The 72,089-nt window shown below is 40.8% G+C and overlaps 2 protein-coding genes across 3 annotated transcripts in view; both read left to right on the forward strand.

Annotated features, from left to right (window-relative positions):
- The first annotated feature begins 4,523 nt into the window (after nt 1-4,523).
- On the forward strand, nt 4,524-53,028 carry LOC117517214 (lissencephaly-1 homolog B). Its single transcript, XM_034178156.1, has 11 exons — nt 4,524-4,740; nt 8,724-9,009; nt 28,003-28,087; nt 28,171-28,245; nt 28,682-28,888; nt 43,694-43,862; nt 44,196-44,298; nt 45,881-46,109; nt 50,061-50,162; nt 51,584-51,740; nt 51,893-53,028. Exons 2-11 carry the CDS (start codon nt 8,978-8,980, stop codon nt 51,964-51,966), a joined length of 1,233 nt encoding a protein of 410 aa, XP_034034047.1. The 5' UTR covers nt 4,524-4,740; nt 8,724-8,977; the 3' UTR covers nt 51,967-53,028.
- Nucleotides 53,029-71,073: 18,045 nt separating this feature from the next.
- The window catches only part of LOC117517215 (max-binding protein MNT-like), a 51,644-nt gene continuing 50,628 nt past the window's right edge, over nt 71,074-72,089 (forward strand). For both annotated transcript variants that reach the window (XM_034178157.1, XM_034178158.1), the window contains exon 1: nt 71,074-71,341. In XM_034178157.1, coding sequence (XP_034034048.1) covers nt 71,269-71,341 — 73 coding nt within the window. In that variant the 5' untranslated portion in view covers nt 71,074-71,268. The remainder of the gene's footprint in view (nt 71,342-72,089) is intronic.

A 72,089-nucleotide genomic window follows, 5' to 3' on the forward strand; every position in this document is an offset into this window, starting at 1 on the left:
CCACGAGGAAAAGGCTGATTTGAGCAGTGAGAGGTATCAACCACCCACAAACCATACAAGACTATGTAAGTGGTTTTTGTAAGGCCATTCATATAATGAGTTGGGAGGGATTTCTTTTTCTTTTTTGGATATTTATAAATGGTAAATGGACTGCATTTATATAGTGCTTTTCCATCTGCATCAGATGCTCAAAGTGCTTTACAATTATGCCTCACATTCACCCATTCACACAAACACACTCACACACTAATGTCAGGGTGCTGCCATACAAGGCGCTCACTACACACCGGGAGCAACTTGGGGATAAAGGACCTTGCGCAAGGGCCCTTAGTGATTTTTTTTGGTTGGGCTGGGATTTGAACTGAGGATCCTCTGGTCTCAAGTCCAATGCTTAACCTCAAGACATCACCTTTATATATATATATATATATATATATATATATATATATATATATATATATATATATATATATATATAGTAATTGTATAGTAATTTCAATTTTCAACTGAATTAATGCCACAAGACATCTCAAGTTAAGTTGAAATAACTTTAAAAATCTATGCAAATTGTTATATCACTTTTTTCATTGAGACAGCGGTTCATTTTTTAGAGTGCGCCTCTTCCCAAATGGAAATCAAGAAAAGCAAATTGGGCAGCATACAATATGATTTGTACTGTGAGTTTGGAGCATTTAAGCCAAGATAATTTTGATAGTGTGGATGATTTTAATAGTAAAATTACAGAAATACTGTATTCTACTGCAATAGAAATAATTAGTCATGGGAAAGGTGCTGAACAACGCAAAATGGTGGTCAGTTAAGTGTATATATATATAAAAAACAAAACAAAACAGTGCAGGCATGAAACAAAGCTTTTAAAAAAATTAAAGCCTCCTTTTCTTTTACCAAGCTCATAGAATATTGAAGAGCGCAAGCAGTTGTAAGGAGGGTGATAAGGAAGGCCAAATGAGACCAGTAGCAGTAGTTGTGCACTAGTATCGGAAAAGCCAAGGATTAGTGATGTGTGGGGTATGATCAGAAAGTTGGGTGGTATATGGAGGGAGTATACTTTACCAGCTATGAGATATAATAATAATTAAAAAAAAAATGAAAACTCCTTTGTCCCTCAGGCCATCAGACTGTACACTCATGGGGAGGAGGAGTAACAGGAAGACAGAGGATGGGAAGGAGAGGGACAGTAGTAGCCAGTAAACCAGTATTAATACAATAACATGCATTTGTCGTGCGGTATGCATTTTCAGAGGCCCTCCGTCCATGCAGTCGCCCAAAATGACAGATATTCGCCCCGTGTTAGATGAGGGCGAATATCTGTCATTGCGGGGTGACGGCATGGACGAAGGAACTCAGAAAATGCATACCGCACGAAAAATGCATGTTATTTGCATTATTATCACTTTACTGAGATACACAACACGTAACGCGTACATAAAAAGTTGGTTCACTTTAACTTTTGTCATGTCGGCTGGCGCATGCTGCTCCAAATTCAGCAGGGCGTCCTCATCAAGCTGGCTGCTTTGGCTGCTATTCGTTGTCGTACTATCCATGAGAAAATCATCCAGAATATCCATATTGGGACCAACACCACACTTCTCGCCTTTTATGTTTTCCTCTGCAGACAGTTTTTGGGCTGCGCGTGCTATGACGTCATTTATTTACGCACAGCGGGCGGGTATAGCCAGGTAGCGTTGACGTAAATCTACAATACCGGCCTAGCAACGCCTCGGTAAAGTGATAATAATGATCAATATGTCTGGTATTTATATTGTGTATTTATATTTGCAAACTGTTTTTCTTTTTTACTTTCACTTTTGATACTCTGTGTGCTGCTATACAATGCTGCTGGAACCTCAATTTCCTTGAGGGAGTCTTCCCATGGAACCAATAAAGTTCTATGATCTAATCTCATAATAATGATATTATGAGGAGTAATGAAGACAAGGCAGAACTTTTGGCAATTCATTTGTCAGAGTTCATAGTTCTGATTGTCTGTTCCCCTTGGTTTTATTCCTGTGCCTGAAGCAAACTTTGAGATGGATAAACTGTCAAAGGACAGTAACAAGTATGGTGGGATGGCCAGTCTAGTTCAGAGATACCTGCTATGAAATATACAGATGTGACTCATATATTTACAGAGTCGATCTAAAGCCTCCAGTCACAGGAAAGACAGGGGCAATCAATTTATATTCCCGTTTCATAAGTCAATAATACGACTGTCAGATCATTTAGCTGCCTTTTCTGTGGAACTGCTAGTTCAGTCACCATGTCGTCTTTTCTTATTCAATGGCAGCATTACTCAGCATTTCAAATGGCAAAACTGTTTGCAGGCAAGACCTGATCAATGAGATTCTTCAAGCTTATTTAAACTACACAACATAATATTTCAGTATGGTTCATGTGGATTTCATCTCATTCTGGAATTGAGGACAAGGAATTTTACTGGGAGTGCCCTTGCATGGTTGATGTCATACTTGACTAGTTGTTCTCACTGTGTTTTATACAGTAACACTACCTCCAACCTTAGTGACATGAAATTTGGGGGTTCCACAGGGGTCCGTCTTAGGCCCCCTGCTTTTCTCCCATTATATAGCACCCCTTGGGCACATATTGCGGCGCTTTGGGATTACCTTTCACTGCTCTGCTGATGATACTCAGTTATACATGCCGATAATGCCTGGTAATCTCATCCACATAAAATCCTGAGAAGATTGCCTTGCATCAGTGAGAAGTTGGATGTCTAGAAACTTTTAAGCTCTGAGAAGACTGAAATGATGGTTCTTGGTCCAGTGAGACATTGGCATCAATTTGACCAGTTAATGCTTAGGCTAGGCTTGTGTGTCATACATCACACTGACAAAGTGAAGAACCTTGGGGTAATTTTTGATCCTACATTGTCCTTGACCTCCACATTAGAAATATTATGAGAACTGCTTTCTTCCACCTTCGAAATATAGCGAAGATTTGTCCCATCCTGTCCATGGCTGATGCTGAGACCCTGATCCATGCATTTATCTCTTCTAGATTGGACTACTGCAATGTTCTATTTTCTGGTTTACCGCATTCCAGCATTAGGGCTCTCCAATAGGTTCAAAGTGAGATCAGATTTTAAGGTTCTGCTACTAGTCTATAAAATTGTTCACGGACTGGCCCCTCCCTACCTAGCTGAACTAATTAAACCTTACGTGCCGGCCCGGGCTTTGCATTCTCCGGGTGCAGGACTACTTTGTGTCCCTAGGGTGAATAAGAAGTCTGGGTCATAGAGCTTCTCTATTGTACCCCTGTTCTATGGAATGATCTCCCTGCATCAATAAAACAGTCAGATTCTGTGGAGACTTTCAAGTCCAGACTTAAGACGCACTTATTTTCCCTTTCGTATAGCTAGCATACTGGCATAGTATAGTTCTACGCTTTTTACTCTTTTAATTCATTTTATTAGGAAACGGAGCATGCCGCGGCCTCAACTTTACCTAAATTCTGGGTCTTTTAGTGAAACTTAGGGCTAGTGGCCAGCGATCACCTTAGTATTTCCTGTTTTTCTTATTGTTTAATGCTGACAAATTATACTGTATTTCTTGTCTTTCTGATGCCTGATTCTGTTTTTTTCTCTCTCTCTCTCTCTCTCTGTTTAAGGTGCAGCTTCATCCAGACATGGGTGTGGTATTTGTGCTGGAGACCCTCCTGTCCTGTGCATCAACAGCATTTCCTGTATATTTGTTTTGTGAATTGTTCTGTAATTTATGACTGTAGCATGACCCAAGCAGAGGGTCACCCCTTTGAGACTGGTCTGCTTGAGGTTTCTTCCTCAGAGGGAGTTTTTCCTTACCACTGCTGTTCTGGGGGTTAGTAAGGTTAGACCTTACTTGTGTGAAGTGCCTTGAGGCAACTCTGTGACAGAAATGAACAAAGCATGACTAAACTAATGGGAGAGGGAATCTAAGAGTCAGTTTTTACATATAATTCAGGGACATGTTGTATCAAGGAGACAGGAAATGGAGTCACATGGAAGAAGTAATCACACCATTACATATAGGTCACACGGGTTTAAATCATACTCTCAAAATCATTGGAAAACATGAAACTGGTCATTGTTTGAAATGCAGCAGAAGGAAGACGGTTGAACACGTGTTACTGGACTCGAGTGACAAGAATATAACAGACAGCAAAGTCGATGTCAGAACACTAGGACAGACCAGTTTAACACTTAAGGGAATACTTTCTTTTTCTACTTTCTACTTCCCACTTGGGGGCACGTATTGGCATATTTGAAGGGAACAGGGTTATTCATTATTAATTATTAATCATTATTTATTCAAAATAATATAGTACAGTGTTACCCCCCCCCCCCCCCCCCCCCCCACACACACACACACACACTTTTTTTATTCCCCCACCTCTTATCTCCACAGCATACGTCAGTCTCCATTAATGCTACACACCCAAACAATTGGTGGCGGTAATGCACGGTGTCGGTTTGAAAACAGCCAATAATAAGAAGAGAAGAAGAAGCAGCAGTCGCTCCCGCTGCGTGCCGCCGCCTCGACGTGCGCGTAGCCGCTGTTCTGTCGCGACCGTTAGCAGTAGCAGAGTGAATGCGGCGCTACGACACAATGTCAGTGCCGGTTACGTGTTACGTGAGAAGTCACAATACCACATCAAAACCCGAGTTTAAGAGCGCTTTCTTTTTCCAGACACGGGCTTGTTAGATACGCCGTTTGATCGAGGGTAAGTTAATCGTTTGTACACGTCTGTGTGTGTTTGCTGTCCCACTTGCAAAGAATTGTTATTTTGACGACGATGCGCCCGCAGTGTCCCAATCTCAAAATGGCGGAGAGGCCGAAAGCTAAGCTAACGGGTAGCAAAGTTGGCAGCAGTGTAAACGCTAAAATAAAACATTAGGGATGTGATTCGACCTGCGCCGGAATGGCCTGTCCTTCTGAACCCAAGTGTTGTTTTTGATAGTGTGCACCTTAAATCCGTTTCCGACACGAATTGTGAAACGTTGCAGAAGATTCGGCTAACCTTCGCTAATTGATGCGTCTATTTATGGCAGTTCTGTGGAGAAGAACAAATGTGCTACGTTAGCCGGCTAAGGTGTGTGTGTACAGGTTCAAAATCTGTTTGCAGTATTTAAATGAGAAATATGTTAGTTATTCAAGTAGGTAACTTATCTGCTAGAAGCCAGCGTGTCTGTGTGCTGGGGAGTATCAGATTAGAGTTCCATAATCAATCTTGGCCTTAGGTGGGTCATTTCGCTCTTAAATTAAAATGGTATTTTACTGTTAACCTACCGCTTTGGCGCTTACTTGTTGCACCAGTTGCGGTTATATTTGGTGATTTTTATGGGAGTGTTAAAGCTCGCCGGCTCAAAGTGACAGCTCCTCTAAACGAAGCTAAGCTAACATTAGCTAGAAGGGCGTTGCTGCAACTTTGCCCTTGTGTCTGTCGAAGCTGTGGAAGACGTCATCCCGTCCAGATTTTAGACAGATATCCAGAATAAATCACTCTTTAGCCGGTAGAGGTTGTATTTATTCATCTACACTGTTACTAGCCACGTTTGATGACTCAGAAGTAGGGTGGAGTCTGTTAACGGATCAGTGTGAAATACTGAAGGCTTTGTGATGCAGGTTGCGTTTGAGGTGAACAGCAACGGTTCTTTACCTTATTTTATTGGACGTATTAATAAGTAATTATTAACAAGTTTCTGTGAAGTCTTGAAAACAAAGTCCCCTGTGTTTTGCAGAATTTGATTTTTTTTTTTTCTTCCTTCAGGTGGATTACATTTTCTTCAAAACACTGCAATGCAATGTACAGATTTTCACATATTTACTTTTGGTGGTGGTCAGCGTATGTGATGAGCGAGCTCAGAATTAACCAAACGAAGGTTTATTAACTCTTCATTACAAAACATACTCAATATTGTTATATAATGTAGAAATTTACATATTAAAAATTATACTATGAACATGAATGTCAAAAGCAGAATTACAAAAATGGTGTCACTGCCTAAACACTTAATGTACCCAATTATATTTCTGTAGTTATCAAAGCTTAATGAACAAAAGAACTTCACAGTTTATTTTAAACAAATTTTCAGAAACACAGTTAACATATAAAACAAAGGGTCAGATTTTTGCTTCATGCAGTAATTTTCACTTTACCCACCACACTGTAGAATGCAGATGGAACTGGTTTTACAGCATTCATTCATTGATTTTCTACACCCCCTTATTCCAGTTAAGGGTCACGGGAAAACTGGTTTGCACATATATGACCGCCTTTAATTGAACAGAGTGGGCTATTTTCATTTTCAGGTCAGCTCATTGAAGATAAAACCTGGATCAAAAAGTAGCCCCTCTCCACAATCAGGGTTGGCCATGGCCACATTATACCAAACTTTCATATTACTTTGACATGCAAAAAGAAGGAATGTCAAAAACTGACGGTGTGCCTGATATTATCCCGAAAGTTTCATTAGGTATTCTCCCCTGGATTGTTTTCAGCAGAGCATTGAAATAGGCATGTCCTGTTGGGTTATCGAAAGGTACAGACAGGACATTTGCCTTACTTTGTTTCTGCTAATACATCAGAGACATTTCATTATCTTGTTCAGCCATGTTGCATTAACTAATAATGACCACAGAAAGTTCTTTTTAGTTGTAAATGATCACTTGTGATTCACTTTACCACAACTGCATCAATTTTCAGAAATTTAAGTACAAAATGTATGTTGTGAAAAAATAAATTACTGAAATCAGTGTTTTTTTTCGTAAATGTTTAGTTAGTTTAGTTAAGATGAGAATTTTCACTCATCACAGGACAAAAATATTTCACATGCAGGTTAGTGAATCTAGAGTGATTTGTGAGATCACTGCAAAGCAAGGTTTCCCAGTGAATTTGTATTTGTTGGGAAACTGCTAGTATTCATAAGTTCCACAAACACATACTTTGTCAATGGGCACACAAAATTAGGCCATGCTCTAGTACCTATCAAAACTAGTGTGGCTGCAGTTGTATCTTCCATTCCAAGAACATGCAAATTTTTCATTTTGATATATTAAAATATTAGTTGGTGAATCGCAAGTGTGTACTCGGTGTGGATCCTACTATATTTAAACAAAATATACGTACTACAAATAGTATGAATTTGTTGACATGCTTACATTTCAACACATTTTCTCTGTTCCACTTGTTACGTTTGCAGTCTAACAGTAAATATTGGGCTTCTTTTTCAACCCTGAAACAGTTTTTGATTGATTTTTTTTTTTTTTTGTTTCAAATTTTCGGGCCAGGCAGCTATAAGTTCTGTGTGTATGATAATGCAAGTTTCATACACACATGCTTCAGAGCATTTTTATTGTATATCGGTAGCATTCCTCAATTTAGCTTGCAACCCTGATTGTGCCTGAGGTCTGTATGAGTCATGCAGGTTTCTTTTCTTTCTTTCTTTTTTCTTTTTTACACTTTCCCCTTCAGTTTTATAAGTTGAACAAATATGTGGTTTGAATCACTTGTTAAAGCCAGTAAAATTTGCACTCAAGGCACTTATCTAGCTTCAAAAGGCATGTATAGATGGTGAGAAAATGTCAGCATGTCTCTGGCAGAGCTGACACTTGCTATGTGTTTTATGCATGTGTAATGAAGTACATGGGGTTGGAGTGTGGGTCATCTGTGTGCACTGTACAGTTACATCTTTGGCTGGGGAAAAAAGTGGAATTTGGAGTTTATCTTCCTGGGTAGGTCTCAGTTTTGTGTCGTTTGGATGTAAATGGGACAATATAGAGCTGAAGTTGTTTATGTAAAATTTCCCTGTAAAAATGGGTTTGCACGCAACCAGATTCCCACCAAGTCTCACGCTAAAATATCATGAGATGACACCACAGTATAGCAGCGCTAGATGGCAGTATAATGGCACAGCATTGTTAGTTCTGTTGTCTGGGGAGAATCCTGTGCTTTATGGCCCTGTCACACCATGACAATTTAGCCTGCTTATGCTGACCATATTAAAAATGCTGTCATATGCTGGTGTACGTCTAATAAATTATGCAGCTGTCACACCATGACAAGTTATCCAACATATGCTGACAGCCCCATTTTCACCGCGTGGTTAGGGTCGGTACTGCACGGTGTGGTGTGGGTCAGAATGGTTAAGTCTGGCTTAATTTGCATTTCTGTTGCTGGCAGAACTCCTTTGTTTGGCAGGTGGAACACTTAAATACTGTACTGTTAAGGGGCAGAGCATATCTATACTGTGATCTTTAAACATTTAGCAGCGGACAGCAGACGTTTTTAGTGGTGTTCTCTCAGGTGAATGTCGATAAGATACTGACATCCAAATTCATGTATATTTGTCCATATTTTTCTTGTCTGCTTTATTAAAAAAATATTTCTGGCCTGGCAATGGTTGTTTGTGCATGTTGCAACATGCAGAGGCCAGCTACACAGTGCTTTTGACCTGCTGATCAGCAGTGGCCATAAAGATTTTCCAGCACCTGTGGCATCAAAGCTACAACACCGATGGGACATTTTTCAGTTTGTGTCAATGGCACGGTCAAGGTCGGGTTTCAGATGTGATTTTAAACAGGCATCTCTGCAGAAATGAGTAACCGATCAGGATGGCAGTTTCTTGATCGGACTTGATCAGTGTTTTTGCTTATCTGCTCTGCTTACTTAAAATTTGTTGTGCCTTGTCTCATATGTCTCACTAGGTGATGGATGGGCTGGCTTACTGAGAGACGTCTGGTTTACTCACCGTTTTCGTGGAGCCTCAGTCTAATATTTGATTCACAGCTGTATCTCCAGTCATCTTTCTGTGTGTGGCACACTTTTGCCACTCGTAAATCTCCAACAGAAAGTGCATCATTGAAGGACCGCAAACCTACCACAACACATTTCCTAGCTATACATCCCGGGCTCCTCACCTCATCCTCACCTCCCCAAGAGGGAGAGAGCTGCAGCCACCATGGTGCTGTCACAGAGACAAAGAGATGAACTGTAAGTGCCTAAACAATTATGTGGTTTTCAGGTTCAATACTCATGCAAACAGATGCAAGTGTACTTGTGTTTGAGGTGCTTTGTATTCAAAAGCATGTGCAAAACGTAAAATTGTTTGAAATAACAAATACAACAAACAATATACAGCAAGTAAAAATAAGTATTGGACACAGCACCATTTTTCTCAGTAGATATATTTCTAAAGGTGCTATTGTCATGAAATATTCACCAATTGTCAGTCACAATCCAAGTAATCCATACATTCAATGCAGTTCTGACAATTTCACCTCAGTCTGTAAGATATTCCATGTGGAAGGAGCATCATATTTAACAGCCCCCCCCCCCCCCCCCCCCCCCCCAAGTTCTATTCTCACTCTTGGAACCACCATCTGTAGAATACAGTGAGAGCAAAGGCCATATTTACACTCAACAAAAATATAAACGCAACACTTTTGGTTTTGCTCCCATTTTGTATGAGATGAACTCAAAGATCTAAAACTTTTTCCACATACACAATATCACCATTTCCCTCAAATATTGTTCACAAACCAGTCTAAATCTGTGATAGTGAGCACTTCTCCTTTGCTGAGATAATCCATCCCATCTCACAGGTGTGCCTTAGACTGTCCACAATAAAAGGCCACTCTGAAAGGTGCAGTTTTATCACACAGCACAATGCCACAGATATCGCAAGATTTGAGGGAGCGTGCAGTTGGCATGCTGACAGCAGGAATGTCAACCAGAGCTGTTGTTCATGTATTGAATGTCCATTTCTGTACCATAAGCCGTCTCCAAAGGTGTTTCAGAGAATTTGGCAGTACAGCCAACCAGCCTCACAACCACAGATCACGTGTAACCACACCAGCCCAGGACCTCCACATCCAGCATGTTCACCTCCAAGATCGTCTGAGACCAGCCACTCGGACAGCTGTTGAAACAATCGGTTTGCATAACCAAAGAATTCTGCACAAAGTGTCAGAAACCGTCTCAGGGAAGTTCATCTGCATGCTCGTCGTCCTCATCGGGGTCTCGACCTGACTCCAGTTTGTTGTCGTAACCGACTTGAGTGGGCAAATGCTCACATTCGCTGGCGTTTGGCACGTTGGAGAGGTGTTCTCTTCACGGATGATGCGAAGGAGATGTGTTGCACTGCATGAGGCAAATGGTGGTCACAACAGATACTGACTGGTATCCCCCCCCAATAAAACAAAACTGCACCTTTCAGAGTGGCCTTTTATTGTGGACAGTCTAAGGCACACTTGTGCACTAATCATGGTGTCTAATCAGCATCTTGATATGGCCACCTGTGAGGTGGGATGGATTATCTCAGCAAAGGAGAAGTGCTCACTATCACAGATTTAGACTGGTTTGTGAACAATATTTGAGGGAAATGGTGATATTGTGTATGTGGAAAAAGTTTTAGATCTTTGAGTTCATCTCATACAAAATGGGAGCAAAACCAAAAGTGTTGCGTTTATATTTTTGTTGAGTATAGTTGGATTCTTCACATGTAGGTAGACAGATAAGGAGGAACTATGCCAAAGAATATTTTTCTATATAAAGATCAACCAATGAGGGCACATAGAGGGACGGCCAGTTAAACAGTAGCATACAAAATACAATTGTGTGCGATATTCACAACAGTAATAAAATGCATAGCACAGTGATAACAGTATCTAATTTCTTAAGATTCTGATGAGGAGCAGGCAGTAACAATAAATCACCATAATCCAGCAGCGTAAAAAAGTTGCTGATATCAATTACTGTCTTGTCTTGAGGGAGAAATTGGATCTGTTTCTAAAGAAGAAACCCCAATTTGGGCGCTCACTTGGGCGACAAGGTTTTCATTGTGTTTTGAGAAAGACAGAATCCTCCTGGATTCAACACTAATTTGAGTTAAGAAGGTCTGAACAACATCAAAGGCAGACTGCTGTTGTTTTGGTTGGTATGCTGAAAAACAACCCCACATCGTGAGGTTTACATCTCCAAACTCCGCTGTTTGTATGGTGTTTTTGGGGTGACTAGTGCAGTGCCCATAGGAAGTTTATATAGCTATAGAAAATTGATAGCTTAAGTAGATTTTTCATGGATGGTTGCATGAGGCGTACTTACTCATACATAGTTTTAACCGACAGTGTACGTTTTTGAGGTGGGTTATCATTGAGATACCAAATAGATAATAGTTATTTTAAGAAAAAGATTGACATTCATCCAACATGGTCAGACATACATACACACAGAGATATAGGAAGGAATAAATAGTTGGTGTACATGACGCACAAACATATGGATGTGAATACAGTAGTTATTATGGATAATGTGAGTCAGGGACATTTAGGTTTCTTGTGAAATGTGTGGATTGATATGCGAGCTGACGATTTACACTTTAACATTTGAGGAAGACATATTTTGATCCAACACAAACATTCAGAAGCCACTTGGCACAAATTAGTTATTTGATCAACATGGACTTGGAGTCGATAAGCAGTTTTTATGTCATTTTGGTTATGTTTTGATCAAGTTACATTATATTATTATTTTGAATATAGTCTTTCATAGTTTTCAAAGTCAGTTTTATTATCAATTATCTATATACGAGGTCTGTCAAAGTATAGGTCCTTTTTATTTTTTTCAAAAACTATATGGATTTCATTCATATGTTTTTACGTCAGACATGCTTGAACCCTCGTGCGCATGCGTGAGTTTTTCCACGCCTGTCGGTGACGTCATTCACCTGTGAGCACTCCTTGTGGGTGGAGTCGTCCAGCCCCTCGTCGGAATTCCTTTGTCTGAGAAGTTGCTGAGAGACTGGTGCTTTGTTTGATCAAAATTTTTTCTAAACCTGAGAGACACATCGAAGTGGACACATGTTCGAAAAATTAAGCTGGTTTTCTGTGAAAATTTTAACGGCTGATGAGAGATTTTGAGGTGATACTGTCGCTTTAAGGACTTCCCACGGTGCGAGACGTCGCGCAGCGCTCTCAGGCGCCGTCGTCAGCCTGTTTCAAGCTGAAAACCTCCACATTTCAGGCTCTATTGATCCAGGACGTCGTGAGAGAACAGAAGTTTCAGAAGAAGTCGGTTTCAGCATTTTATCTGGATATTCCACTGTTAAAGATTTTTTAATGAAAGACGTGCGGACGGATTGCAGCGTCGGCTTGCAGCCGCTGCGACGCTCCGCCACAGGAAAAACACCTCTGTTGGAAGCCTTAAGGACAAGTTGGAACATGTCCAGCTGTTAAACAATTTCTCATATACTCACTCCACTGAAAGCCATCAAAAGCTGCCTGGATTTTACAAATGGTTATTAACACGGAGGTGTTTTTCCTGTGCCGCCACACCGCGCCGGCTGCGTCCCGACGCGCGGACCCGTCCGCATGTCTTTCATTAAAAAAAAAATCTCCTTTAACAGTGGAATATCCGGATAAAATGCTGAAAGCGACGACTTCTGAAACTTCTCTGTTCTCTCACGACGTCCTGGATCAATAGAGCCTGAAATGTGGAGGTTTTCAGCTTGAAACAGGCTGACGACGGCGCCTGGGACCGCTGCGCGACGTCTCGCACCGTGGGAAGTCCTTAAAGCGACAGTATCACCTCAAAAGCTCTCATCAGCCGTTAAAATTTTCACCGAAAACCAGCTTAATTTTTCGAACCGTGTCCACTTTGATGTGCCTCACAGGTTTAGAAAAAATTTTGATCAAACAAAGCACCAGTCTCTCAGCAACTTCTCAGACAAAGGAATTCCGATGAGGGGCTGGACGACTCCTCCCACAAGGAGTGCTCACAGGCGAATGACGTCACCGACAGGCGTGGAAAAACTCACGCATGCGCACGAGGGTTCAAGCATGTCTGACGTAAAAACATATGAATGAAATCCATATAGTTTTTGAAAAAAATAAAAAGGACCTATACTTTATTGACAGCCCTCGTACATAAAGGGCTACATCTGTCTGTCCGGGATAAACTCCCAAACTATATGTAGCCCTAAAAACTATATATATTCTGAATCCTCATGACATGGGGAACAAACTGGTACCTTTTTTTTTTTTTTTTTTTTTTTTTTTAAGTTGAACTGAAAATTACCCCAAAATAGTTGGCAGTGGGTACGACCAGGCAGATTCAAATTTCCAGCCCTGTATATGTGTTGGCCATCTCTGTTTATTTAATCCCTTTCTTCAGCTACTTTATGTTCTCAACTGTTAAGCACCTGACTGTCCTGTACAACCCAGTTTGCCTTCCTGTCTGAATACATTTGTTTTATGTTTGTAAAATTGCAATGTAAAAACAGTGAAATACACCACGACCTCAATTTTGATTCATATTTACATTTACCGTTACCTTCCATTTTTGTGTGGAATTTTGTTATAAATTTGATTGCAAAACAAAGTATGCATGAAGGACTTCAAATGTGTTTGCCTTTTAACCAAGTATTTCCACTTAGTTTGCGGAGTCCACCTCTTATAGTTCTGCTGGACAAACTTTAGTCCATTAACTATTATATTTATAAGACATCAGCATTACAAAACAAATGTTGGGCAGTTGTTTTGATTAAAATGATTGGCATTTGGCTTTAACCCAGGCAGTGCTGGGTACCCAAGCTAGTATGAAAATAAAAGGATTCCTATTAAACAGGTTATTGGAAGAGACTCGCACAAAATTAAATAGAATGTTTTAAAATATTTAAAACAGTAAATCCTCATTACCCCCACCTCCTGAACACAGTTTATTTTAACTTGAACTCACAGCTTTTATTCAGCTTATGTACTTACTGAAACTTTGTAGAAATTAGGGGAAATTCACAATTTTTAGCAAAAAAAAAAAAAAGATTTTAGCTAACGTCTCCAGTGTTGTCAAGATAAACTCAGTCGCAAGGAACACTGACAGCATACCTTTTACAGTAAACATATTTGTTTCATTGTGATATGGTCTGACCACATGACCTTCTCCCATGTCTCCTCTGGATCATCCAGATGGTCACTGGTGAACTTCAAATGGGCCTGGACATGTGCTGGAGTGAGCAGGGGGACCTTGCATGCCCTGCGGGGTTTTAAACCATGGGTGTGTAGTGTGTTACTAATGGTAATCTTTGCGACTTTGGTCCCAGCTCTCTTCAGGTCATTGACCAGGTCCTCCCGTGTAATTCTGGGTTGATTGCTGACCTTTCTCAGAATCATCCTTACCCCACGAGGCGAGATCTTGCATGAGGCCCCAGACCGAGGAAGATTCACAGTCATCTTGCGTTTCTTCCATTTTCTAATAATTGCACCAGCAATTGTTGCCTTCTCACCAAGCTGCTTGCCTATTGTCCTGTAGCCCATCCAAGCCTTGTGCAGGTCTACAGTTTTGTGCCTGGTGTCCTTAGACAGCTCTTTGGTCTTGGCCAGGGGTGGCCAAGTTCGGTCCTCAAGATCTACCTTCCTGACACTATTAGTTGTCTCCCTGTTCCAACACACCTGAATCCAATGAAAGACTCGTTAGCAGGGTTTTAATGAGTCTTTCACTGGACTGGTCTTGGCCATGGTGGATAGGTTGGAGTGCGATTGAGTGTGTGGATGGGTGTCTTTTATACAGGTAACAAGTTCAAACTGGTGCAGTTAATACAGGCAAAGAGTGCAGAATAGGAGGGCTTCTAAAAGAAAAATAAACAGGTCTGTGAGAACCAGAATTCTTTCTGCTTGGTAGGTGATCAAATGCTTATTTCATGCAATAAAATCATACAATCATTTAAAAATCATGCAATGTGATTTTCTGGATTTTATTTTTTTTGTTAAAGATTGTCTCTTACAGTTGAAGTCTACCTACGATAAAAATTAGACATCTCCATTCTTTGTAGGTGAGAGAACTTGCAAAATCGACAGTGTATCAAATATTTATTATCCCCACTGTATGTGAAAGTATCTGTTATAGCCAAGTGGCATATGTGAGTCTGTGTCTGTGTATGGCTTCGATCACAGAGAAATCAGGGAGAGCTGACATTTGCTGTTTGGTATGCTTATGTATTTTGGATCAAGGATAAACGCTGTGAAAACAAAGTTAAGACAAATAAGGGGTGCGCGGTATATACAGTAGACAATACAAATTATATAAATTTGGCCTACAATAGAGATTTTAATTCTATTGCACTATTGTAGTAATGCACGATAATGGACTGAAGGTGGCATTTGATACAGTTAAATATGCCGACATTTGCTGGCCAATCTTTAACATAGCACTTGCATGGAACAAGAACGGGCAAGATGTTATGAAACAATAAAGCACTGTTATGTATGTTTAATAATAAAGGATCTGTGTGCATCTCAAAATTTTTGACTAGATTTTCTGATATAGACATGATTGTGCCATCATAAAATACTAATAATAATGGAGATATAATTTGAGAAATGCTTGTGCAACTGGGGACTGTTACGAAAATAGTTGTACAAAATTATTAGAATTTGGGAACTTAAAAGCAAAACTTTATTTACATAAGATCATTTCAGTGGTGTTAGGTTTGAGTCTGTTCCTTTTCTTTGTTACTACCTGTCCAGTTTTGGAGACGACTTCTCACATGGCACAAGTTTCACCGTCGCAATCATTTTGCTGGCCTCGATATATCAACTTTTAAATGCGTGTGTTTCTGTACGTCACTAACAGTACAGTGAGGCTCGCTGCTGGGTCAACCTGGTCTCTGTGAGGATTTCATGCGGTAGCGAACCAGCCAGTTATAGTGAAGCAGCTGCATTATTCCTTTCAGAAAGTCTGGAATAATAAATGGGATGCTAACATAATTTGTAATACACATCGCTTACAAAAAAGATAAATTTCATCAGGTTAACCTTTTTTATTTTTTTATTTTTCAAGATTGGGTTATGGAATCCACCTGATTATCTGACACAGAACAACCCAGGTACAACTTTTTCTTCCTGTTATGCCTTATTTTGGACCTTTTGGGGCTTACTGTTTAGTTAAACCACATAAAATTGTGAGGGGAAAGTCGCATTCATATAGCTGCAGATGCACCAAAATAAATATTTAGCTTAAGCTAGCATTGTTTTTAAAAAAATTCTAGCCTGGTGGGGGTTCACCTTGACATGATGGCCAGCCAGGTCTGCATATACTGTAGGAGAAACACCGCATTTTTCGGCACTGCCCCCCCCCCCCCCTCACTGCTAATGATAGTGTCTATATTCTGTTATAAAGTATGTTCATTGTTAATGTTATGTGTGTTCTCCAAAGGTGGGCACCTTGAGCCCCTGGTTCTGTTATTGACAGCATCCAGTCATGATTGATTATAATTTAATCATGGGTGTGATGCTGTTTTTTACTCAATGGCTTAAGAAACTGAGATATTTGATGAATTAGTAGGAATATTTTATTAACTGAGTTTCACCAGTTGCACAGTGGTTGAAAGTGCTGTGTCTGCATACACAGCCCTGTGTGCTTACGCGCAAACTAAGTTACCCAACTGAGCATGTTCCTACGCTTGTAAACAGTGTTGCCAGTTACTTTGAAAAAGTAGTCCAGTTATTGATTACTCCTTGAAAAACTAACTTAGTTACTTTACTGATTGCTCAATTTAAAAAGTAACTAAGTTAGATTACTAGTTAGTTTCAGTAGCTGCCTACAACACCCCTCACCACCTCAACGTGAAAATGATAACCTGTTTTGCCAATACTCACTTTATAATCGCCCTTTCTTGACTTCAATGAACATAAATACTTGTTTAATAAAAAAATAAAATAGACATTTTTCTTGACCTCATATTTAAATGTTGACAGCATTATGACAGTAAAACTTACCATTTCTAACCTATATTGTTTATAAATGTAACTATTAAATTCTTTCTAAACATTTTAGTTGTTGAAATTATTAAGTGCTATAAGTAAAAGTATGAAAAAATGTCTTAAGTGGACCTTTAATCTAGGGCTGTTGTGGGGAGCCGCATCCCTGCCCATGCACCCTTCCTGCATGGATTCTCCCATGACTTGTTTAGGGCCCGGTCACACGGTACACGGCGATTCCTGAACGAAGGGAAAAAGTAAAAAACGTCACAATTCATTGAGAAAAGGTGGACGAAAGAGCGTTTATCACCGAACAGTCTGCGAACCAAGAGCGCAAAAGGGACGAAAGAGGAAATCAACAAAACTGAAGCTCACGATCTTGACAAAACGCACCTGGAGCCACAGCTGGAGCAGTGTGTGTCTGCGTCTCTGCGTTCCAGGACTCGGCGCTGGGACGGAGCTCATAGCACCTGAGTCCTGGAGAAACTGCAAACAGAATCTGTGGAGATCTGTGCACATGTCAGTGGACCACCTGCTCTGGTTCCTCGTCCAGAACAAAAGAGGGATCATCAATCAGTCAATTCAATCAATTTTAGTTATATAGTGCCAAATCACAACAAACAGTTGCCCCAAGGCGCTTTATATTGTAAGGCAAGGCCATCCAATAATTACGTAAAAACCCCAACGGTCAAAATGACCCCCTGTGTGCAAGCACTTGGCAACAGTGGGAAGGGAAAAACTCCCTTTTAACAGGAAGAAACCTCCAGCAGAACCAGGCTCAGGGAGGGGCAGTCTTCTGCTGGGACTGGTTGGGGCTGAGGGAGAGAACCAGGAAAGACATGCTGTGGAGGGGAGCAGAGATCAATCACTAATGATTAAATGCAGAGTGGTGCATACAGAGCAAAAAGAGAAAGGAACACTCAGTGCATCATGGGAACCCCCCAGCAGTCTAAGTCTATAGCAGCATAACTAAGGGATGGTTCAGGGTCACCTGATCCAGCCCTAACTATAAGCTTTAGCAAAAAGGAAAGTTTTAAGCCTAATCTTAAAGTAGAGAGGGTGTCTGTCTCCCTGATCTGAATTGGGAGCTGGTTCCACAGGAGAGGAGCCTGAAAGCTGAAGGCTCTGCCTCCCATTCTACTCTTACAAACCCTAGGAACTACAAGTAAGCCTGCAGTCTGAGAGCGAAGCGCTCTATTGGGGTGATATGGTACTATGAGGTCCCTAAGATAAGATGGGACCTGATTATTCAAAACCTTATAAGTAAGAAGAAGAATTTTAAATTCTATTCTAGAATTAACAGGAAGCCAATGAAGAGAGGCCAATATGGGTGAGATATGCTCTGTCCTTCTAGTCCCCGTTAGTACTCTAGCTGCAGCATTTTGAATTAACTGAAGGCTTTTCAGGGAACTTTTAGGACAACCTGATAATAATGAATTACAATAGTCCAACCTAGAGGAAATAAATGCATGAATTAGTTTTTCAGCATCACTCTGAGACAAGACCTTTCTAATTTTAGAGATATTGCGTAAATGCAAAAAAGCAGTCCTAAATATTTGTTTAATATGTGCATTGAATGACATATTCTGATCAAAAATGACTCCAAGATTTCTCACAGTATTACTAGAGGTCAGGGTAATGCCATCCAGAGTAAGGATCTGGTTAGACACCATCTTTCTAAGATTTGTGGGGCCAAGTACAATAACTTCAGTTTTATCTGAGTTTAAAAGCAGGAAATTAGAGGTCATCCATGTCTTTATGTCTGTAAGACAATCCTGCAGTTTAGCTAATTGGTGTGTGTCCTCTGGCTTCATGGATAGATAAAGCTGGGTATCATCTGCGTAACAGTGAAAATTTAAGAAATGCCATCTAATAATACTGCCTAAGGGAAGCATGTATAAAGTGAATAAAATTGGTCCTAGCACAGAACCTTGTGGAACTCCATAATTAACCTTAGTCTGTGAAGAAGATTCCCCATTTACATGAACAAATTGTAATCTATTAGATAAATATGATTTAAACCACCACAGTGCCTTTAATATGTATGGCATGCTCTAATCTCTGTAATAAAATTTTATGGTCAACAGTATCAAAAGCAGCACTGATGTCTAACAGAACAAGCACAGAGATGAGTCCACTGTCTGAGGCCATAAGATCATTTGTAACCTTCACTAATGCTGTTTCTGTACTTTGATGAATTCTAAAACCTGACTGAAACTCTTCAAATAGACCATTCCTCTGCAGATGATCAGTTAGCTGTTTTACAACTACACTTTCAAGAATTTTTGAGAGAAAAGGAAGGTTGGAGATTGGCCTATAATTAGCTAAGATAGCTGGGTCAAGTGATGGCTTTTTAAGTAATGGTTTAATTACTGCCACCTTAAAAACCTGTGGTACATAGCCAACTAATAAAGATAGATTGATCATATTTAAGATCGAAGCATTAAATAATGGTAGGGCTTCCTTGAGCAGCCTGGTAGGAATGGGGTCTAATAGACATGTTGATGGTTTGGATGAAGTAACTAATGAAAATAACTCAGAACAATCGGAGAGAAAGAGTCTAACCAAATACCGGCATCACTGAAAGCAGCCAAAGATAACGATACGTCTTTGGGATGGTTATGAATAATTTTTTTCTCTAATAGTTAAAATTTTATTAGCAAAGAAAGTCATGAAGTCATTACTAGTTAAAGGAATACCCGGCTCAATAGAGCTCTGACTCTTTGTCAGCCTGGCTACAGTGCTGAAAAGAAACCTGGGGTTGTTCTTATTTTCTTCAATTAGTGATGAGTAGTAAGATGTCCTAGCTTTACGGAGGGCTTTTTTTATAGAGCAACAGACTCTTTTTCCAGGCTAAGTGAAGATCTTCTAAATTAGTGAGACGCCATTTCCTCTCCAACTTAAGGGTTATCTGCTTTAAGCTGCGAGTTATACCACGGAGTCAGGCACTTCTGAATTAAAGCTCTCTTTTTCAGAGGAACTGCAGCATCCAAAGTTGTCTTCAATGAGGATATAAAACTATTGACGAGATACTCTATCTCACTCAGAGTTTAGGTAGCTACTCTGCACTGTGTTGGTATATGACATTAGAGAACATAAAGAAGGAATCATATCCTTAAACCTAGTTACAGCGCTTTCTGAAAGACCTCTAGTGTAATGAAACTTATTCCCCACTGCTGGGTAGTCCATCAGAGTAAATGTAAATGTTAAATGATCAGACAGAAGGGAGTTTTCAGGGAATACTGTTAAGTCTTAAATTTCCATACCATAAATCAGAACAAGATCTAAGATATGATTAAAGTGGTGGGTGGACTCATTTACATCTTGAGCAAAGCCAATTGAGTCTAATAATAGATTAAATGCAGTGTTGAGGCTGTCATTCTCAGCATCTGCGTGGATGTTAAAATCGCCCACTATAATTATCTTATCTGAGCTAAGCACTAAGTCAGACAAAAGGTCTGAAAATTCACAGAGAAACTCACAGTAACGACCAGGTGGACGATAGATAATAACAAATAAAACTGGTTTTTGGGACTTCCAATTTGGATGGACAAGACTAAGAGTCAAGCTTTCAAATGAATTAAAGCTCTGTCTGGGTTTTTGATTAATTAATAAGCTGGAATGGAAGATTGCTGCTAATCCTCCGCCTCGGCCCGTGCTACGTGCATTCTGGCAGTTAGTGTGTCTCGGGGGTGTTGACTCATTTAAACTAACATATTCATCCTGCTGTAACCAGGTTTCTGTAAGGCAGAATAAATCAATATGTTGATCAATTATTATATCATTTACTAACAGGGACTTAGAGAGAGACCTAATGTTTAATAGACCACATTTAACTGTTTTAGTCTGTGGTGCAGTTGAAGGTGCTATATTATTTTTTCTTTTTGAATTTTTATGCTTAAATAGATTTTTGCTGGTTATTGGTGGTCTGGGAGCAGGCACCGTCTCTACGGGGATGGGGTAATGAGGGGATGGCAGGGGGAGAGAAGCTGCAGAGAGGTGTGTAAGACTACAACTCTGCTTCCTGGTCCCAACCCTGGATAGTCACGGTTTGGAGGATTTAAGAAAATTGGCCAGATTTCTAGAAATGAGCTGCTCCATCCAAAGTGGGATGGATGCCGTCTCTCCTAACAAGACCAGGTTTTCCCCAGAAGCTTTGCCAATTATCTATGAAGCCCACCTCATTTTTTGGACACCACTCAGACAGCCAGCAATTCAGGGAGAACATGCGGCTAAACATATCACTCCCGGTCCGACTGGGGAGGGGCCCAGAGAAAACTACAGAGTCCGACATTGTTTTTGCAAAGTTACACATCAATTCAATGTTAATTTTAGTGACCTCCGATTGGCGTAACCTGGTGTCATTACTGCCGACGTGAATTACAATCTTACCAAATTTGTGCTTAGCCTTAGCCAGCAGTTTCAAATTTCCATGATGGATCATGTCCATCATTATCAGAATCCACACTGTCTGTTGACACGCTGCGCGCTCCGTCTTCCTCCGATTAAAAAAAAAAAAAAAAAAAAAAAACAGTATTATGTTCTAAGCCATATTTACACTCGACAAAAATATAAACACAACACTTTTGGTTTTGCTCCCATTTAGTATGAGATGAACTCAAAGATCTAAAACTTTTTCCACATACACAATATCACCATTTCCCTCAAATATTGTTCACAAACCAGTCTAAATCTGTGATAGTGAGCACTTCTCCTTTGCTGAGATAATCCATCCCACCTCACAGGTGTGCCATATCAAGATGCTGATTAGACACCATGATTAGTGCACAGGTGTGCCTTAGACTGCCCACAATAAAAGGCCACTCTGAAAGGTGCAGTTTTATCACACAGCACAATGCCACAGATGTCGCAAGATTTGAGGGAGCGTGCAATTGGCATGCTGACAGCAGGAATGTCAACCAGAGCTGTTGCTCGTGTATTGAATGTTCATTTCTCTACCATAAGCCGTCTCCAAAGGCGTTTCAGAGAATTTGGCAGTACATCCAACCAGCCTCACAACCGCAGACCACGTGTAACCACACCAGCCCAGGACCTCCACATCCAGCATGTTCACCTCCAAGATCGTCTGAGACCAGCCACTCGGACAGCTGCTGAAACAATCGGTTTGCATAACCAAAGAATTTCTGCACAAACTGTCATAAACCGTCTCAGGGAAGCTCATCTGCATGCTCGTCGTCCTCATCGGGGTCTCGACCTGACTCTAGTTCGTCGTCGTAACCAACTTGAGTGTGCAAATGCTCACATTCGCTGGCGTTTAGCACGTTGGAGAGATGTTCTCTTCACGGATGAATCCCGGTTCACACTGTTCAGGGCAGATGGCAGACAGCTTGTGTGGTGTCGTGTGGGTGAGTGGTTTTCTGATGTCAGTGTTGTGGATCGAGTGGCCCATGGTGGCGGTGGGGTTATGGTATGGGCAGGCATCTGTTATGGACGAAGAACACAGGTGCATTTTATTGATAGCATTTTGAATGCACAGAGATACCGTGACGAGATCCTGAGGCCCATTGTTGTGCCATACATCCAAGAACATCACCTCATGTTGCAGCAGGATAATGCACGGCCCCATGTTGCAAGGATCTACACAATTCTTGGAAGCTGAAAATGTCCCAGTTCTTGCATGGCCGGCATACTCACTGGACATGTCACCCATTGAGCATGTTTGGGATGCTCTGGACCGGCGTATACGACAGCGTGTACCAGTTCCTGCCAATATCCTGCAACTTCGCACAGCCATTGGAGGAGTGGACCAACATTCCACAGGCCACAATTGACAACCTGATCAACTCTATGCGAAGATGTGTTGCACTGTATGAGGCAAATGGTGGTCACACCAGATACTGACTGGTATCCCCCCCCAATAAAACAAAACTGCACCTTTCAGAGTGGCCTTTTATTGTGGGCAGTCTAAGGCACACCTGTGCACTAATCATGGTGTCTAATCAGCATCTTGGTATGGCACACCTGTGAGATGGGATGGATTATCTCAGCAAAGAAGTGCTCACTATCCCAGATTTAGACTGGTTTGTGAACAGTATTTGAGGGAAATGGTGATATTGTGTATGTGGAAAAAGTTTTAGATCTTTGAGTTCATCTCATATAAAATGGGAGCAAAACCAAAAGTGTTGCGTTTATGTTTTTGTTGTGTATTTATTTATAACAGAAAACTGTCAAAAGGGAGAATAAATATGTGTAAAGATGTTTGAATATATCAGAACAGTAAATTCAGTGCGTGTGAACGCCCGCATTGACTCGTGCGGTTATTCCACCAGCTGATCACTGATCCACAACGTGAATTCTGCCTTCCAGAACAGCTCTTTATATCATTTTGATTCATCTACCTGTTGCCACATGTACAGAAGGACTGGATTGTCATTCCTACACTCAGATTGTTATATTTAATAAAAATAAGCACACGCAGGAGCTCCTGCTGCCGCTGATGCTGCATTCAAGTACTGTCGGAAATTACACAACTTTTTTGTTTCAAATTCAACAGTTGTTTGTGGCAAAATAATTATATCCACACAAAAGATTAATTTTGGCCTATGTAAGGTGCCTGAGCCCATTGAAGCGCCCCCCCACCCCCAGATCAAAAAAATCCAAGCAAGCAGGCTGAGTTTGCCCTGTAATTTCCGATGTACATGAACGCAGCAGCAGCCTCAGCGCTCACAAACCGGCTTCTGCACTGTGTGAAAACGTTCAGCTGCTCCAACGAAGTCAAATTAAACAATAATGTTACAAAAACTACACAAACGCTTAAACGTGAAGAACGACAGCAAAACGAGAGACGAATTGAGGTTTTCGTTACCCTTCGTTCAAAATTTTCAACTGTTTAAAAATCCTGACGAAGTGCCCGGTGCAGGAACGAGGCTGCGTGAAGGTTAAACGATGCCAATGACAGTCAGCGAAGGTCCAGATTTATTGTTTCGTCAGGTCTTCATTAAGTGCCGTGTGACTGGGCCATTAAGCAGGAAGAATAGATGACGTTTATTTATGCAGAAAACACGACCAGATTGACAGGTAAAGTTTTATCAGCATTTTTTACATCTAAGGATGGGTATTGATACGATTTTATCTATCAATACCATTATCGATCTGATTCCTTATTGATGCCTCTTGTAAATTTTCTGTGTACTAAAACTAGGCTTTACAGGTTTTCTATGTCAACATTTTATTGAATCTTAAAGTAAATAAATATGAAATTGGTCACTGGGTCCTTAAACTCTGGACATAAATAAACTTTATATGGTGGATCCTTGATCTCTAGACATAAATAGCAATAAAATCTGTAGTTTTGTCAAAATCATTTCCTTTCAGACATTATTGGCATGAATGTCTTTCCATACTTCTGAGCTGAGCTCTTGCAGTTGGCTGTGCTGCATGTCAGGATGTAATACATTAAAAAATGCAAGACGCCTCATTTTGGGAGGAAAAAAGCATTTGTCAATTGTAGTTTGTCTGTATAACAGCGTTTGGAAAGAGGTGTCATTTTATTTAAAGCGCCGATTTGCTTTGAAGTTATTAACTCCGACCGGACTCTAACTCGACTCGGCAGAGAGCGGAGCGGTGTTTGGAGCTGTGCCAACAGAATGGAGGACTGTTATCATTTTTTTACTACAACAAGATGAGTCCCAGTTAGTGACTTTAATCCGCACAAAAGTGACTCACGATTGACATATTTCAATGGCTTTGAGAGGGGTTAAGAAGCTGAGTTGCCACTTCTAAAGAGCAGCGGATCAAAGCACTGCTTCATTGGTTCATGCTTCAAATTGGAGTCGTGCTGCAGAAGCGGTTATTACAGAGCTGCTGCAGGGTCTGTAATCAGTGTAGAGAAATGATCATTTTCCCGATAAACACCCCCCAAAACAACGGCTGCTCTGAAAGACTGATAAGGGAATCGTTAAACAAAAAGGTTATTGATGTCGGTGGATCGAATCAATTCTTAACTATACCCAAAAAGAACCGGTCCTCGATACCCAACCCTATTTACGTCATGTCATCCTCAGAAAGAGACTAGGTGCATTTGGGTGGGGGAAAAAAGCTGTTCTTCATCTCGGAGCTGAGCTGCACAGTGTATTCTGCTCTGTGCAGCAGCTTGCTGAAAGTGGACAGTTCAGACCTCCACCTGTATCTTGTCGGGACACCTGTTTAAGAGCTGTGATTGACCCACAATACAAAAATAATAGTAACGCACCTTGACTCGGAGAAGTAACTTTAATCTGATTACTGATTTGGAAAGTTTAACACGTTGGATTACTCGTTACTGAAAAAAGCAGTCAGATTAGAGTAACATTACTGGCATCACTGCTTGTAAACCTGTGCAATGATAGACGTTTTAAACAAGACTAGATGGTAACACTTGTCTGCCCGACACTGGTGAGTGAACAGTAGTGTTATGACAAATCTCAAATTTATTAGCCTGGGGTTATAAATGGTGAACTTTTACCTAAAACTCACAAAAATGACTTTGGATTTGCCAGACCTTGAAAAAACCTCCCGCACCTAAGACAGTTTCATATTTCACTTTAAAACACCTAGCGGCTCAAACACTCTTTATTATAACATGTCAGTTTTACATACAATACACATGAGGAATACATGAAAATGAGTACATATAGCATTTGTCGTGTTTTTAATAGTGTTTCAGATTTGTGTATTAGTGTTAATAATTTTGCTGCTAAGATATGTCTGTTTTGCAAGTAGAACAAACCTCCATCAACCATACAGCTCTCTCAGCTACTATGAGTAGAGAAGCATTTCACAGCTTTGGGACACTTAAGTTTGGATATTGATGACAGCAGGACTTCATAATCTGTCTCTTAATAGTGTTGGTTAGAAAACCATGTAGTTGCAATGAAATCGCAAGTTAACCTCAACTGTTCTTGCTACTTTGCAAGAAGGAAAAATGCAGTAAGTGCTAAATTTCCTCGTGAGTTCCACCTGGCACTGTGAAGTGATGGCAGTTTGTGCCATTTGATGTGAGGCCATTTTTCCTCCATTTTGTAAAACTTGTATGCTTCACAAAGCTCAAAAAGGAATTTAAAATCATGTCTCCAGCCAAGGTTCTCATATTTTGGTATCACTTCTGTGCCCATGTGTGCATTTTGCAACTTATCATACTGTTCCAAAATCTCATCAGTAAACTCGTAGTTAATGTTAGGTGACCGTGACCATATAGGAAAAAAGAAGTCAAACACATATCGCAGAACAAGATCAAGAATGTGGTGCTCTCAGCCGATGTATTGAGGTTCATTGAATCCCTTGTGTCGAAATGTTCTCTGAAGCCTGGCTACAACACCATGTTTTGTGACCAGTATTGACTGCTGTTAGAGATGATCATCTGAATACTGTGCCATGCATTGTACTCATCAAGCAGGTCCTATCTTGGTATATAGATGTCTGCAGTGGTTCTACTGTCACAAGCCAAAATGCCAAGTTGTAATGTTCTTCTGTTATTTTTCACGTATACAACTTGGTACTCATTGTCAATTTTCTTACCATCAAAATGCAAACAAAATTTCTCTTCAGAGATCAGTTCCATTAACTTAACAGTTAACTTGTTCTGCATCTCTTATTGTTCGACGCCAGACAACAGACTGTGATGGTATTGGGACACTAACTCCATCTTCAGCCAGACTTTGAAGCACCTGTGACGCTTTTCTGGTTGACAGAGTGTTTAGACACCAGTTTGGCAGCAGACTTTGTTGAGTGGCATGTTCATGTTTATCTATAAATGGACTGCATTTATATAAATGGTAAATGGACTGCATTTATATAGCGCTTTTCCATCTGCATCAGATGCTCAAAGCACTTTACAATTATGTCTCACATTCACCCCAATGTCAGGGTGCTGCCATAAAAGGCGCTCACTACACACCGGGAGCAATAGGGGATTAAAGGCCTTGCCCAAGGGCCCTTAGTGATTTTCCAGTCAGGTGGGGATTTGATACCATGATCTTCTGGACTCAAGCCCAACACCTTAACCACTAGACCATCACCTCCCCCATCATCTATTTTACCTTTATTTTTTATTTCTTTTAATTATTGTTTAATAATATATTTTACCAATATTTATTTGTGTATATTTTCTTATTTCTTGATACTTGTTAATTCTTTTCTTGTTACGTTATTTTTAAATAGTATTGTGTAAACTCATGTATTTTTAAGTGATGTGGTGCTAGGTGCGGGAGGTTTTTTTCATGATCCAATGAAATAAACTTCAAAAAAGTGATCTATGGGTAAAAGTTCATCAAATGCAACAGCAGGAAAATGAAAGTTTTGAAAAAAGTTTTGTAGTCATAACCCTAGTGAACAGTGATACTGGACTTGTGCTCTGTGCCCCTCCTGCCTGATGTAGCAAGATAATTATCAGGCGCCTTTAGAATGAAATCTGGTCAAAAATCAATGTATTTCAGTGTTGTTCTTGAGGAGGCAAAGGCCTTTATCTGGTCAACAGCCAATCAGAGTAGAGAGGCACCGTGATGTCAGCTGGCTGCTTGTTTGAACAAAATAAACCAAGATGGCGGAAAATGCTCTGAAACAGCTTATTTCTGTATAAATCTTTCTTATTTTGTGAAGTTGGCAAGAAATAAACACTTCTGCATCTAAAAACACTCTTCTGAAAGCAGGTAATGCCTCTAAAGTGATTTACAAGACATCTTACAGATGTTAGCATGCATGCATGAAAATGGCTTCATACTAAAGTATAACAATAACGGTCATGATCGGCAGTTGCACAAAGAAAATACTTTGTGGCCAACGCAGTGTAAAGTGTACAACTGTTGCCAACGTGTTCCGCGTTGGAGCCAGTTACCCTTCTTCACCAACCAAGCATGAAATAATGTTAACTTATTAATTCCAACAGTATTTTTTTTTTTCTCTTCCTGTTGGACTAGGGCATCTGCAGTTAAGCGTCTTTTTTTTTTTTTTTTTTTAGAGAGAGAGAGAGAGAGAGAAGGCTACAGCAGTACAATAAGCCATTGAAAATAATGGAATTCACAGTGCAGTGCAAATCAAACTGCAACCTCATGAAAAAAGGACAAGTCATATTTGCCAGTGTATCAATTCACAAGCAAACCCATCTTGCCACATAGTGTATTCATTCAGCATATGTAACGTGGGGACAGCTAGCAAGATTCATGCTTACTACTTGTTTGGAAGAAACAACACTTGTGATCTTTCAAAAGTCTGGCACTTTTTTCCCCCCCGTCCTTAGAAATCGTGCTATAGCAGACTATCTTCGCTCCAATGGATACGAGGAGGCCTATTCAACTTTTAAGAAAGAGGCAGAGTTGGATATGGTAAGGGGAGATGTGCATAAAATATATTGCAGAAAATGAAAACAGTGGTTTGATTTATTTTGTGTGTATGTTGTTCCTCTTAGAATGAAGAGGTAGATAAAAAGTATGCAGGACTTTTGGAAAAGAAATGGACCTCAGTCATCAGATTGCAAAAGAAGGTAAGGAAGTTTCTGCACTGGCAAGATAAGTCTTAAATATTTTATTTTATTTATTGACTGTAGACTATTTTTATTGGGGGGGTTTGAGTTCTTACAATTTTTGCTTAATCTGGTGAAGATCCTTCATTGAGAAAATTAACTTTGAATAAAGATAACTAGAATTTGACTAGTGTAGTCATATAAAATTAACAAGACTATATTCTCTAATTTCACATTAATGGCAGTTTGTCAGGAGTTTCTTTGTTGCCCTTACTTAATGATTGCTGTGTGTGCGTGCGTGCGTGTGGCGACCCCTAATGGGAACAGCTGAGAGAAAAAAGATATATAAAAAATGACAAATCAGTTTTATTTTGTAATTGAGATATGGAAGCTGTTCACTGGGTGTCCAGACATCTTCATGTGTCTGTAACCCTTCTGTCATACTTCTGTGCCTCAGGTGATGGAGTTAGAATCAAAGTTGAATGAAGCAAAAGAGGAGATGACACATGGAGGATCTGTTGGTCAGAAGAGAGACCCCAAGGAGTGGATCCCTCGTCCGCCAGAGAAATATGCTCTAAGTGGACATCGTGCTCCTGTCACCCGAGTCATATTCCACCCAGTCTTTTCCGTCATGGTCACTGCCTCTGAAGATGCTACAATCAAGGTGTGTTTATAAAACGGTTTTATTTACTGAGTTGGCCTTGTCTTAGATACATAACTGTTCTGTTGGGCAGTCTCCATCTCACCCTGTCCTCAACATCTTCCTGTGTCACACCAACCACCTGCATGTCCTCCCTCAGCACATCCATAAACCTCCTCTTTGGCCTCTCTTTCTCCGCCTGCCTCACGGCTCATTCTCAGCATCCTTCTCCCTATATACACTGGATCCCTCTGTACATGTCAAAACCATTCCAATCTCATGTCTCCAAACTGTCCTAACTGTGCTAATCCTCTATGTTCATTCCTCATAGGTGTTGTCACAGTGATGGATTGAATAAACTGATTAGTAACAGATTGAAATAACTTGTCTGGCAAATATTGCTTAATCCAGAGTTCTCAAACTGATTCCAGAAAGGGCCAAGAGGGTGAAGAGGGTTTTCTTTGCAACCACCCACTCCACCAGGTGATTTCACTGATTAGCTGATTCCATCTGCTCCAAGTGATGGTAATCACAAACAACCTTCTTTCTCTGTTGCACCTTCTTGCCAAGAAAATTTGCCAGGTGTGCTTTGATGTCCAGATAAAAAGGCACACAGCCGCGCTGTCTTTTTCTGCAGTCTGACCTTGGCTAACTGAACAGCCACCCTGCATGTTGCTGCATCAGGAACTGCCCACTCTAACCCCATGCCAGCGCTTTGGCCAATCAAAAGCCCAGTCTGAAGCATCGAACAACCACAAGATATGAACGCATGAGTATTGTAAAAGTAAAAAGCAAGTACAGGACAAAACGGTAACCAGTGGAAAAGCTCTGTTTTGAGCATGTACAAAACTTTACGATGGGCTCGCCGTACATCAGCTGATGAGGGAACCCATTTCATGAATAAGAAAAGGACTTGTACAGAACAAGAACGTATATCAAAATTTTGAACATTACTCAGTTTCCTCAGTCCATCATAGTGTAACATACTTATCCTGTACATTCTCATCACTCTCAATGAAAATTCCAGCATCTTCAGCTCTGCCACCTGTCTTTGTTAGTGCCACCACCTTTAAGCCACACAACATAGCTGGTCTTACAACCGTCTTGTAAATGTTTCCTTTAACTCCTGCAGATATACTTTTGTCACAAATCACACCTGCCACCATTCCACACCCACTCCACCCTACCTGCACTGTCTTCTTCACCTCTACCACGCTCTCCATTCCTGTGGTTAGTTCACCCCCATTTATTTAGACTCATTTACCTTCACCACCTCTACTTCGGCAACTGCACTGTTCCCCCTAATTCACAAAAATGCACTTTTTCTTCGTTACTGTCATTCCTCTTCTCTCCAGAGCCTAACTCCACCTCTCCATTTGCATCTCATCCTGCTGTCTACTTTCACTGCAGATCATAATGTCATCTGCAAACATCATAAGCAGTCTGATGTAGTCAGCCTGTCCATCACCTTTGCAAACAAGAACAATCTCAGGGCTTCTTGATGTGATACCACTTCCACCTTGAATGTGTCTCTTTTCTACTACTGATTATAGTACCCATGGGTCGCATTGCATCAAACTGTTGTGATGTCATCTTTAATGTGACACACACTTAATTAGTGGGTATTGTAGTTTTGCATTATAGTGAAGTATAGACAGCATTACATTGCTTACATAATTTTTAAAATGGGAATAATTTTTTTTTTTAGGACATCTTTTTGGCTCCTGTCTCACATAGTGATGACACAGTGATACTGTTGTTTCTGAACAATCAGTAATCTCCAGTGTTTTCACGGTACTTTTTGGCATCTCTTCAGCTTGCTTGGAAACACAAAGGGGGTGATGCCAAATATGGAACTAGGTACCAGGTTTGGCTTATGGAAAGCAAACAAAAAAAGGTGGATATAGTCGTGTCGAGCAGATATGCAGTGGTAAAACACCATATTTAATTCTGTGTTTTTGATGGGGTCTCATGTATCTGTAGTGGCTCTGTGCAGCATGTGATGTGCCGTACCACTGCAGGACATCACAGCATCTCCTCTGCTGGTCTGACTCTTCAGATCAAAGCTGTACTGCAGATATGGGGCTCATCTCCTTTTGTCCTCCTCCCTTTTTTCTGAATTCAGTTATTTTTATGTTTTGTTTTGTTTTTTTTGTTTTTTCTGCCGTCACTGCTCATCAGTAATGATGAGCGTGATATACTTGTCAGAGGCAACACTCCCAGAGTATAGCCCCTTGAGGAAATATGAAAGCCTGTCTTTCTTTGAACTCTTTCTTCTTTTAGCTTTATTAAACATATGAAGTGTGCCAGGAGACTTGGTTCTGCTATGTTGATTTAGAAGTTCTATGTCAAATCTTTGCATGGAAATGTTAGTAGTTTGGCCTGTGCATCTGACTGCACAGTTTTCCTCTTTCTGCCTCTGGCTGCAATAGCACATAATTGGTCTCCAGCTCACCCTGTGCTCTGCATCTTCGCCTTTAACACCAACCACCTTTTTTGTGTGTGTGTGTGGGTGGGTATATGTATGTATGTGTGTATATATGTGTGTGTATATATATATATATATATATATATATATATATATATATATATATATTTGTGCTCAAAAGTGTACATACCCTGGCAGATTTTTTTTTTTGCCATTCTTCAGAGAATATGAACAATAACACAAACTCTTTTTTTGCTCATGGTTAGTGGTTGGGTGAAGCCATTTATTGTCAAACAACTGTTCACTCTTTTGAAATCATAATGACAACACAAACTACCCAAGTGACCCTGATCAAATGTTTACATACTCCTTTTCTTAATACTGTGTGTTGCCCCCTTTAACATCACTGACAGCTTGGAGTCTTTTGTGGTGGTTGTGTACGAGGCTCTCTCATGGTAAAGCTGCCACTGAATATGTCTTGGACTTTATTTACATTAATTACAAAGAAATTCAAACAGTATGGCACTTTATGGTAAATCTGCATGGAGTAGACAGTTCTCAAAAACTGAGTGACTTTGCAAGAAGTAGAAGAGTGAGGAAAGCCACCCAGACAACCCAGGAGAAGTTATGGGCTTATTTGGCTGTGATTGGGGATGGAGATGCTTGCATCAATATTTTTTTTTTTTACTTTTCTGATGCACATTGAATGCAACACAGACGGAAGCCAGGAAGCACATTTCTACCACAACAAACATGATAACATCAAAAGCCTTTTTGCTTAACGATTTCTTTATCAGTCCTTCAGTTCGGACCACCGGAGCAGCTGTTGTTTTTGAGGGTGTTTATCGGAAAATGATCATTTCTCTGTGTTGATTGCACACTGCAGCGGGTCTGCTTGAAGCAACGAAGCAGCGGTTTGACCCGCTGTTCACTGGTTCTCTGCTTCACTGGTTTTCAGAAGTGGCAGGTCCTCTGGCGTGAGCACCAAAGCATAAACTGAAGTTGTCCATCAGGTAAAAGAAATTAATAATAATAGTAATATCTATCCTCTGTTTTGTGGGACTAAGTGCACAGCTCCAAATAGCCACGCAGATTTCGGTCAGAATTAACAACTTCAGAGCGAATCGCCATTTTAAATTAAATGACACCTCTTTCCAAACATTATAATACTAACAAACTACAACCGACCAAACAGGTTTTTCCCAAAATGAGACGTCCTGCATTTTTTATGAACTTCATCCTGATGTGCAGCGCAGCCATCTATAAGAGCTCAGCTCAGAATCCATGCATTTATTTGTGCCATTAATATCTGAAAGGAAATGCTTTTGACAAAAACTACAGATTTTGTTTATTTCTATTTATGTCCAGAGATCAAGGATCCAGTGACCAATTTCATATTTATTTACTTTAAGACTCAATAAAATGTTGTTGTTGACATAGAAAACCTGTAAAACCTATTTTTCGTACACAGAAAATTCACAAAAGGTATTAAGGGAATCTGATGGATAAGCGGAATAGATAATGAAATTATCTATAAAATCTGATCAATACCTATCCCTAATTGCATCGCATTGACGAATCGAATCGCCATCAAATACATATCAAATCAGGAATGGGGTGAATCGTATCGTCATGTATTGATTGCTATTTGTATTGTATCGCTGGTAGTGTATCGAGGTGCACGTCGAATCGTCAGTGATGAGATTCACATGCCTAGTGTGTGTGTATAAACATGAATAAAGTACAGTTCAAAAAGTGTCTGTAAACATTGACAGTGATTGTGAACACGGGGTGGAAGCCAGTGCTTTTGAGGTGCTAAAAGCGGGAGGGAGTGTGTTGGGTTGGTTGTTGTCTGGGGGGGGGTGGGAATTTGTGTGTGTGTGTGTGTCCATCCATGGGTGTTTGCAGTACTTACGGCCCAGAGGAGGAAGCTTTGTCAGCCTGCTGGTGTGGGAGTTTGTTGACCTGTAGCGTCTCCCAGAGGGGAACAGCAGGGAGCAGGTTGTGAGGGGTGTCCTTTGATGGCCTTGGTTTTCCTAAAGCTGGGCAAACACTGTACAATATTTTCAATCGTACTCGGCTCCAGCTCAAACTGTACAACAAAACCGCAGGGTGTAAAAGTTCAGAGCGCACGATTTATGTTCTCGCACTGTAATGCTCTTATGCGATCTGACTACTCACATTGTACGTTCAAAAACCACGTCGGACTTGTGTTTCCAAAAGCAAAACGTGAACACAAGCCTTTTCTTTTTAATTTTTTTTTCTTCAAGCTTTACATTTCTTCATTTTTACAAAAACTTGAAGGAAGACATCAAAGTTTTAACAAAAAAAAAACAATACAACACTTAACATGAGTTGAAGAATAAGGGGGGGGGGGGACGGAAGCTATTCTCCCAAAGAGATGATCACTGTTTATGCTCTCTCCGGTGTTTGCACAGGCACAGTGCGAGAGGTAATCAGTGCGTAGATGCTTGTAGCGCTGCTTTAGCAGCACAATACCCTCACGACAGCCAACCAGAATATCATACAGCAGTGAACGGTTTGGCGAAACCCACGACTTCCCTAACTACGGGCCTGTTTTAATGCCATGCGATCTACCTACACTGTCTTTGTGGTTGATCATGATCAATGTATGGAGCACCCCTGCTTTTGGCATCACAGTTCACTCCGAGTTTGGTTTTTACGTATGTACAGTGGGTTTAATCTGTGAGCAGCAGGAAGCTGCTGCCAGGCACTTCAACACAGTGAGATGAAGTGTAAATGTAAACTTTCTGTTTTCATTAAACACTTATGAATTGGATTACAGGGCTTGACATAAACCAGTTTGCCCCACTGGCCCACAGAGCCAGTAGAATTTAGACGTTAGTGGCCCACAGTGTAGGAGCACTGACCCATGGTTTTGCGTGCGAGAGTTCATGATATTCCACCTTGAAATCCTTCAAATAAAACTGCCCATATAATATGAACTAATCCAGAACAAAACATAAAATAGTCTATGCACCATGAAGTAAAAAAAATAGAATTTATCAGAGGGCATTCTCAAGTGTAAAAAAAAATAAAGTGACTCCCATAAAATTTACAGGGCATTTTTTAAGCAACCCTCGGAGTTGGCTAACTCACAGTCAGAAATGTGAAATACAGATGTAGGTCCATATCAAAACTAAAAAGTATGCCAGGGTCTACCAGGACCAAGCATATGCTTTACTTACTTCTCAGCATACGATGGATAGGCCCTGCAGATTTGGCAGAAAACCTCATTCTTCTCTTGGTCATGACTAAGCCACGGCCATTTCTGTGGCCAGGCCGGGACAAAACCTCTTCCTCTTGTTTCTTTCATAGCGTGTCTCTCTCCCTTATCTCATCATCACTAAGCTTCCTCTTCTAGCCAATTCTTTTAGCAAAACTCTTTCCTGGATGTTGTCCGGGTTTGGGTGGATGTAGTTTAAACATTTTTCAGTTCAAATTTCAAAGCGTTCTGTTAGATTTGCGTCTTGTTCGTCTTCGTTTCCTGCAGCTTCCCACACATTTAAAGATGCTAACGAACATTGTCAAAGATCGGTGACGGAAACGGCCAAAAGCACGCTCGGTTAGGGATGGGTATTAAGATTATATCAATACCGCTTGTGAATTGTCTGTGTACTAAAAGTAGGCTTTAAAGGTTTTCTATGTCAACAACATTTTATTGAGTCGTAAATAAATATGAAATTGGTCACTGGATTCTTAAACTCTGGACCTAAATAAACTCTACATGGTGGCTCCTTGATCTAAATAGAAATAGAAATAAACAATCTGTAGTTTTCGTCAAAAGCATTTCCTTTCAGACATTATTGGCATGAATGTCTTTCCATACCTCTAAGCTGAACTCTTGCAGCTGGCTGTGCTTCACGTCAGCATCAGTATAATTCATAAAGACTGCAGGTCATCTCCTTTTGGGAAGAAAAAAAAAACGTTTTAGTCTATTGTAGTTTATTTTCTGTATTACAGCGTTTGGAAAGAGGTGTCATTTTATTTAAAGCGGCGATTTATTTTTGAAGTTATTAATTCCGACCGGACTGTGTCTCGGCAGAGAGCCGCGCGGCGTTTGGAGCTGTGCCAACGGAACGGAGGACGATTCTCGTTTCTTGACTGCCACAAGACAAGATCCCACTTAGTGACTTTAATCTGCACAAAAGTGACTCAGTCACAATTGACATATTTTAATGGCTTTGAGAGGAGTTAAGAAGCTGACTTGCTGCTTCTGAAGTCATTATTACTATTATTGCTGTTGTTGCTATTATTAATATATTTAAAAAATTACATTTTTTAATACATTTGACTCTCTTACAACTTGCGCTGAGCCATTAATTATTATACAGAAAACAAATGCACACAAATGTGCTGAAATGCTAAAAGCTAATGCTAACTTTAACATTGAAAACGCCATAGACATGCTAACGCACTAGCATCGGTCCTGTTTTTAAGTCATAAAATACATCAACTGTTTTAGAAGACCATAACAGGTCTGTTTAACATAAAAGGGTATATATTACTTACAGGCATATGCTCTTTAGGGTTTTAGCGGGGAAAAATTAAGAGAAAGTCCATGGACCCAGCGGATCGAACCATTGCTTCATTGGTTCACGCTTCAAAGTGCAATTGCTCTGCAGAAGCGGTTGATTACAGACCCGCTGCAGGATCTGCAATCAGCGTAGAGAAATGATCATTTTCCCGACAAAGATCCTCAAACAACGGCTGCTCTGAAAGACCGATAAGGGAATCGTTAAGCAAAAAGACTATTGATATCGGTGGATCGAATCATTTCTTAATGATACCCAACCCGAGATGCGAGATGTGGTGCGAGACCAAAACAAACGAAGAAGACCAAAACACACATGGCGGAGTCGGTGAAGTTTGATGACACGGAGATGTGAAGAAATTAGACTTTGCCGCCGCAAAATATGGTAAAAATAAATAGAATTTTGCGTATTTTTGTAGTGGCCCGAGCGGGCCATAATTTGATATATATATATATACACACACCAAATAATGGTATCTCATAAAAGTGCAGGGGTGGTGGCCAAGTGATTTGTGCACTTGGTTTCAGTGCGTTAGGTTCCCAGTTCAAACCCCATCCCTGCCACATTTCTCCATGTTATGTGGAGTTGCGTCAGGAAGGGAATCCCGCGTAAAGTTTGAGGCAAACCAACATGCAGTTCCTGAGTGGGGGGAAAAAAAAACAAGGTAGTAGCCAAAATGACTTATTTATGACATCTCATAAAACCTCACTCTGTACAGATTTGAAATCAATATATGTAGTGTCGCTGTTTGACGGCTATCTCATCCATGATATTTTACTCACGTATATAAAACGTCAACTATGGTCATAAGTTGGTACTGTTTTCTGTGTAAACGTGAATGCTGACTGACCTCAGTGAATCAACACGGATCAGTACGTTTTCACTTTTAGATCCATATTTCGGAAGAAAACGGTGAATTAACCAATTCCATTTATGCTTCCAAAATTTCTGATTGGAATAATCTGCTTGCTTCAACTGGCTATGGGCAGGGGTCAGCGAATCAATATGGCTGCAATGTAATATTAGGGGCGGGGACAAGTTTATGAACTCTGTAAATAAATAAAAAGCTCTTATTTTGAAGCTGCTAATTTTTAAGTTTAATGTCGTACATATGTCCAAAAATTGTTAGTATAGTTGCATAACTCATAATAACCGGAACTGTTTAAAAAAGGTATAGAACAAAACAACTTCCAACCTTTATATTAAATAGAATTTAGCAATTATAAGAAGAAAATTAATCTAGAATAAATCACTCCTTTGGATCTTCTTCTAGATTCTTGAAACCCAAAACATTTTCCTCTCATCACAAATTTAGAATGGGCACATAGTTACCTTTTTATTTCATTTTTGTAAATAACTTCTTTCAAGCATTACGTTTTGATTTAATCTGTAATGTGGGATCAGTAGAATTCTCTCATCTAAAATAATCCACTTCTAAAGACTGTTTTCTTTAGTAAACTACCTGCCAATGTATCTTTATCCACAGACCTGACTACGTGAAAGCGGTTAAAAAATGCTTTATTGGGGCTTTGTCCTTTGCGTCCCTCTCGCTGTTGTGGCATTGAGCTACATCATCTCGGCACTGGGTTGCTTCCACGTGCGTCGTCATGATGCCGTACAACGCAACTCGAAGTGGGCCCGGTGAAAGGGGCTTAACCCCTTTCACACTGGGCCTGCTTCGAGGTGCTGCGTCATGATGATGCAGGAATGTCTGCATCAGGTGCGTGCAGCAAGGGGGCAGAGAGGAGGTGAGGACACAGAGGAGAAGCTGCAGACAATCTGACTGCAGCCAGACTGTGCACTCTGATTTCTCTTCTAGTTTGTGTTTGTTCTTGTGCAGGGCTGCAGGTCTGCACTCTGATTTCTGTTATAGTTTATCTTTCTTCCTTTAAACGCAAGCTGCGTGCGCATGGCACCAAATGAAAGCTCACAAAAATGTCTTGCAAAAAAGGTTTATTTTATTTAGCCTAATAAATTTTAATTAGGAATTGAATTAAGTAAAACCATAGAAAAACTGTCCCCCTTAAAATATGTTCATCCTGAAGTATTTAAATAATGTGCAAGTTAAGGGCACTTTCACACCAAAGGTTGCCTTAAAAGTCCCAAAAGCACTGAAAAATGAACTTTAATATAATGCAAAAGTCTTGTCGTTATTTCACAGAGTGTATATTGGGAAACATTTTTGTGCCAAGTATCAAGGCTGGAAGTCACTTGGAAGTACAAAATTAATTAGTTCTAACATTGCAAGAAGGTAAAATTGACATTTTGTGAAAAAATCACATTAGTAGTCATAGTTCACCCTATAAATGGCTTGGGTCCCATACAATGCACCAATATATCAGGGACCTGTTTATGGAACACAGAGACCAAATTAGCAGACACTGGATGATATATTTTTGAAAATTTTGTATCTGGAGGAATATTTCTGTATATTTTAAGGGTCACCTCACACTTCAACTGAGTGCAAATGAGAAATAGGCCCAAGTTCACTGCTAAAATGCCTTTTTCAGGAAGATGCACCAAAATGCTAGGTCACCAGAAAGTTTCAGCTTCCAGTTGCCTCTGCTTTTTTGTCATGGCTTAGATCAAATTGTATCACATCATTTGGTTTTCTGTTCAGGAGAGGACAGCATGTTTAACATCGCTTTGCATTCAACAAATGACTGCAATCATGTAATTAACATGATTACATCTGAGCAACAAATCTGAATGTCTTCTGTTTGAAAAATAAAACACTTTTTCACGGTTGCATGAACTGTAATAATAAAAAAAGGCTGAACAATTCTTTATATCACATTACATGACAAATTTAATTGAGAAAGAATTATAATTCACACCCCAATGACCTGGAGCCACAGCTTGACTTACTGATTTAAAAGGAGAGCAAGTAAAAATAGTCCAATCACTCAGAGAAATTACAGTGGAGTGAATTTTGGGTATAAGAACATTAGTTCAGGAGAGGACATTTTGTTTAACACAGCATCTTCTCAACAATCTATTGGTAAGAATGACCAAGGTATATTAGATTCAAATGATTTGACATAACTCACCCACAAATCAAGTTGTTTTATTGTCCTAAATACCTTTTAACTGATCAATAGGTAAAACTTAGGCTTGCTAAGTTACCTACAAATGGGCGTATTCACACACTACTCAAAACCTTTGTTCACCAAACAAGAAAATCTAATTTTCTTTAACACAAGTAACCAAACAAACTTGCTCTTAATTTTACGTAACACTCATTTTAACATGCCAACGTCCTAACTCTAGAGAAACCTATTTGTTTCAAATGAGAACAAGAAACAGTGAAAAACAACAGAATAATTACACTGGCTTCCTTTCCAACAGACACAATAGTACAAGAAGTATCCAGAAATGCATTTGTCTGATCTAGAATGCAAGTCCAGGAAATACACCAAAGTACTCTGTTTTATACCTAGTACTGGTATGCCTATTTATGAAAAGCCTACAAATATAACTTCAACTTTTGGCTAAGCAAGAAAGAAATGTTTAAAACAGTAAAACAGCAGCAATACCAATGATGGTTTCTATGTACCAGTACTCCTGAGAGTGCACTTGTAAACACCTTGAGAGCTGTTCTTTGAAGAACTACTCCAAGTTGCAAGTTCGTTGCGCTGCTTTTTCTTTGCAGATTTTTTCTGGCTTGATTCTTTGCTGCATGATTCCGACATCTTTTTCTTGAAATATGCCTTCTTTTCTTCCATACTTAAGTCTTTGAATCGTTTTTTTTAGGGGGTGCCTCTTCTTCAGTGTCAGGTTGTCTTTTTTTCTTAGCTCTTTGTCTCTTATTTTCGGCCCATTTATCTCGCTGATCACGTTTCTCAACCTCTGTCAAATCCTTGATTGGAACGTATTGTTTCGATTTTCTCTCTCGATCTTTGTCCAGCAGTTGCTGATATTTCACAGGATTGTTCACTTTAAGTCTGTGCATGTAATCAGTTGTCCTGGCACCTGTCGTTTCCTCAGGGATTTGCTCATCTGCTGGTCTTCTGCGCAGACACCAGGGGAATTTCACTGTTATTTTACTGTTTTCATTCATATTGTGCTGGTAATAATGTCAGTGTTCATGAGATTTGAATGAGGTTCATTTGGAATGTGCTATCCCGAGGAGTCTGTGACGAAAAGGCCTGAAAATCAAATGTTCAGAATCTAAAAAAAAATTCTCTATCAATAGGACAAAATAAACGCAGATTTTACCATTGCACCACTCCTTCAGACTAAAATAGGCTCAAACATGTCAAAGCCATGACCTGCAATGCAGAAATCTAGGCCTAGGGGACGTTGTGCAGTATGGGTGGAATACACAGGATTATTCACCTTGTTTCATTTGAAGGGTTACAATATAACACCCCCCCCCCCCCCCCCCCGCCCCCACAACACACACAAGGTGATATGACCTTAAATCACCTGCCTAAACAATACATTTGGTGAAAATGTGTAAATAATGAATAGATCTTACCTTAAAATGACATTCTTGGACTGTTAAAAATTGATGTCCCCTCCTGAACACTGGCCTACCCAACCTTGCAGCAGCACCAGCTCTAGGCTAATGATAGCCTGGGTGCAAAGGTTTGCTGAAATTGTGAACTGGACATGTTCCCCTTTTTCTAATCCAATCAAATCAGCTGCCACTGAAAAATGATACAATGTATCAAATTTGACCTGTCTGCCTGTTGTGTTTATCTCCTCAATTGCACTCAGTTAACCCTTGACCTTGAAGTCAGGCTATTTATAATTTTTAAACAGGGCACTTGTCATAATTGACTTTTCCAGTCAATTAGTTGTGTCCTATTCTTATGTGAGATGTCTAAATCAGTGGTATTAGACACTGTTCAGGAGAGGACATTTACTTTAACAACATTAAAGTGAATATCTCTCAACTATGCCTTTGAATGAGACGATATCTAGTAGGACTGATTTAGTTAGGTCCCAGACATTCCAGAAAAATTGCTGTTGTCACAAACTGAGCTATATTCTCAATGTTATCCATTGTTCAGGAGAGGACAGGTTTGTAACACGGATTCTATGTCAAGATTTGTGATACAGCGAAAAATGTCATGCCAGTGTGTAAAAGGTTTTAATTGGTTGTGAATCTTTAAATGGTTACTAAAGCCATTCTTAATTATGTTTTCTAAATAATAATGTGCTATATACCATAAGTTACTGAAGCATGTTCAGGAGAGGACATTCAATATTCAAAATTCAATTTTGTTTAACACGAAATGACACAATTCAGTTAAATTGGCATAAAAACTGAACGAATTGACCGATTTCCATGAAATTTGAAATGGGTATTGCCAGGATGACTACACATATCAAGGAAACATCTGCACTACCATTTCTAAAACAGAAACCAGTTGACACTGAATGCAACATTTTTTAATTTATTTTGGGACTCCAAATTCTGTGAGAGACGTTAAGATTTAGCAATTTTTCTGAAATACTGATGCTATGAAAACGATTTTTTGGCGTGCAGGTTCATCCTACCCTCATGCATATTCAGTGCGAAAAAGAGCAAGATCTGTTGACTCCTGTGCCTTCTATGGCCCTTGGAACCTTCAACTAGAAAAAGGCAACCTTTGGTGTGAAAGTGCCCTTAAAACCTTTCTCTAATATGATGCTGCATTAGAAAAGAGCAGCAATGGTTAGTGAGTGAAATATAATCTTGCTCAGCAGGAGAACAACTTGCTGTTTTCTTGTCTTCACCTTGTTTTTCCTTAAATCCTAGGATGCAATCGTAAAAGGGTTTCTATAAAAAGGTACCTGGTTATGGAGCTAAATCCAGGCCAAAAGTTTTGTAATCTGAAAATAAAAAGATTGAAAAAATAAATTTTGAAACTGAAAATTCAATGTTATTGAATTTTATAATTTTAAAAACTATTATTAAAATAAAAATAAGTGTAAGATATATATTTTCAGTTTAAATATATTTTGATTCAGCTCTGTAATTGTTTTGATCAAATTTTCATTCATATTTCTTTATTTCACCTTCAGATCTTTTTCCCCCCCCCCCCCCCCCCCCCCCCTCAGTTTCAAACTTTTGGCCCCATTCTGGTGTGGTAGGGCATGGCTTTGATTAGGGGGGCATGGAATTGTGAGTGACAGCAGAGCAATCAGTCCTCGCATGATGTTGCTTTCAGGAAACGTGGGTACTTTGATAGATAATGACTGCTCCCGTCTCCATCGTGGATTACTACGCGGCTGGCGCGTGAAAGAAAATAGAATGAAAGCTTATTACGAGGCTTTAAACCGTCGAGATAAAGCTGTTTATTGTGATCGATGTGTAGCAGTTGGTTCACTGGATCCGTATTAAATTCCCTATCCGTACGGATAGGGAATTTAATGACGATGTAACAAAGTGGCCGGCAGTTTCACAGCATAAACTTAATATGACCAGAACCAAGCAGACCGCCTGTAAATCCAAAGCCGGAAGGGCGCTCCAGCTACCGGCGGTGTGAAGAAGCCTCACCGTTACAGGCCCTGAGGCACTCTGCCGCTACCACAAATCCACCGAGCTGCTGATCCACAAGCTCCCGACCAGGTCAGCCTCGCTGGCCTCCTGCAGAGCATCACAGCGGAGCTCTGAAAGCGGAGGTCGGTCTTGAAGTCCTGAGTGATTCTCTCACCACGTGCTGGAAGGGCAGCTTGTGGATCAGCAGCTCGGTGGATTTCTGGTAGCAGCGGTGTTCCACAGTGCCGGGCCTGTAACGGTGAGGCTTCTTCACACCTCCGGTAGCCGGAGCGCTCTTCCGGGCGGCTTTGGATTTGGATTTCCGGGCGGTCTGCTTTGTTCTGGCCATATTAAAGCTTCCTTCAGATCTGCTGAGCCAGGTCTCTCTGTGTGTCACTAACTGTTGGCAGCCTGTAAAATGACGGACCTGCCTCATTTTTTTTATGTGGCAATGCTGCGTTCATGGTCTTGTGTGGATTTGGGACACATCGTTTTTTTAGGTATAGGTGTTAAACTTTACAATCTTGCATATTTTCCAGTTTTTAAACAGCAAAAATGACCAAGAGTGGTCTAGAATTACTTGTAATAGACATTGTCCTTAGCTCATTATCAAAGTACCCACGTTTCCTGAAAGCAACATGTGAGGACTGATTGCTCTCCTGTCACTCACAATTCCACGCCCCTCTCAATCGAAGCCACACCCTCCCACGCCAGAACGGGGCCAAAAGTTTGAAACTGAAAAAATAAGATCTGAAAGTGGGGAAAAAAGAAATATGAATGAAAATAAATTTGATCAAAATAATTAGAGCTGAATCAAAAATGTATTTAAACAGAAAAATGTATATCTTACACTTATTTTTATTTTGATAATACTCTTTAAATGATTATAAAATTCAAGAACAAATACTGAATTTTCAGTTTCAAAATGTATTTTTTCAATCTTTTTTTATTTTCAGATTACAAAACTTTTGGCCTGGATTTAGCTCCATACCTGGTGAACAGCTTTTGATTTGGTTGTAAAAACAATTTTCAGTTTGTTTATTTATTTACTATTATTTTTTGCTGTTCCCTGCATCCAATCCAGTCCTATAAATGTTTTAAAATTCTTCTCATGGTTTACAAGTGGCTTTCCTAGCTTTACATGCACCTTTTTGCCACAATTAAGATGGTCACCAGCTTATGCTTATATTGTGGTTTTTATATCAAAGAGTTGTAGCTCAGTTTTGATCATCACATTTCAGTCTTTAACACACTTAAATGAGACATTTGAATATTTCCTCATAACTTAATAAAGCTGATGACTGGTATTTCATTCTACTTTAAGTTAAGATCTTATCTTTTGATCTGTTACCTGTATCTTTCTTCTTCTTTAGGTGTGGGATTATGAGGCAGGAGACTTTGAGCGAACCCTGAAGGGCCACACAGACTCTGTGCAGGACATCTCGTTTGACCAGTCTGGAAAGCTGCTGGCTTCATGTTCAGCTGACATGAGCATCAAACTTTGGGACTTTCAGGGTTTTGAATGCATCCGAACAATGCATGGTACCTTAAGTTTATTGAAATATAAGTATGGTTAAAATGCAGGAGTTGTAGCTAAAACACTCTGTAGCAAACAGTCTTGTTTTATATAATACTGTTTTATCTTTATAAACAATTCTATGGAATATATTCCTGAAACAAATGGAAAATGGTCTTGTGCAAATTTATGGTTGTAAGATTTTTCATGGATTTTCTTCCATTTCCTTTAGAAATCAAACACATTCTTTTCTAACAAATAAGTCTTTTGAAACCTTTTGGGCACAGGATTTGGGTACGTTATATATTAGCTCGACATTTAGCCAGCGACACAAGTAAGTTGTTGACTGTATGTTCCAGGCCATGATCACAATGTGTCATCTGTTGCCATCATGCCAAATGGTGACCACCTTGTGTCTGCCTCAAGAGACAAGACCATTAAGATGTGGGAAGTGGCCACTGGGTAAGTGCTCAAGTGGCCCTTTGGTCATCTGTATTGCAGCAATTTATTGGGATGTGGGTGTTTGGTATATATTGTGAATATACTTCATACATACTCGATACATATTTCGCAAGATTTCTATGAACTGATTTCATTTTGAGGGGTGGGTGTGCTTGTGTGGTGTGTTTACGCATGAGGTGACATGTATACTGATGGTGCTGATTTGCTGAGCAAAACATCCATGGTACCTGTAATCTGGTTGGACATCAAAGGTGTACCGTATTTTCCAAATTGCATGTTGCACCGCAGTATTGGTTGCATCAGAGCAAAAATGCTTATGAAGGTGGAAAAAAAAACAACATATGTTGCACTGGTCTGGAAGTCACATTTATTTTTGAAACATGGTGCTACTTCTTATGGAAGCCCGTTTGTGCCACTTGAAAAAAAGGTTTTTTTATTAATTGTGAGATAGTATCTCGCAATTCTGACTTAGTATCTCGCAATTCTGAGATACTTTACGAAATGCATTGCCCCCTACCCCACATGGTTATGGAAGCCCGTTTGTGGCACTTGAAAGAAAAAGTTTTTTTGATTAATTGCGAGATAGTATGTCACAATTCTAAGATAGTATTATTTCGCCTGCGCCAGAGATGCTTCCTTGCCAAATTTCTTTGTAAAGTTTGGTGGCTTATTTCAATGTCATGCTCCTCATGTAGTAGCATCCGAATCTCACTGTTTGTGAAACCACGCCGAAAATAGCTTTCAATGATCGAATCCATGGAATGACCATGTGGGGTAGGGGTCAATGCATTTCGTAACATAAAGCATCTCAGAATTGCAAGATAACTCAGAATTGCGAGATAGTAATTCAGAATTGCGAGATAGTAACTCGCAATTAATCAAAAAACCTTTATTTCAAGTGGCACAAATGGGCTTCCATAACTTCTTCATGCAACAAGAAGCAAAATTTAAATGTTATTGGTGCATTATTTATTTAGATACGGCTCTCCCACAAAGTGTAGTGTGATGGTTATTTCCTCTCTTTATTCAAGAATGTGAAAATTATTCCCTATGTTTATTCAAAAGTGTGGTCTTTCAGTTTGATTGCATGCTTTATTAATTTTGCTTAAGATCCAGCATGTCCTCCTCAATCAGATCATGTTTTACAGAGATTGACATCTACCTTAGTGCTGCATTACTGCCACCTTCGGCTCTGCTGTGTGGATCAGACAAAATACTACCACTCAAATGAAGGGGGGGGAAGTGTCTGCCTCCCCCCACCCCATTCATCTTTGATATCTGCACAGAAAATGTCACTTGTTGCCACTGTGTTTTAACCCACATGAGTTAAAATCCTATAATAAAATTATAGTGTTGCAAAAGACCATACTTTTATGTCTTAAATGATTTAAAAAGAAATCTAAGCAATTTAAGTCTCTTTTCATTCAGACTTGTAAAGGATGCTCCACATTTTCATTTTCATTCCTATACTCACCTTATCAGTTTATTTTATTCTCCCTTTTTTCCTACTAAATTGGTTTTCCCAGACTGATTACTAAAAGTTGCACCTAAAGAATTGACCTTGGTATGTTTTCATCTATAGGTACTGCGTGAAGACATTTACAGGCCACAGGGAGTGGGTGAGGATGGTACGTCCTAATCAGGATGGCTCATTGCTCGCCAGCTGTTCCAATGACCAGACCGTGCGTGTCTGGGTGACTGCCTCAAAGGAGTGCAAAGCTGAGTTGCGTGAGCATGAACATGTTGTAGAGTGTATCTCCTGGGCCCCTGACAGTGCACACCCTACCATCCTGGAGGCCACAGGCTCAGAGGTATGTACAGCTACTATGGAGGGATGTTGTAGATGACATGTCTGCTTGGTTTTGGACAGCCACTGTACCAGTTATTGAGTGTTCAACTGTAAGGAAAGGGGTTAAAAAGTGGAGAGGGGGGTCTTAGACCAAACCTGTAGTGTAAACACATAATCAAAATAAGACTACTAGTTGAAGTAGATTGTTGCATTGCCTGTCAAATTGAACCCGCTTGAGGTTTCATTACCTGAAATACTAGTAGTAGATTAAATCCTTGTGCTGCATGGAACATTTGTGAAAGGTTTTTACGGGCATTTTGAACACTTTTCCCCTAATCTTCCAGAGTGGGCCACAAGTGTCATTGAATAGTGTCTGTACACGCATTTCTCAGCTGTGGAATTATCAGTGGGTCAAATGATTTCTCAAGACAAGAAGGCTCTGTTTCTCTTCCCTTCCACATTCCTGTCCTTGATACCATATTTACCCATTATACCCTCATCACCTCTGTTCCTTTTACTGACATGCCTATTGAAGTCCGCTCCTATCACCACTCTTTCATGCTTGGGCACACACTCCACCATCTCATCTAAATCTTTCACCTTCGTCTTGTAACCTACCTATGGGGCATATGCACTTATAATATTCATCATCACCCCTTCAATTTCCAACTTCACATTCATGACCCTGTCAGACACGCACTTAGCCTCTGAACACACTGTTAACATGCTCTTCTTTTAAAATGACCCAACACAATTTATCTACCTATTCTTATCATGATACAACACCTTGAACCCATCACCTATGTTCCTGCTCTTACTTCCCTTCCACTTCTCTTGAATGCATAAAATGTCTACCTTTCTCCTCTTCATATCAGCCAGCTCTCTCCCTTTGCCAGTTCCAGTTGCAGTCCACTTCATGACTTACACCAGCACACAGTCAGTCTGGGTTGTTTTTGTCCACCATTGTAATATGGCTTTAAATTGGCTTTCAAATCCAATTTTCATATTTTGCCATCAACATATGTCCGTCTCCGCCTCTTTGGAACCCGCGGTTTATTCAGGACAAAACTAAACTTCATAACATACATCTCAGTAAGACTGAATAATATACAAATAATAAATGTTTGAATTCAGTGGTACGAATATTTTATGAGGTGAAAGCTGGAACATACGATTCAACGAGGTGAAGGCGAGTTGAATGGTAAACATTCATTATTTGTTTTATATAACGGCTAAAATAGATCCTTGTCATTTGATATTTTATTAATTTATAAACAACCCAAAAGGGACTTACATTTTGGTGTTCCACTGCTGCTAAAGTCCAAATTGTAGTCTGGTGATGCAGTGCACTGATTTCAGACTTACATTTAAAAAAAAAAAAAAAAGACTGTGTGTACTTCCTCAGTCCAGCCAAAAATCATGTCAGCTCTTCATGCATCCAGACAACTTACAGCGGAATGGTGTGTGTGTGTTACAATAATTAGCACCATCAGTTAGCTCAATCAAATTGTCGTCTTGGTTGTGTCGTTGTCCCGGGTGTGTGTGCGCGCACTCACACAACCGAGTCGGTGCTTGTGCGAGCATGTACTACAAAAAGACTGCATACATCCTCAGTGCAGCGAAAAAACTCACATCAGAAATTAGTCCAGCTTTTCATTCTAACTTCCTGCTAATAGCCTCCAGACAGCGCAGTGGATTTGTTGTCTGCGTGCGTGTGCAGAGTGCAAAGGTACCAAATGTATGGAACCGATTTTGCACTTTAAATGGAACCAAATTGGACTCTAAATGCAATGCAACACAAATGGGATGAATAATCCATGTCATGTGACACACAAAGCACCAATCAAATGACAAGGATCAACTCAGCTCTTATGTAATAAAGATTACATACCGTGAAGGTGGTGTCTCTGATTTTACTCCTGCTGTGTTCAGACACAGCCATGCAGAACTATAAACGAAGTGCGCATCGCATCTGCGCATGCGTGGGTCAAACGGGGACAAAAATCCCAGCTACCACACTCACACTGCTCCCATTGAATTTCGTATACAGTAGCATTAGCGGACTGTAAAAGCTAAGGCTTTTACAGGGATTGTTTCAAAGGCTTTAAGCCTTAAGCGACACATACAATAATGACAGGGGCGCATTGTGCTGTTTTCAAATGCTTGAACGGAATTTATAGGCTTGAAAGTTGGCTGAAAACACACGATTGCAAACCTCCACCGAGTCCAAACAAAGACGGAAAGAACAAATGTGGTCGTAAACCTCCGTTCATTCTACACAATTTCGCCACAGAAAAGAAAGTTCCAGACGGACGTAAAAGTTGGGCTAAAACTGTAAGTTTCTTGCACACATTTATTTTGTCTATCCTGAAACCATGGCGCTGTTTTCGTGCATCGGCTTATGACTGTAATGTCGCGCCATGAATGACGTGGGGCGTAATATTGTAAAATTGACATGTTCTATAAACAAACTGCATGCATGCACATATCATTGTATGTCTGTCGTCATTATGAAGCCGGCGGAGTCGCGATTTCTCATCCCTGCTTAGCAAATATTCTGCAGTATCCACAGTTTCAGTCTCTGGACTTCGTCTAACCATCCATCAGTTGCCTTCAAGGGGTCAGAAATTTGTTTTTCTCCAACTATCAACAAGCACGGGTCATTTTCGACAGCAGCGCGCTCTTCCTCCTTTGTCGGCACTAACGGTACTTTCTGTACAGATGCAGCACACGCAAGTACAACCAGCTCTTCTTTCCATTTCTGTCCACTGCCGTACGTAGGCCTGGTTGTAACAGGCAATGCGCGGAGCTTACAAAAACACTTTAAATCGTCAACTTTCCAGCGGTTGAAACGATCCAAATCACAGCACTCCTCACTGCTTTCCGCCACCACAGCTTGTGGGTTGGTAGCTGAAAACTTTAACCTGCCATAATGCACCGCGCGGCCTGAGATGCGCACTTCGCTTATTGTTCTGCTGTGTGGCACTGTCATTTGTCTGCCAAAAAAACAACATTCCTCAGTCAGATCTTCTCCAGACTTTTGGGGCTCCCAGTTGTGTTTAGCTTAGCCATCGATTTAACTTGGCTTAGCCAAAAACTCAAAGGGCTGGGAACTGGTCCACGTCCCAGCTGTCCTGTTAAAAGTGGCCACTCGTTCTCACCTTTCTGTCAGACTCCGTGATCACAGAAGGGGCTTCCTCAGCGAGAGTGGCTGGTGTCCCGCATGTAGCATCCCACAAACACGCTTTCGGGAGAGGAAACACCCTTTAAAAATTTTCTCCTGGCCACACGAAAGGAAAAAAAAATTAAATCTGTGGTTAGATCCACATTTTGAAGTCCATTCACTTGTACTTGTCCCAGATGCACTATTAAAAAAAAACAACAAAAAAAAAAACCAAAATATTTAAGTTTGGAAAATCTGGCCACCCAATAAGCAACACTAGTCATTTTAGTGCATCCTCATGAAATGCAGATTTTAACTGTTTTGATGTGTTCACCATCAAAGTCCACAAAATAACACCTGTTTCACACTGTAAAGTTCAGTTTTTTCCTCCTTCATTTCAGTAGAGCGTCTCAAGGGGTGTGGCCTAAGATGATGTCTTTGAAGTCCACATTCCTCTCAATTTGTGGTTTGAGTGTTTATCAGCAGCAGATGAAATCAGGCTAATTTAACCATGTTTATGACTTACTTTCTCAGGACGTATGTCACCAAAAATAAACAGAGAAAAATCAATATTTTCGTAATTCTTTTTACTTATTAGTGATGTGCACTTTAGTACCTGAATAAAAAAAAACTCTAAATTTCAGTTGAAACTTAAATCATTTTGTCTTTGAAACAATTAACTTATAAAATTTTATACTTCTGTTACTCTTTCTCCTTACCCATTTTCACTGATGTTTATTTTCTACTCACATTTGTAATTTTTGCCGGTATATCCTGCCCCCCTCCTCTCCCTGTATCTCTGTCATTCAGAACAAAAAGAGTGGAAAACCAGGACCCTTCCTCCTCTCTGGGTCCAGAGACAAAACAGTTAAGATGTGGGATGTCAGTACTGGACTCTGTCTTATGACTCTGGTATGTATTCACGTTTACAACAGTGGTTGTGAGACTTGGGCCACGTTTCCAAAGCAGCAGTTACTCGAACATGAAACCATAAACATGTATTGAAATGGATAAAAATTATGCTTGTAATGTTGAAATTTGGTTCATTATGTGAGTCGTCATTGTTGTAAGTGCTTTTATTGGTATACATGAGTTTATTACACACAAATTGACCTAATCCCAGCACATCCCCCATTAGTCACCAGTGTGGCTGTTGCCTTCTGTCCGCGTGCTATTTTTGCAAATGTCTTAAACTAATGATGTTTCTTTTCTGTCACATTGAAATGCCAGTGTCAGGGCAGAGCACATTAAAACATCACCATCATGACACCATCAATGAGCCACAACAGGCGAGACAAAAATATTTTATATACAGTGTTCAGAGACAGAAGGAACATCTGTTTTGAAGGAAACATGCCAGTGTTGGTGTGTCACCTGACTGTGGCAGATGTATGGTTACTTTCAGGAGATGAGGATAAACTAGTTGTGTGCTTGACATGCAGAACCCAGTGCGGTTCCATACAGTTGTTTTGTGGTACTGGCTTAACACCACATTTGCTGACTTTGGGCAGAATTCTGCTTCAGAATAAGGGTCTTATACTTTGTGCAGCTTGCACTGTTTGACAGTAAAATGCTTTCATTGGGAAGCTTGTCATGTGTAGCAGATAGACAAAAATGTGCAGTAGATCTGCAGAACAAAAGTATAGGCGACATACCACCTGGCTCAGAGTTGACTGTAACAGGAGTATCAGGAAAAACAGACAGGCCTGCAGTTGTTTGACATATGTTGATGAGGGCAGACCTGTCAGTGAATTTCTGTGCAACTTTGTTCTTTGTCGTGTTGAAGCACAGGTCCCTCAAGCACAGGAGTACATTTCTTCTTATCCTTTCATTTCATGATTATCAGGCATCAGATTATTCTCCCCACCTCTCCTGAGCAAAGTATCAGTGGGGTTCTCGTTGAGAATACCGACCTTCTAAACATTTAAGCCTGCAACTGACTCCAAGGCAGCCTCAAGGTACCAAATGACCTTATATCTACCGGTCATGAGGTCATCCAGTGCAGAATTTACTGATCGCTGGGTGGGGGATTTGCTAGCTCCCCGCTTCTGGTTTCTATTTTTGAGCAGCCCTGTTCAGCCTCGTGCCACCTTACTGGGCTAACTCTTCTCTGAATAATCATACCCTTGCATAAATGCATATTACCAGTACATAAAATAGATAGTTGTGCACACAGGAATCCTTTGCGTTTGACGTTGTACTTCACATTTGTGTTCACTTTGCTCCGCCTCCAAGGATGCACAGTGTTTTGGAATAGCTGGTTTAAATTGATGACTTTTTATTTTATAAATCCTGTGAGTGAGGAGAATAATTTGTGATCTCATCATCCTCAGGTGGGCCATGATAACTGGGTGCGTGGTGTGTTGGTGCATCCTGGAGGAAGATTTATAGTGAGCTGTGCTGATGACAAAACCCTGAGGGTTTGGGACTATAAGAACAAACGCTGCATGAAGACCCTATGTGCTCATGAACACTTCGTTACCTCTCTGGGTGAGACACTGTGACTGTCAAACATCTTAAAAAAACAAAAAAAAACAACAAAAAAAAGAAGACTGCACTGAAATTATAACAAGCCAGCTGCGAAGCTGATTCTGGGTGTTTGATGCAAAAGTAAGTGTGGGTGACATGACTGTCTCTTGCAGATTTCCACAAGACTGCTCCCTACGTGGTGACGGGCAGCGTTGATCAGACAGTCAAAGTTTGGGAGTGCCGCTGAGACCGCCTCCTCCTGCCTCGTCACGCCCCCACCCCCAGCTCCAAAAACAGCTCTATAGCCCCGCCCCTTTGCTTCAGTCCTCTCCTCTCCTTACAGCCATCCCAGCGCTCCCGCCCCCACCCATCTAACTCCAAACCATAGCTGACATGACGCTTGACCTTCTCCAAGTCCTCAATGCTCCCTTCTCCTCAACTCCTGCGCAACATTGTTCCTGCCCTATTAAGATGACTATTGTTTTTTTGTTTTTTAAATGTAAATTATTCTGGATGTAGGGTACGCTTAATAAATGTCACGCAGTCTCTGACACATACACACTCAAAAGAAAAGTATTCATTGCATGGTAAACAAACAGAAAAGTTTAATTTTAAAATAGCTCAATTCGCGTACTGTTTGCTTGACTTCCTGTTTGGTCAGAAGGCGAATATGTGCTGAGCAGGTGGATTCCACATAAGTGACGGTGGACAAAAATCAATGGTACCCCTTGTTTGGGGGGGTGTTAGATGTTTTGATTTACTCCATGCCTCCAAGTTTGTGGTCTGTTGCTGTGCGGACGGTGAAAGGGAAGGTATATGCAAAGAAAGGGCAGAAGATGCAGGATACAGGGCCCCTCCCCAAGTGAATCACACACAAGGTTCTGTGAGTTAGTCTGTGTGTGTATACACTGTGTGTGTCTGTATAATATGACAGGAGAATCTCTGCACAATAGTCAGACGGTGCAGAAGCTTCTCACCCTCTGTCCATTTATAGTACTTCATGTCTTTTAACAGCTCGCTTCGTTGTAGATACTCACAGGACCTTAATGATCTGTAAGCTGCTGAGAGCACGGGCACACTCCCCAAAGAAAGTTTGTGTTGCCCCAGAGAACCGCCTGGCGCCCTCCTGCTCGCCACCTCTGCCTTGTTCACCCAGTGAGGGTTCCTTCACACAGGAATTTCATCCTTTGTGATTTCACTGCTCTTTACACAGTCACGAATGCACATACACGCACAGTAACGGTTGTGTATCAGTGTAACTGGATGTCATTGTTTGCAACATAATGAAATAAAATTCTGTAAATATACATTTTCTCATGTTTTCAATCAAATCATGTCATTGTCCCTGCACACGCACGCAACCACCTCAGTGGACTGTGTACATCCTCAGTGCAGCAAAAAAAAAAAAAAAAAAATCAGACATTAGTCCAGCTTTTCTCTCATCCTGCTCACAGCCTCCAGACACCACAGTGGATTTGGTGTGTGTGTGTCTTACAAGAATTAGCAATGTCAGTTAGCTCAATCAGATTGTCTCAGGACTGTACCTCACATGCGCACACACTCAAACTGGTCGGCGCTTGTGCATGCACTACCAAAGAAAAGCTGTATGTCCTCAGTGCAGTGGAAAAAAAAAAATCACATCAGAAACTAGTCCAGCTTTTCTTTCTTCCTGCTTATAGCCTCCAGGCAGAACAGTGGATTTGGCTGTGCGAGTGCGCACGAGGACGTGCGTGTGTAGAGTGGAATGGAACCAAATTTGCACTCTAAATGCAATGCAACACAAATGGGATGAATTAATCTGTCATATGACATACAAAGCACCAATCAAATGTAATAAGTTCTAATGAACTTTCAACACTGGATTCAAATGTGTTGTCAGGAAAAAAAGCATTTATTTTACAAATTTTTAAAAGCAACAAAAATTAGGTTATGGGGAAAAGAAAATCTTGCACACAGCTTTGTTTCTGTGACAGACAAAATCTTAGCAGATTTCATAGGGCTGCATCTACCAAATAATTTACATTATCAATTAATCTGATTGTTTTCTGGATTAATCCATTAGTTGTTTGGTCTATAAAATGGTGAAAAATATTGATCAGTAGTGTTCAAAGCCCAAGATCAGATCCCCAAATGTTTTGTCAACAGTCCAAAGATTCAGTTTGCTGTCAGAGGAATGAAGAAGCCAGAAAATGACATTTAAGAAGTTGAAGTCTGGCCTTTTAAACCAGAGACAAAACCACTGATAGACAAGAGCAATCAGAGATTTCTGACATCCACCAATCCAGATCTAAATCACCTCCAAAGTTAAGTGGAATCTTCCATGCCCTGATATTCCATCTGTGGTGCAAATTTAGTGAGAATAAGTGAAGTAGGTTTGATTTAACCCTTCAAAGCCTGCGTGAAGTGAAATCTTGATCCAGATCCAAATAACCTCCAAAATTTAATGGAGTCTTCCATGGCCTAATATTTATCTATGACAAAAAATTTTTGTCAAAATCTGTGCAGTAGTTTTGACATAATCTTGCGAACAGACAGCTAAATAAATAACCGATTTTATTACATCCTTGGTGGATGTAATTACAATAGTTGCCAGTTCATTGTAATAAAACTGTTGCACCTTTGCTGCCAATATGTTATTACGCATTTCATCAACTATATATAGACACAGTACCAGCCAAACGTTTGGTCACAATTTCCCACTCAGTTGAATGGGAAATTACCCAAACTTTTGATCTCTGGTCTTTATAATCCCCCCCAGAAAGTTGAAAGTCTGCTTTTGGCATCATGTAAATGGACTTGATGTGGGGATGACCCTCCCCTTCCCCCTTTTGGTTTCTTCTACTTGAACTGTAATGTAATCTTACTTTGTGAATTGAGGAGTGACTTGCATTGTGATGGTTGCTGTGATCCAACTTGTAGGTGCGTCAGTGTTGAGGACCCCAGCAGATGGAGAAGGCAGATGAAACGCCCACATTTCTCCTGGCTCCAGCAGCTAGATGGTTACTTTCTGAAGGTGGAGATAGACTGGTTCTCTTCCTGGATAGTTGCCATCCAGGATTCACGGCAGTTCCGTAGTGTGTTGCATGTAGCAACACGTAGAACCAGTGCATGCTTCCTGACCTGACACTGTGGAAATGGGATTCCATATGAACACAGTAAAAAAAATTTACTTGACAAACCTTTAAAAACTGTTGCTGCTCTCTGTTAATAATCATTCGTGAAAGCTGATGAAACTCAGCTGCACATATGATGCGTTGGTGCTTCACTGAGGTGCTTTTGGCATCTTCCAGCTGAGCAAGAGTCAGAGCTTATCTGTCGCATCATTGCTGTTATTCACCCAGGCAGGATATGCAGTACTACAAAGAGATGCTCAGTTTAATTTGGAGAGCACCGCTCCTCATCTCGGAACTTAAAACTGATTCCTTGGATGCAAACCAAGACCAGGCTCAGACTGTAGACAGACACCAGGAGGCAGCAGGGACAATTCAGGCCACCTTATCAATTATGTACGCTGCCTGAGCCTGCTTCCTGCCACTGCCACACAGCCTTTACTCCTCCCCTGTGCTCCCCTGTATCCTGGCAACCGTTGCCATAACGGTGAGTGATGTGAGCACTGCACCTTCTGCAGACGTGAGCATACAAAGCTGAGGACAGACTAACCACATGCAAGAACGAGATCCCAAAATGAAAAGTGAGTGAAGCACACATTTGATCAAAGTGTTGCAGTAACGGGGGGGAGACTTGGCCACACACTGCTTGATTAAAGGATAAAAAACCTGCCTCAGTCTGGAAATCCTGTTTTCTCAGCAGAGGCACTGGAGTAGAAACATTGGCCTACTTCCTGCCGCCGTCCGTCTCATGCAAGTTAAAGACGGCAGAACTGCAGAAGAAGCTCTCTCTTCTCCATTTACACTGCTTCTAGGTCACCTGTTTCCCTTGCTAATGCAGATTTATGAGTAGAAACAGTAGAGAGGAATCGGCCCTCAAACGACCTTTCTGTGCAGTATCAAGTTCACCGTTTAGAAGAAATACAGCTGTATTGAGAAACATGAAGGATATTTTTTTTTCTTTTTTAGTACATATGCAGAGTATTATATAGGTTTGTGTGCCATCACACCCTGTCTGAATTCCACGTTAGTTGGCGTGACCAGCATCTTAATCCTCGGAATCAGGTTGACAGAATGTGGTGCTCTCTAGTGGTAGCATATGATGAAACATCCCAGTCCCCCAGAAAAAAAAAACAGCTGAGGACAAAGGTCACATGGGTGTCATTGAAAAGATAAAATCAGTAAAGAAAACATCAAAATGAATGTTCTTGTCAATGTGGCTTAACAAATCTTAGGAACTCAATGGAGCACATACGGTGCATCCAGAAAGTATTCACAGGACTTCAATTTCAATTTTTCAATTTATTTTCATTTATATAGTGCCAAATCACAACAGACTTGCCTCAAGGTGCTTCACACGAGTAAGGTCGAACCTTACTAACCCCCAGAGCAGCAGCGGTAAGGAAAAACTCACACTTCACTTCCACATTTTATGTTACAGCTTTATTCTAAAATGGAAGAAATTAATTTTTCCCCCAAAATCCTACAAACAATACCCCATAATGATTTTTGCAAATTTGCAAAAAAAAAAAAAAAAAAATCACATTTACATAAGTATTCACGGCCTTTGCCATGAAGCTTAAAATTGAGCTCAGGTGCATCCTGTTTCCACTGATTATCCTTGAGATTTTCTACATCTTATCTGGAGTCTGCCTGGGGTAAATTCAGCTGATTGGACATGATCACACCTGTCTGCATATGAGGTCCCACAGTTAGTGCATGACAGAGCACAAACCAAGCATAAAGTCGAAGGAGTTGTCTGTATTGTGCTTCCAGACAGGATTGTCCAGAGGCACAAATCTGGGGAAAGTTGCAGAAACATTTCTGCTGCTTTGAGGCTCCCAATGAGCACAGTGGCTTCCATCATCCATAAATGGAAGTTTGGATCCACCAGGATTCTTCCTAGAGTTGGCCACCCCCGTCTAAACTGAGAGGTCGGGGGAGAAGGGCCTTAGTCAGGGAGGTGACCAAGAACCTGATGGTCACTCTGTCAGAGCTCCAGCATTCCTCTGTGGAGAGAGGAGAACCTTCCAGAAGGACAACCATCTCTACAGCAATCCACCAATCAGGCCTGTATGGTAGAGTGGCCAGATGGAAACCACTCCTTAGTAAAAGACACATGGCAGCCTGCATGGAGCTTGACCAAAGACACCTGAAGGACTCTCAAACCATGACAAACAAAATTCTCTGGTCTGATGAGACAAAGATTGAACTCTTTGGTGTGAATGCCAGGTGTCATGTTTGGAGTATCATATCCATGGTACTTCAAACCATGGTGCCATGGTACCATCACCCCAATAGAGCGCTTCGCTCTCAGACTGCAGGCTTACTTGTAGTTCCTAGGGTTTGTACGAGTAGAATGGGAGGCAGAGCCTTCAGCTTTCAGGCTCCTCTCCTGTGGAACCAGCTCCCAATTCGGATTAGGGAGACAGACACCCTCTCTACTTTTAAGATTAGGCTTAAAACTTTCCTTTTTGAAAAAGCTTATAGTTAGGGCTGGATCAGCTGCTGGGGGGTTTCCCATGATGCACCCAGTGTTTCTTTTTATTCACCTCTTTTTGCTCTGTATGCACCACTCTGCATTTAATCATTAGTGATTGATCTCTGCTCCCCTCCACAGCATGTCTTTTTCCTGATTCTCTCCCTCAGCCCCAACCAGTCCCAGCAGAAGACTGCCCCTCCCTGAGCCTGGTTCTGCTGGAGGTTTCTTCCTGTTAAAAGGGAGTTTTTCCTTCCCACTGTTGCCAACTGCTTGCTCACAGGGGGTCGTTTTGACCGTTGGGGTTTTTCTGTAATTATTGTATGGCTTTTGCTTTACAATATAAAGCGCCTTGGGGCAACTGTTTGTTGTGATTTGGCGCTAAATAAATAAAATTTAATTGATTTGATTTGATTTGGAGGAAACTAGGCACCATCCCTACAGTGAAGCATGGTGGCAGCATCATGCTGTGGGGATGTTTTTCAACAGCAGGAACTGTGAGACTAGTCAGGATTGAGGGAAAGATGAATGTAGCTATGTACAGAGACATCCTGGATGAAAAGAATTTCAATTCAATTTCTTTCATTTATATAGCAATCACAATAAAGCTGCCTCAAGGTGCTTCACACAAGTAAGGCCTAACCTTACCAACCCCTAGAGCAAGCACACAGGCGACAGTGGTAAGGAAAAACTCCCTCTGATGATTTGAGGAAGAAACCTCAAACAGACCAGACTCAAAGAGTTGACCCTCCGCTTGGGCCATGCTACCGACACAGTTGATAATACGAATATACAGGAAATTTTTGGGAGTCCATGCTGCTCCAGAGCCCTCTTGACCTCAGAATGGGGTGACGGTTCATCTTTCAGTAGGACAATGACCCTAAGCACACAGCCAAGATATCAAAGGAGTGGCTTCAGGACAACTCTGTGAATGTCCTTAAGCGGTCCAGCCAGAGCCCAGACCTAAATCGAACATCTCTGGAGAGATCTGAAAATGGCTGTGCACCGACCGACGCTCCCCATCCAACCTGATGGAGCTTGAGAGGTGCTGAAAAGAGGAATGGGCACAACTGCCCAAAGACAGGTGCACCAAGCTTGTGGCATCATATTCAAGAAGACTTGAGGCTGTAATTGGTGCCAAATGTGCATCAACAAAGTATTGAGCAAAGGGTGTGAATACTTATGCATATGTGATTTCTTAGTTGTTGTTGTTGTCGGTTTATATATATATATATATATATATATATATATATACACTCGTATATGGCCATTTTTCAGAGAATATGAACAATAACACAAAAACTTTTTTTTACTCATGGTTAGTGGTTGGGTGAAGCCATTTATTGGCAAACAACAGTATTTACACTTTTTAAATGAAAATGACAACAGAAACTACCCAAATGACCCTGATCGAATGTTTACATACATACAAGTTTACAGTTCTTAATACTGTGTATTGCCCCCTTTAACATCAATAACAGCTTGGAGTCTTTTGTGGTAGTTTGTGGACGAGGCTCTCTGATGCTAAAGCTGCTACTGAATATGTTTCGGACTTTATTTACATTAATTACAAAGAAATACAAACAATATGGCACTTTATGGTAAATCTGCATGGAGTAGACAGTTCTCAAAAACTGAGTGACTGTGCAAGAAGTAGAAGAGTGAGGAAAGCCACCAAGACACCCAGACAACCCAGGAGAAGTTGTAGGCTTACGTGGCTGTGATTGGAGAAATTATGCACAGTGCAAGTTTTGCATTTTGTATCACCAGTTATCCATCTTCATGATGAAGTGGTATAGAGGAGGATTTTCTTAAAAAGAAGGCCTGAACGTTTAGCTACAAATTGCCAGAAGGTACATCTGAGATGCAAGCCTGGATTTGATCTGTTTTGGTGAAAGAAAATCCTTCTTTGCTCTACTCCACTATGAAGCTAAGAGTAGTGAAAGCTTGCACTGTGCACAATTTCTCCACAATGGCTTCACCCAACCACTAACCATGAGTGAAAAAACGTTTTTGTGTTATCATTCATATTCTCTGAAAAATAGCCAAAAAAAACTTTCCAGATGCACCCTGCCAGGAGCAACAGGCCCTTCAACCATGTTAACTCCAGTTGTCTCACATCTCGATTGAAGCAGCAAAATGGTTCAAATGGGATCCAGTTCAGACATTTAAATCCCATGTGAGAAACTCAACTTGCAGTCTGGACATAGGATGAAAAGCAGCACAGATTAAAAAAAAAAATAAATAAATAAAATAATTTAAAAAAATGCATATACAAACTAGAAGCACTCAGAGTGCAAACCTCCACCAAGGCCATAGGGTCACTGACCCTAAAGAGATTCCCTCCTTGGCACAGTAATCTATTCAACAATTCAGTGTTACAACCAAAACTATGATACATACACTTTTCTTTCCTGTATATTTGACATCCTTGACCATGAAAACATACCACTAGAACTTGGAATCACTTTTATGTCTTTACTAGTTCAAAGGTTATTGTATAAAAACGATTTTTTGGTAATGGCGGTTTTCTTCTGGCTCTAGCTCCAAAACATTTGAAGCTACATCAAATCTGATGACACCTTACTGAATCAGTACAGATTCAGCTACAGTTTGGTGTTAGTTGTGCATCTGTAGCTTCATTTGTCACCTCACACTGACACATTTTCTATTTTCCTTATATTTTTGCATATTCTGGATCACCAGATCCGGAATCCGGATCCGATCATCACCAAACTTTGTTGTTTGATAGAACATTTGACTATGTTGCACCCTAATTTTTTTCAACCCTTTCTGCCTTGTTTTTGTGGAGTTAGAAACTAGAATGTCAAATTTCCCCCTATCCTGCAATAGTGAAGAATCCTTTAAAAAATTCCTGGATCTGGATCGTGATCCGGATCACCACTAAAATTTAATCACTTGTTCCTCTTGTCATTTCCAACCACTCCACAAAATTTCATCAAAATCCGTTCAAAACCTTTTGAGTTATCCTGCTGACAAACAAACAGACAAACAAACAAACGCGACCGAAAACATAACCTCCTAGGCGGAGGTAACAACCAGGCAGACAAGAAAAGCAATTTCTCCTGCGTCTTTATAATCCGTGTTATAGTCTCAAATCCAAATTACTAAATAAGAGTCTGGTGCCCTCATTTATCAACTGTTCATATTCACTGATTTGTCTGTAAACCATGAGTACAAACATTTCTATGCAAAGTGTGGAATTTACCAACTTGTACTTAGACTTACAAATGTGTGTCAATATGCAGACAGCTCTGACTGTGTGTATGCGCAGCATCTAGCAGTACAACAGGGGAAGTTAAAGTTGCTCAAATTTTGGTAAAAAAATTATGCAAATTATTGTTTTTAGTGAATAGCATTTTAAAAAGGAATACTTTGCACCATCTGTCATGCTTAGTTATCATGTTACGGGGTAACATACGTCACATGTCATAGAATCCAATGGACGTCAACCTTTTTTGACCTTTACTTTGGAGACCAAACATTCAACATAGTCAAAACTATTCCATTTATTAATCCTATTTGCTCAACCAATAATTTGCATCACTTGTTTTTGTTGTTGTTGTGTTTTTTGTTTTTGTAACCAAAATTGAAGAACTTTAACTGTTCAAACTGAAACTGACCTTTGTCACCATTTTTGCTGTTTTTACTCATACCTCCATAACATTCAGTCATACTGTAGATAGTCCAAACTATACCTTTTTGGAATCCTTATGATCACACAAATAGTGTGGTATAGTTTTCAACATGATTGGAGCCTTTTTACATTTTGACCCCTGTATAATTCTTTATTGACCCCTGTAGCTCATTAGAGGTCAGCTCCAGGATGTCTCTATAACTGAAAATAACCATTAGTTAATTTAGAATATGTGTGCCAAATTCCATGCTTTTATCACAATCTTAACAATTGTTTTGGTTATCTGCTGCACTATTCAGGCTACATGCCTGTGACCTTGGACAAGACACTTCCTCTGCATTGTCCCAGTCCACCAAGCTGTAATTCGGAACAGGGTTTGGCTGGGGGATAACCTGTGATGGACTAGAGTCCCATCCTGGGGGAGTCGCTGACTCTCATTCGATTCACACTACGGTAACGCAGGAATAAGCACCAGCCCGATGGGCCTCAGGGCCTGTACAGGACTCACTTCCTCCCCACCCTTTTTTGTAAGTGTATTTCATCTTTGAATTTTTCATGGTTGCCGTCTTCTGCATTGCACGACTTCTACTTTGACTCTCTTCTGTAGATGCACTTGTGATGCAGCACTTCTAAGTGGGTCAGCCCAGCCCTGCCTCACATTCACATTCCTTCTCTTCCTTTCTCTCTGAGTGTGCATCCCAATAGACCTTTTCTTTCATGCAGCTCATGCCCCACTCATCACTGCCTAATTCATTTCCTCGTATATACTGTCAGGCTGCTCAGCCTGTTGCACAATGATCCCCTGCTACCCATCCATGCATTCACATACAGGGTTTCTTTTTTTTTTTAACATCTAATGTTTCAGTTTGTTACAGGCGCCCGTCATGGAAAAATAATCATTTGTTGCCTCTCAGGCTACATGTGGTGTTTGTAAGTCTGGATGGTAAAGACAGATCAGTGTATGTCTAAACAGCTGCTCTGTTTCATTCAGGTGCGGTGATGGAGGATGAAAGATATATGCATACGGCTCATCTGTGTCCAGTTAAACATTGTTACCATGCAGCCATGCACTGTGCATTCCTATAGACAGCGGTGGGCACAGTTCCGCTAACAAAACTAATGTTTTTGTTAGCGGGTTAGCTTTTCAGCAGACCCCTTAGCTTCCGCTAAATTTAATTCCGCTAACTTCGTTTTTGCTGGCATAGTGAATAAAACTTAACAGTCAAAACCATACATATTAGTACCTACCTGTTACATGTTTTGCAATATCAGACAGCTCTGAGCTCAATCCACCCTGCTCAGTGCGCCGCTCTCGCTGGAGTGACATCTCTGCTATTTTGGCATTGTGGGATAGCTCGCCGGACTACTTTTGCCTGACCCAGCGTTGAATTTGCCGACATGAGAAGATGCTACTGGATGAGTGTAAGTATTGACTTGCGATCATTTAGGCGTAAAAACACACGAGATACACAAGTTCTTGTGCCAAATATACTCCTGATGTTTTTGATACCCATGAAAACGCACTGTCATTGCAGGTATGGGAACTACGTTTTGCACAGGAATTCATCAAACACATCGGCCACGGACGCGTACTAACACAGAATACACAGAAACTGGTTAGTTGTTCAGCCAAAACGAGAGCGTCCACGTTTAGCTTGCCATAAGCTAAGCTAGTGGCGCTCGTGAGAGTATGAGCTCAATCCTCCCCCAGCAGAAGAGAGTGGGCTGGCTGCCTGGTGCTGCCTCAAAAAACAAAACAAAAGGGGAGGTGATGGTCTAGTGGTTAAGGTGTTGGGCTTGAGTCTAGAAGATCATAGGTTCAAATCCCCGCCTGACTGGAAAATCACTAAGGGCCCTTGGGCAAGGTCCTTAATCCCCTATTGCTCCCGCTGTGTAGTGAGCGCCTTGTATGGCAGCACCCTGACATCGGGGTGAATGTGAGGCATAATTGTAAAGCGCTTTGAGCGTCTGATGCAGATGGAAAAGCGCTATATAAATGCAGTCCATTTACCATTTAAAACAAAAAAACATTCCACATGCAAAAAGACAAACAGCAGGCAGGAGACATGAAACACAACACACTTTTCATCCCTGGTTTTACTCATAAACAACTAACTCCAGACAGTTTATCGATATTAATGGTACCTCTGTCATTTTTACAGAAAGAAAATGATTTCCTAATTTACATACTGCTGTCTACATCACGTCACCACTAGCTATCTATTGCGCAATTAGTCTCAGTAAATCACTCACAAAACTGTCTCCAATGCAGAAAATTTGGATTGCCCATGCAACTCAGCACTTGTTCTCTGGCCCTAAGTGTCTTGTCCAAAGACACAGACGGTAGACGTGGGCGGATCAATCCTAATATCGATAATATTGATACCAACGCTGGTATTGATATTGAATGATCCTCGTGTAAAAAGATCAATACTCAAGCTTTTTTTCTCTCCTGCACGCACTAACTGCTGCACACGCAGATTCATCAAAGTCTACTCTGTTTGTAAGAGCAGCGCTGCGCTGTGTCACACAACACGGAGCAGCGCACCTTTGTATTATGGTTTGTCAGCCCTCTACCTCAGGAGATTTTGTTTTAAGATGTGTTGAGTGATATTTTTTTAAACAAAAATGTTGATTGTGATAATAAAGTATTTTGTTGTCACGTACAATGTTTGGCGAAATTCTATCCTTGGTCTTTTGGATCCTTTGGATCTATGAAGCTTAAATATGAAAAAGTATTGGTATCGATATCGGCGATACTGGGCCCGTATTTACTTGGTATCAGATCAATACCAAAATTCCTGGTGTTGCTCACCTCTAACAGACAGGTAGCAGGATGCAAACCCACATTTTGATTGGCAGGCCAGCTCTTTATCCACTGAGCTACTTACTCGACACCTTTTGTGTTTCTTTGCAAAAAGAACTTCCACAACACCATCATCTTGAGGTGGAGACAAATTAATGGAAAAGCAATGTGGAGATATGCTGGTATTGTGGGCCATTGTGCAGTGAGATCATACCAGGGTGAGAATCTGGCAGATTTGCAAGGCAGCAAAGAATCGCAGCTGGACATCACACTGTTCACAAATGATGAACAAAAATAATTTTCTTAATGAATGAAGGTTCAGAGTCACAGTTATCCTGATGAATGGCTTAAACTGTGTTAACAAGGAGATGGTTGTTATGTTGTATCCTGTGTCTGGAGAAGGGCTTTTGTCATCTCGTATGCCAGTTAATATCAAGTCATGTCACAGCAGATTTTTGTGCCCATCAGTATAAGATGTACTTTCCATATCACATTTAACATGATTGCTGCAGCAAAAGGACACATGCAATATCTGTTTTATTTATTAAACAAAATGCAACAGTGTCGCCAGAAGTCACCAATGTAATATTATAAAAACAGCATATACACATATCTACAATAGAACTGAGCAGACTCCAAATGATGACAATTGTATCATCTCTCAAAAATTGCATCATATTATATATAATGTGACCGCTTATCTGTTTGTTTGCTTTCTCTGAAGTTGACACACACAAGGACGTGGGTCCTGGAATTGGCCAGGCCAGATCAAATTTTCCGAAGGTCAGTCATTGGGGTCAAATGTCATCATTCACTCCAATTTGTCATACAACCCCAGTTCCAATGAAGTTGGGACGTTGCATAAAATGTAAATAAAAACAGAATACAATAATTTGCAAATCCCCTTCAACTTATATTCAATTGAATACACCACAAAGACAAGATATTTAATGTTCAAACTGATAAAGTTTTTTGTTTTTGTGCAAATATTTGCTCATTTTGAAATGGATGCCTGCAACACATTTCAAAAAAGTTGGGATGGAGCAACAAAAGACTGGGAAAGTTGATGAATGCTCAAAGAACATCTGTTTGGAAACAGGTGAGTGTCATGATTGTGTATAAAAGGGGCATCCCCAAAAGGCTCAGCCATTCACAAGCAAAGATGGAGCGAGGAACACAACTTTGTGAACAACTGCGTGTAAAAAATCGTCCAACAGTTTAAGAAATATGTTTCTCAACATTCAATTGCAAGGAATTTAGGGATTCCATCATCTACAGTCCATAATATAATCAGAAGATTCAGAGAATCTGGAAAACTTTCTACACATAATCGGTAAGGCCGAAAACCAACATTGATTACTCGTGACCTTTGATACCTCAGGCAGCACTGCGTTAAAAACCAACATCATTGTGTAAAAGATCTTACCGCGTGGGCTCAGGAACACTTCAGAAAACCATTGTCAGATAACACAGTTCATCGCTACATCTACAAGTATAAGTTAAAACTCTACCATGCAAAGCGAAAGCCATACATCAACAACATCCAGAAACGCCGCCGCCTTCTCTGGGCCCAATCTCATTTGAAATGGACAGACGCAAAGTGGAAAAGTGTGCTGTGGTCTGATGAGTCCACATTTCAAATTGTTTTTGGAAATCATGGACGTCGTGTCCTCCAGACAAAAGAGGAAAAAGACCATCCAGATTGTTACCAGTGCAAAGTTCAAAAGCCAGCATCTGTGATGGTATGGGGGTCTGTTAGTGCCCATGGCATGGGCAACTTGCACCTCTGTGATGGCACCATCAATGCTGAAAGGTACATCCAGGTTTTGGAGGAACACATGGTGCCATCCAAGCAACGTCTTTTTCAGGGACGTCCCTGCTTATTTCAGCAAGACAATGCCAAGCCACATTCTGCACATGTTACAACAACATGGCTTCGTAGTAAAAGAGTGCGGGTACTAGACTGGCCTGCGTGCAGTCCAGATCTGTCACCACTGAAAATGTGTGGCACATTATGAAGTGCAAAATACGACAATGGAGACCCCGGACTGTTGAACAACTGAAGTTGTACATCAAGCAAGAATGGGAAAGAATTCCACCTACAAAGCTTCAACAATTAGTGTCCTCAGTTCCCAAATGCTTATTGAGTGTTGTTAGAAGGAAAGGTGATGTAACACAGTGGTAAACATACCACTGTCCCAGCTTTTTTGAAATGTGTTGCAGGCATCCATTTCAAAATGAGCAAATATTTGCACAAAAACAATAAAGTTTATCAGTTTAAACATTAAATATCTTGTCTTCGTGATGTATTCAATTGAATATAGGCTGAAGAGGATTTGCATATCATTGTATTCTGTTTTTATTTACATTTTACACAACATTCCAGCTTCATTGGAATTGGGGTTGTACATATGGAAGCAAAGTCAAATTTACACACACACACACACAAGGTCTATTAGAAAAGTATCCGACCTTATTATTTTTTTCAAAAACCATATGGATTTGAATCACGTGATTGCGTCAGCCAAGCTTGAACCTTCGTGAGTTTTTTCATGCCTGTCGGTTGCGTCATTCGCCTGTGAGCAGGCTTTGAGTGAGGAGTGGTCCACCCCCTCGTCGTTTTTTTCATTGTTTAGGAATGGCTCAGAGACTGCCGCTTTGCTTGATCAAAATTTTTTCAGAAACTGTGAGGCACATCCAAGTGGACACCATTCGAGAAATTCAGGTGGTTTTTGGTGAAAATTTTATGGGCTTCAAAGAGATTACGGAGTGTTACTGTCGCTGTGCTCTGAAGCCGCCATCGACAGGCTGAGCGACCACTTCATTTCTAAACGGATGGCTGTATGGATCCGTGACCATCGTGTGCAATTTCTCTGGTTATCACAAGAGCTGGACATCAACCATTTTCCGGCAGATTTCACTTTCAACAAGAGATTTTGTCATGGAAAGCCAAGCTGAGGCTTCGCGCGTCACGATGGATTCGCTACTGGAGCGAGACAAAACCACCTCCGTTTTGGTCTCACAGGACGGCTTTGAGATGGCGTTCAGACAGCTGTCGGTGGTTTTTCCATCGAGTGATTATCCGAGAAATTGTGGATGTGCCTGGACATGCCAGAACATGTCCTGTGAGGCTTCATCACGGCGTTGCTTTGCGCCATGTGGCACTGCTGCAACGCGCGAAGCCTCCGCTCCTCTTTCCATGACAAAAACTCCTGTAACAGTGGAATATGCCGTTCATTTCCAAACTGGACGCTGTGTTTTATCCGGGATGTCATCTGACTAGCACAGGAATTGTGAAAAGACGTGGACATCAGCACTTTTTCGGCACATTGAGACAGACGTGCGGAGGAATTCCGCGCGTCGCGGCGGTGCCGCATGGTGCAAACCAACGCCGTGATGAAGCCTCACAGGACATGTTCTGGCATGTCCAGGCACATCCACAATTTCTTGGATAATCACTCGATGGAAAAACCACCGACAGCTGTCTGAACGCCATCTCAAAGCCGTCCTGTGAGACCAAAACGGAGGTGGTTTTGTCTCACTCCAGTAGCGAATCCATCGTGACGCGCGAAGCCTCCGCTTGCCTTTCCATGACAAAATCTCTTGTTAAAAGTGAAATCTGCCAGAAAATGGTTGATGTCCAGCTCTTGTGATAACCAGAGAAATTGCACACGATGGTCACGGATCCATACAGCCATCCGTTTAGAAATGAAATGGTCGCTCAGCCTGTCGATGGTGGCTTTGGAGCGTGGCGCACCACCGGTCGCTCTGGGCCATCCTTAAAGCGACAGTAACACTCTGTAATCTCTTTGAAGCTCATAAAATTTTCACCAAAAACCATCTGAATTTCTCGAATGGTGTCCACTTTGATGTCCCTCACTGTTTCTGAAAAAATTTTGATCAAGCAAAGCGGCAGTCTCTGAGCCCTTCCTAAACAATGAAAAAAACGACGAGAGGGGTGGACCACTCCTCACTCAAAGCCTGCTCACAGGCGAATGACGCAACCGACAGGCGTGAAAAAACTCACGCATGCGCACGAAGGTTCAAGCTTGGCTGACGCAATCACATGTGATTCAAATCCATATGGTTTTTGAAAAAAATAATAAGGTCGGATACTTTTCTAATAGACCTTGTGTGTGTGTGTGTGTGTGTATATATATATATATATATATATATATATATATATATATATATATATATATATACCAAATTTGCTATGTCTGTGAAGGTTGACCTCAACACTGCTCTAAAAGAATTTGCTTTGGCACAGGTCACAATCAAGCAATTTAACTTTCAACCTGATTTGGACCAAATGGGTGGATTCCAGAATTGTCCTGGAAAAGTCAGCCAGACCTCAATCATCTGGGTGAAGGCCAAGGTCACTGGGGTCACAGGGACTATGACCTAGTTACGTCTAAATAGTGTGTTTCCTGTTATGAACAATCAAGAACAAATACTTTACAAACGATATTGACAATACAGACCCAAGAATGTCATGCAACAAAATCAGTAGAAATATGTATTTCTCTTAATATCAATCACTTTTACAGACAGTTTTTTGTTTAAATATAGCCATTCTACAGTAGTTGTTTGGAACTGTTCATAAGAGGAAACACTATGAGTGAGCATATAAAAATAATGCTGTATCAACTCCACGGGGGTATGGAAACAGGTTGACCAACACCAACAGAATTTATACAATAACAGATTCGATTTGACATTTTTAAATGGTGCAGTTATTGTAACTGTTAAAAAATGTACGAGTATAATCTCAAACTGAAGAGAAATACTTTATGTCAATAAACTGCTGTCCCTCGGCCTCCCACGCCCCACCCAGATTGGCTATATACACCACGGTTGTGCATATTGCGAGATATGGATGCACAATATGCACCATGTGGTGCATATTGCGCGATACGGATGGGTAATTTGCACCACCTGGTGTATATTACTCATCCGTGTCATGCAATATGCACTACCCGAGGCAGCCATATTGCATTTTGGGATGGTGTGGGCAGTTTATGCGGTAAGAAACATCAAAATATTGCTAGTTTGGATCAAATATTTAGCTGTGAAATCTGACATGATCAGAAGGCTTTTCAAATTTGATCTGGGAAGAGCAGAGGAAGCCATATTGCATTTAATATTATACATTAAATTTTTGTAGATGAGGGTGGTGCAAATAGGAGTGTACTAAATCTTAATTTACATGTCAGTGGTGTACATAGCTTTTGCCTCCCACACCAACCTGCAGCTGGATCTAAGACTTTCTGATTAACCGTCCTCAGTCTGTCAGAGTCGGTCCTCACCTTTCCTCAACAATCACACTCAGCACCGGCTCACCGCAGGGCTGAGCCCCCTCCTCTATTCACTGTACATCACCGACTGTTCCCCAACATTTCCATCTAATTCTGTTATCAAGTTCGCAGATGACCTCATCCTCAACACTTCAAAAACAAAAGAACTTCTAATCCATTTCAGGAAACACAACACAAGAAACCAGCCTCTCGTTATAAACGATGAGCGTGTGGAGAGAGTGCATTCATTCATATTCATTGGCGTCCACATGACAGAGTGTCTGTCATGGTCATCCAACTCCTCAGCAACTGTCAAAAAGGCACAACAGCACCTCCACTTCCTGTGAATTCTCAGAAAAGAACCATTTGAGTCAAAGGTTGCTGGTGTCCTTTTACAAATCAACAGTCGAGAGCATCCTGGCCTATTGCATTTCTGTGTGGTTGATGATGTTCTGTTGTGGACAAGAAAGACCTCCAGAGAATCATTAAGACAGCAGAAAAAAAAAATCATCTGTCAGACATCGCAAACAGCTGCATCCTCTCAAGAGGATAGATGTACTCATTTATATAGCACTTTTCCATCTGTATCAGACGCTCAAAACTCAAAGCACTTTACAAATAATGCCTCATATTCACCCCGATGTGAGGGTGCTGCCATACACCTCGGGGGCAACTTGGAGATTAAGGGCCTTGCCCAAGGTTCCTTAGTGATTTTCCAGTCAGACTGGGATTTGAACCAAAGATCCTCTGGTCTCAAGTGCAACGCTTTACCCACTAGATCATCACCTCACCTAAGATCATCATTAAGGACACTACACTACACAACTACTACACTACACTACACATTAAGGTCATCAACTGTTTGAACTGTTACCCTCCGGCAGGCGTTACAGGGCTATGAGATCCAGAATATCCAGACTCACATCCAGACTTTTCCCACATGCCATAACTACACTAAACAATCATTGACAAATAGAAATAATGTTAATTACAATGCAATAGCCTAGGCCACAAGGCTACATTTCCAAATTACTTATTTTCTGTGCTCAATAATCTAAAAGCCCAAAGCATTAAATTTGCAGTGATATGAGAGAAAATCTTAAAAAAAAAAAAAAAAAAAAAGTTAAAAACTTGGATTGAATTGAAAGTTTTGAATTTTTCTTTATAAATGACTGTTGGGCGTCTTAAACAGTGGATGGTCAGTTTCCTCTTGAAAGAATAACTGATCAACTATTCAATTCATCACGTAATTTTTTCCATACGTATGTAATGACACAGTAGTACTCGTGGTCTCTAATACAACATTTAACTGATACATTATTTTTTTATTCCACTGATTTTTTAAATGATCTTTTTACTGATTAAGATTATGTCAAACAAAACAGAGAACAGCTTTCTGAATAACATTTGGTCAGCTGCTCTCCTGCGCCGTACAATCACACGCATGAGCAAACCCCGCCCCTCAAAGCGTTGATTGACAGCTCTATCCTCGAGACAAGCAGTGTGGCCAGTCACGCTCTCAACATGCTAATAAGCTGCGCGCGGGCCGGGCGGTTGCCCATGTGGACCAGCACCATGCCTTGTTGTTCTGAACGCCGATTGGTCCGCTAGCGCCTGATCGGGCTTCACGCGCTGCGGTCCAGCGGCAGGAACAAAAACACGGAGGACATTTCACACGGACCGGGGTTCACTGTGTCGAGTCCCACCGTCAATTCCTGACCACAGAGTAAGCGCGCTTTACCGTAGGAGCTGTAGTTACGGATATAAATATTCATAATATCCCAGGAAATTCAACTGGACAAATTTGGCAAATTATATTCCGCTAAAAGCAGCAGCGCTTTGAAGTATCAGCCGTGACGTGTCCGCCGCCTTTTGTTGAAGGACGTAGTAACGGGGCGGGGCAGGACTCCGGGAGGGGCGGGTCTTACCCAAACACGACTCGCCTTGTGTGTATTCCCGTGCTCGCATCGCCATCTTGTTGCAATTTTTTTTTTTTTTTTGCTTTTTTTTTTTTTTTTTTTCCTTTTACGTATGCGATGATGTACTTTGCGATCGGACGGGTTTAAACATTGCGTGTGCGCTTTCTTCGGAAACATAAAGCCGCTCCTTAGGCGGGCAGTTGGTGTGTGATATCCCCTCGGTGCTTCTCCTCCTTCCGCTCCCGGGCCACCGGGTCGCGCCTGCCGTCAGGGTTTCCGCGCCATGAGCATCGACACACTTTTGGAGGCGGCCAGATATCTGGAATGGCAAGCCCAGCAACAACGGAACACACGTGGTGAGTTCAGGTGCATGCTGTAACCATAGATCTCGCTTTAGCACAGATGCTAAAGCCTAAAATCGCATCACCCACACTTTTTTTTTGGAGTCGTATCATTTTCATACGATTCGCCTGCGACGAGCGTAGTTTGGGGTCACGTCTGTGCGAACGAACGCTCACTCCCAGATGGCTGCTGATTGCTTACTTTTTTGAATGCGGAAACGACCAAAGTTGTTTTTCAGAAATGCTTTGCACGCGCGCTCTGCGTGTGTGCGCGATCGCGGGGCATTGTCAGGTTAGCTGAAGTGAGTAGGCGCGCGTGCGCGCGGTTGCAGAGGGGTTTGTGTCACTACTTGTGTGGTCTCTGTTTTTTTTAACGGAATAGTTATTTCGCTGTGTGGCATGTGCGTGCCTTTGCGCTAATATCGCTGCAGCTTTTCTTTTTTTTTTTTTTTAAGTGCGTCACTTCCAACAGATTCACGCGCGTCCGGTGTAAAGGGGACTCCTCCGGAAAGGATTTGGTCCTGTTTTGGAACGCTGAGCGCCGACAGGGCGGTGGCGCGAGCTGCTCTTTACATAATACCCCGACACTGTTCGAAGATCTCGTGACACACGCGCGGTGGGCGGGGCCTGGCCTCGCGCCTTTCGGAGTAGATCCTTTTTTTTCACTCACTTTTTCCCCCTCTTGCAATTAGTTTTAAAATACTACACGAAATTAAGTAACGGTCAGTGATTATTTTTAAAACACAGGCTTCTTTCTGTTTCT

This window comes from Thalassophryne amazonica, chromosome 9, assembly GCF_902500255.1.
Source record: "Thalassophryne amazonica chromosome 9, fThaAma1.1, whole genome shotgun sequence".
Lineage (NCBI taxonomy): Eukaryota > Metazoa > Chordata > Actinopteri > Batrachoidiformes > Batrachoididae > Thalassophryne > Thalassophryne amazonica.

Excerpts from the sequence above, each read along its gene's own strand:
- LOC117517214 (XM_034178156.1), top strand. The coding sequence starts at position 8,978 with ATGGTGCTGTCACAGAGACAAAGAGATGAACT. Across the intron at positions 44,299-45,880 it reads ATGTGGGAAGTGGCCACTGG|GTACTGCGTGAAGACATTTA; the intron begins GTAAGTGCTCAA and ends TTTCATCTATAG. Across the intron at positions 51,741-51,892 it reads ACACTTCGTTACCTCTCTGG|ATTTCCACAAGACTGCTCCC; the intron begins GTGAGACACTGT and ends TGTCTCTTGCAG.